This window comes from Podarcis tiliguerta (assembly GCF_965153285.1).
Source record: "Podarcis tiliguerta genome assembly, chromosome: 13".
Lineage (NCBI taxonomy): Eukaryota > Metazoa > Chordata > Lepidosauria > Squamata > Lacertidae > Podarcis > Podarcis tiliguerta.
The window spans coordinates 32,767,055-32,824,600 of NC_139546.1; the positions used below are offsets into that span (position 1 = coordinate 32,767,055).

The 57,546-nt window shown below is 46.3% G+C and overlaps 2 protein-coding genes, 1 long non-coding RNA gene and 1 pseudogene across 4 annotated transcripts; 1 reads left to right on the top strand and 3 right to left on the bottom strand.

The window, feature by feature from the left end:
• Positions 1–4,135: 4,135 nt before the first annotated feature.
• On the bottom strand, positions 4,136–4,627 carry LOC310663636. The gene is made up of 2 exons (XR_014504553.1): positions 4,426–4,627; positions 4,136–4,338 (listed from the first exon to the last, which is right to left on the bottom strand). It is a non-coding gene; the product is annotated as an uncharacterized lncRNA (long non-coding RNA).
• Positions 4,628–7,968: 3,341 nt separating this feature from the next.
• Positions 7,969–17,202, top strand: LOC310662347 (claudin-4-like). Its single transcript, XM_083409144.1, has 2 exons — positions 7,969–8,062; positions 15,854–17,202. The coding sequence occupies exon 2, from the start codon at positions 15,877–15,879 to the stop codon at positions 16,519–16,521; it is 645 nt and encodes a 214-aa protein (XP_083265270.1). The 5' UTR covers positions 7,969–8,062; positions 15,854–15,876; the 3' UTR covers positions 16,522–17,202.
• Positions 17,203–18,116: 914 nt separating this feature from the next.
• LOC310662207 (small nuclear ribonucleoprotein F-like) lies at positions 18,117–19,454 on the bottom strand (annotated as a pseudogene). Its single transcript has 2 exons — positions 19,215–19,454; positions 18,117–18,140 (listed from the first exon to the last, which is right to left on the bottom strand). The product of its transcript is annotated as a small nuclear ribonucleoprotein F-like (transcript).
• A 6,728-nt stretch (positions 19,455–26,182) lies between these two features.
• Positions 26,183–28,896, bottom strand: LOC310663489 (claudin-9-like). Its single transcript, XM_083411375.1, has one exon. It carries the CDS (start codon positions 28,226–28,228, stop codon positions 27,572–27,574), a length of 657 nt encoding a protein of 218 aa, XP_083267501.1. The 5' UTR covers positions 28,229–28,896; the 3' UTR covers positions 26,183–27,571.
• Positions 28,897–57,546: the final 28,650 nt, after the last annotated feature.

Consider the following 57,546-nt stretch of genomic DNA (forward strand, 5'->3'; position numbering starts at 1 on the left):
ATGTTCGCAAACCAGAACACTTACTTCCGGGTTTGCAGTGTTTGGGTTCCAAGTTGTATTTACCAAGGTATTTGAGAACCAAGGTACCACTGTATGTGCAAACCTGGGCTCATGGTTTGTCTCGCTCCAAACAATCCATGAGCTGTAGCTAAGGTTTGTTCTTGCTCGTTCATGCTTGCTCATTTATGTGCAGGCATGGTTTGGCTGAGTGTTATATGCTAATAAGACTACATTCATACATAAGGTAAACTGTAGTCAATGGCTAACTGTGAACACACTCTCCTTTTGAGCTACACATAGCTCAGGCAGGAGCAATCAATCACTGGCTTAGCTTTGTTTCTGAACTGGGGATTGTGAATTCTTTCATTCCAAACAAGCCCCAATGTAGCGTATAGGATTGCTCTTGGCTTATCTATCATGGTTTGTCTGAGCAAAACAAACCACTATTCCCAATTCGGATGTAACTCAAAGCCAGTAATCTTGGATCCTTGTCCTTGCTTGCAGTAGGGAAGGAGCGAACCAGGAGCCACCTTTGTGTTTAGGGTAAACCATTAACTACAGTTTACTGTGGCATGTGAAATGGGCCATTACCATCAAAGGAGGGAGGCCCCTGTGAGACACACTTGAAGTAACTGGAGTAAAACTACACTACTATCTAAAGAGCCTTCACTAAGACCATTAAGTCCACAGTATAAAATTAACTAAGTGTACCTCTCTGAGTAGAAATATCAGGTATTGGAACCTGGGGCTTCCCTATATACAAGGCCCATTTTCCTCCATAGCAAATGGTGCCCCCTTCCTCAATTCAAGGTGTATACTATTAACACCCCAGGCTATGCTATTTTGGCACCTTAGAAAATTCCACAAATACCTCTCCTGGGAAATAAATATACAATAATAATAAATTTAGTGACTGCTCTTTCGTGAACCTCAAAATCAGCTGCCTGAGGCAGCCTCCTGCCTCTGCGTTAATAATAGGCTTGGTATCAGATGGGAGACACACTTTTAAATGCTTCCCACATTTAATAAGAATAATAAAATCCATGCAGGCTTTTTTTAAAAAAAGAGTATATTAGGGACAATTGTTGTAGTGTCCATCCCTTTGCCTGGTGCTGTAGTTTTCTGTTTCCAGTTAATTTTGTAACCCAGGAGTTCATTAACAAATGTGATTCACCACACACACAAACTGTCTGTTTGTCTGTCTCTCTCTCCCCCCCCCCATGTCATTTACAGTACCTCTCAGACACAGTGATGGGAACCTGTTGATGTAAACCATGAGGAATCCTAGAAAGAGGAACTCAGCTCAGAACAGAAACCATATTGAACATCACATGCCAATATTGCATTAATTTCTGCGGACGCCTGAGTTCACCTCATCACACACTTCTTTGTTTATTTACACATCAGCCTGGGCTTTGGAAGTGATGTTTACACAAAAGGATACGAAAACAATAAAATGAGCAATAAAAACCCTCCATAAGACCAGAGGTTATAAAAACATCTTATAGAATTTCCTTGCAAAAAACAACCACCATCAATGAATATATATTTAACCAAGACAAACATAAATGTCCAGAAGGTTTTTGCCTTCACATTAAAACTCAGAATAGTCATTTATGAAACTACCTGGAAATAAGTGCTCCAGGACTTAAAGCCACATTTGTGAGCTGGGGAATCAGGGAGAAAAAAAGCAATGTGGTACTGTCTGAAGTGTTACTGCAATCACACCATGTGTATGTGTGCTAACACACGCTTGTGTGTGTGCTTCTGAAACAAATGCACAAAATATAAGATCAGATATTATTATAATGGGAAGTGCCCAGAATCCCCAGAGAAAGTTGCTGTTATCACCAATCCCTCTAATAGTGAACCCAGATGGTTCAGTGTCTATCCATTTCAAAACAGCCACCCAAATTAGGGTTACCAGTACTTCTACACACCTAGGTGGTCCTGTAAGTGCCTCTGTTATAAGAATTTTAAGGTCTTAGATATGTAATACAGTAAATGTTCATAAATGTACCAAGCAAACATGTACATAAATAGATAAACCACATGTCTGAAACCCCACAGAAAAAAAAGTCCTGAACAAATTGACCTCAAATATTTCTCTGCAAGGTCAAAGTGGGAAACCTCCCCATTGTCTCTTTCCTCACAAATCCTGTCTTAAGGACACATTTAAGATATGAATAGGGTGTGAGCCTGTGACCTGGCTAAGGAACTAAGTTTTTATCATTACAAAAGACTGGCCAGGCTCCTCAGGGTATCCAATCTAGTAAGCATTAATAGGTAACCTGCCAGACAGGAGATAAACAACACACTCAGATTTCTTTTGATTGAGGTATGATGTGTTTGGGAGGTGGTCTTGAGCTACGCCCCTTCTGTGATATATGTATGATGTTTCTGGGGGTGGTCTTGAACTCTAGGGCGGGCAATTAAAAATGTCTATATAAGGGCGGACACACCTGTGTTCTGGGCCCTCAACTTCTCCTGCGTGTGAAGGGGGCACCCTGTTGCAACAGATCAATAAAGATCAGGCTTACTAGCTGCTTTGCTTCTCAATATTCTCTGGTTGCCCTCTGTTAGTTTTCTCTGACTGATGGAGAACTTGCAAAGGACTCTACAAGTGCTCTTGTGTACACCATAAGGGAATAAGGGCAGATTTCCGTTTATTACACCTCCAAGTGTAGAGCTTTGTGAAGAAGAAGAAGAAGAAGAAGAAGAAGAAGAAGAAGAAGAAGAAGAAGCTGCCGCCTGACAAGGAACTGTGAACGTCCAGGTATGAGAGCAAAGCCTCTGTTCCAAACTGACAAGGAATCCTGACCAAGATCAAGTTGCAAGTCCAACTATTCAGAAATTAATAACATGCTGGCTGGGGCTGATAGGAGTGGGAACCCGAAACATCGGTTGCTGAAGGCTGCCTTAAGGTTCAGGGAGAGAGTTCCACAGGGGGCAGCAAAGGAGGATCATGAAAATGTAGCTACAGTAGCCATGAGCAGATTACCTAGGACGGGGAAATCTCTTGATCTCAAACTAGGTGTGCATGCTTCCCTAGGTTCAGTGACCTAACAAGCTGCATGCAAGGCAGAAGATCAACTGGTTGAAAGTTTTCCTCGCACTGCATAGGCAGGGACTGGGGAAAGCTCTACCGGTTGATTTTCTGTCTCGCAGGCAGTTGCTGTTAAAGGCGCAGGAGCTCTTCCCAGTTTAAAAAGTGGTGACTTTCTCTCCCATCCCCCTCCTAACTTTCCCCACCTTGTTCTGCCCTTCCTCCTTGCTCCCCTCCCCCTCCCAAACAACCTCAGGAGATCTGAAAGGGCCGGATCTCTCAGCTTTGTCCATTTCAATGACTCATTGTCATGCCCAGGCAGGTGGATAGTTTGCACTCTCCAGGGGGCTCATACAGCCCCCTCCTTCCTTGTTCTTCAAACAGCCAAATCCCAGCCCACTCCTCCCAGGAAACTGGTAGAATGTTTCTGATCTAATAAACTGCCAAATTTATCTTCCTCCCCCGCAGAGGTGGTGAATAATGTTCTGGTCCCAGAAACCCTTAACCCCTAATCTCATCTCTGATGTTACTCCTGTGGTGGAAGATACTCAGAAGACTCTTCTTATGTTATCTCTGTGTATGTGTGTGTATTTTATACTGTCTTTACCCACATCCCTCCCACTACCCTTTACACTATAAAAAGGTAAAGGGACCCCCGACCATTAGGTCCAGTTGTGACCGACTCTGGGGTTGCAGGGCTCATCTCACTTTATTGGCCGAGGGAGCCGGCGTACAGCTTCCGGGTCATGTGGCCAGCATGACTAAGCCGCGTCTGGCGAACCAGAGCAGTGCACGGAAACGCCGTTTACCTTCCCGCCGGAGCAGTACCTATTTATCTACTTGCACTTTGACATGCTTTCGAACTGCTAGGTTGGCAGGAGCAGGGACCAAGGAATGGGAGCTCACCCCGTTGCGGGGATTTGAACTGCCAACCTTCCAATTGGCAAGTCCTAGGCTCTGTGGTTTAACCCACAGCGCCACCCGTGTCACAGTTCTTTACACTATACATGCATCTTAAATGAAGACTGCGCTTCATGCATCTGATGAAGTGGGCTGTGGTCCAGGAAAGATTCTGCTACAACAAATGTGTTGCTCTTTAAGCACTTTAATGCTTATGCCAAAAAGGTGTCTGGAACAAGGCAACCAATCCTGCCACGAGTTCCCGAGTACCCAGGAAAGCTACTTCCCTCTCCATTTTTCTACACATCTTCCTTGCTACCCTAAATTGAAACTCAAGTCGTGTGTGGAACTTCTGTGGTCTCTGCATAAATCCTTCCTTGACATCTGTACTCCTGCGAGTAGAGAATGTGGGATTTAAGCCTGCAGTTCCTAAAGGCATTTACTAAAAAGCAAGTCTCATTAGACACAGTGGGACTTGCTGCTGAGTATACGTGCTTAGGGTTGCAATCCAATTCACAGAATTTGCTGTCTCAAAATGCGGCTACTGTAATGATCTTCTGTAATGGTTTGAAAGGGGGATTCAATTCAGCAAAGGTACAAGCCATTAGCCACAATAGCTAAACAGAACCTCCAGGCTCAGAGGCAGTCTACCTCTGAATGCCAGTTGCCAAGGGAGGGAGCGACAACGAGGAGAGCTGTTGCCTTCCAGCCTGTTTGTGAGTCTTCTGGAAGCAACTGTTTGGCCACTGTGGGGAATGGAATGGTGGACTAGATGGGACCTTTGTTCTGATTCAAGCAGGGCTCTTCTCAACTTCTTCTACTGCTCTGAGGTTTTATTACAAACAAGTGATAGATAAATAGTGTGAATAAAATAATTAAAATTGTAGAAGTAGATAATCTGCAGCAGGGGGGGTTAAGATCTGCTTTAAGTGCCTGAATGTAATGAAAAAAGTTGTGGCTGCATCTGAGCATGTGAAGAGGGCAAGGGCCACTAAGAGCTGCTCAGCTTTGGACCCAATGTTCACAGTCAACTGCAATAACCTTTATATAGTACTTTTCCTTACCAAAGGAGCAGAAAAGACTTTTTTTGTATGGAACAACAGCGTCCCAGATGTTATTAGCCCAGAGCTGGAAAGAAGATAAAAGTCCCTACCAGAGAAGAATGGCAAACCAAGCTGAAGGCCTGTGCTGAGATGGCAAAACTGACTGCAAAACTCAGAAACCAAGAGCGTAAAAACTTTATAAAAGAATGGGGGAAATTCATAAGTTACCTTGGAGTCCACTTGCAGTGTATAAATTACTATGGACAATATGGTTTGGTAAAAAAAATGGAGTATGGATGAATATGCAGTTGTAGAGGTTTAAAATGAGACCCCATGGAGGGGATGGGGAAGTCCCGAGATTCAGATAATCTCTTTACAGATACAAAGATACAAATAAACACTAGTAGTGTTTATTTGTATCTTTGTATCTGTAAAACCAGTAAAAATGATTTCACTTTCACACGCACACACACACGCATATATAAAGTACTTTTCCTAAGTGATGGGATGCAACCTTATCAAATGTTTGCCCCACACAACAGTCCTGTAAGGTAGGCTGGTACTATATTTCAGATTGGTAGAGTTGTAGTTTTTGCCCATTGAGTATTCTTGGTTGAATCAGGGCCTTCCAGGCTCACAGCTCATGTTCTTAACCATCGCCTGATGACACTCTTGTCCAAGGGAGGGGAAGAGCGTCTCTAAAGTCCGCACAGGAAATGTTTACCAGGGCCCAGTTCTCAACCATTTGGTATAAAGGCAAGAATCCTTAGCATACACTCCTTTCTCATTACAGAGCAAGAAGTCCGGGCTTTTGGGAAAGTAGGTGTGGTTAGAAGGAAGACTTTATTTAAACAGCTGTTAAAAAAAACAAACACATGAGACATCCTTAAGAATTGATCTTGGGTAGGGCCACTTTAAAAAAAGAATTATGACAAGCAGCCTTTGGAATGAACTTGTTCCTTCCTCATCGCATTAGCAATCCACTGCATTTGCAAATGGACACGCAAGACAATGACCACATTCCCACCACAGATTCAGAGCACTGTGGTGCTACTTTTAACAGTCATGGCCACCACCACTCCCCTTCTGGGCAGTGTAGTTTGTTAAGAGTGCTCAGACTTGTGAAGAGACTCCTGTTCCCCTCTCAGAGCTACAATTCCCAGAATTCCTTATGAAGAGCGGATGACTGTTCAACCACTCTAGCTCTGGGAGGAGAACAGGGGTCTCCCATCAACTCCTAACACCCTTAAACTACAGACTGAGAGGCTCCAATCCAAAACCACAATCTGCGGCGCTGGTGAAGGGGGAAGAAATTGGATGCAGTAAGGCAGGGTTCAGCAAGCTTTTTCAGCAGGGAGGCCGGTCCACTGTCCCTCAGACCTTGTGGGGGGACGGACTATATATTTGGGGGCGAAATGAATAAATTTCCATGCCCCAGAAATAACCAAGAGATGCATTTTAAATAAAATAGACCCATTCTACTCATGTAAAAACACACTGATTCCTGGACCGTCCACAGCCCGGATTTAGAAGGTGATTGGGCCGGATCCGGTCCCCAGGCCTTAGTTTGCCTACCCATGCAGTAGAGGCCTCAGTCTGCTCAGACCCAAAACAGCCCACACTAGCCTCTTGCCCCGCAAAGTGGTGCCAGCATCACTCCTCGGACGTGGCACTCCCCCTAGAATTGTCATCTAGCCCACCCCCTGCAATGCAGGAAGTGTAGGTGGGCAGAATTACCACCGCCAAGACATCCTTCGGTGGTAGCCCTCAGAAACCCACCTTGGCAAATTCAGCAGTCTATAAAGGAACCAATAATAATAGGGAGGGCTTGAGCCAGCCCCGCTGTTGACCTTTGATGGCATGAGGCCTGGTCGCTACACCTACTCCATTCTGGCGTATCTCTGAGTAGGAGTTCGCCTGCCCCCACAACTGGTAGGAGCAGTAGGGACACATCCTGTGTCTGCCAGGCTGGGGTTGGGGCTGCTTTTTTAAGAGAGTCTACATACAGATGGGAACGCACATATAGGCATCAAACTAATGATCTAAAATTAACAAATGTATTCAGATCAAATCATTAGGGGTAGCTCAGTTAGTGGCTCATGAGGCCGAATCTTAGGGTCGCGGGTTCAAAACCCACCTTGCGGAAGAGATTCCTGCATTGCAGGGGGTTGGACTGGATGACCCTTCCGATTCTGAGGAGAAAATCGTCAAAACACAAATAATCCACAATACTCCTCGAAACTCCCCCCATCCCACCCTTTCCCTGGTTTTGGCTGTGGCAAAGGCAGCAATGATGTCTTGCCTCGCGACACGGTTTTCTATGTACCGGGATTTCCCCTCAAAAGAAACAAAATCCAGGAGGAAGAGAAGGCTAATAGGGAGTGACTGGCCCAAGGTGAACGGGCGAGCTCCGTGGCTGACCCAGGAAACCGAAAAGCCTAAAAATCTAAAGCGCCTAAGGTTAAACTCTATATGGCCCCTTTATTGGCCTCGTGGTTAATCCACGGGGCTGCACTGTATTCGTGCCACCGGGGGGAATTATTTTGCTTCCTCCCAACTTCTTGCAGCCCGATCCGGGTCACGCTTGCTCGCCAGGAAGGCCCCCACCGAGTTCCGCGGATATTACTGGCATAATAATAATAATAATAATAATAATAATAATAATAATGCTGGCCGAAGTATAAGTCCGGCCGGGCTGGGTTAAGGAGCGGTTGGAGGACGAGCACCTGGGAACTTTTCGACCAGATCCTCTTCGCCAGCGCGCCCCTTCCTCCGCCCAGGTGCGCTCGCTCGCTCGCGCCAGTTTCGCCCTGGGTGGGGCAAGCCCGTCTTGGTCACTCTTTCTCCCTGCCCCCCCTTCCTCTTTCGGGGGCTTTTCCTCCCGACGGTTTTCTATCCCAGGCCGCCAGTTTCACCTGCCACTGACGTCATCAGGGATGAGAGGGGTGTGGTCTGGGGGGGAGGGCTGAGGAGGAGGATGAGAGGGGTATATAGCCGGCCCCTCCAGGAAAGTTGCCTCTAACTTGCCTCCTGAGGATTTGAAGCCTTCTCGCTCCTTGGGTCCCGTCAACAGGTAAGCGAAGAGATTTTAGCTGAAGGGGGGGGGGGCTAGTGAGATTGGTGATCTGCTGGGTGGAAATGGGTTAACTAGTTTTACTTTATTTTAAAGGTTTGGTATTGTGTGCGAGGCAAAGTTTTTAAAAATCTGTTGCGTTATGTGGGTCCCGCGGGATGCCTTGAGGAGTGATGCCAGGACGCCTGGGTCCCTTCCCCAAGGATCGATGCTGTGTATTAGACAGTATTAAAGAAGTCCTTTATTTATTAAATTTATTCTATTCCGCGCTCCTTCCCAAAGGACGCTCGATCTCCTGCGGTATTTGGTAAAGATTGGAACAGATTTAGATTTGCTCTCTTTGGATTGGGGGTAAGATTAATGCGGGTGGTGAACCTCGCGCTTGACCGATGAAGACCCGCGGATTCTTAAGCATGTGCGGAAAGCGTCTTCAATAAACGCCCGAGCGCTAATTTAGGGACTTGTCGTGAGATGAGTTCTCTCGCTCCTTTTGGTCTCCGGAGCTATAAGTCTGCCTTCTCTAGAAGCCCTTGGAAGAGTAAAAAAATTGCCCGCTAAATGAAGGGTTAGAGAGGCATTGCGAGCCCAGAGCCCTACGCGAGAGTAGACCCGTTGAAACGTGCTCCCAGGGGAACTTACGGTAGGTGGAGAGCAAACTTGAGCGGCAAACAGAAATGGCTTTCTTAACTTTGCTGGGAACTTCATGGTGGGAAAGGGCTGGAGTTGTGGGTCCGCGCTTCCCCCTCCCCCCTTGCCCATATCAAAGGCATCCTCCCCCCTGGCCTCCATTGTCCCAGCAAGGGAATGGGTGGCGCCCTGATGTTTCGGTGGCGAGCTGGACTCCCACTGAAACCCCCTTGAGAAGAAAGAGGAGGGGGGACAGTTTCGGTTGAAGGGCATGGACAAAGCGAGGAGGACGGCCCCGCCTTCTCCCCCCCCCCCCACGCTCACGCCCCGGCCCCGCCCGAGGCATACGTGTGGCGGAGGTGGGGAACCTTTGTTCCCTGGAGCGCAGGCACCCAGTGACCTCGTGTCTCTTTGTCCCAGAGGCTGGAAAACCTTCCATAAGGGCTGACGATTCTCCCGCCATACCTGCGCCCGTATACCCCACCCACCTAGCAGGCGTAACAGGTCGATTTCTACAGCTCCGAAGACTTGCCTTCTCCTCTCGAGAGTTTTGGGGCTGCAGAAGAAGTAGGGCTAGAGTTGGAGCTTTGCCTTGTCTTCTGGAAATGAGGGGTGGGGCAAGGACCCTGTAATCATGGGGTGGTGTTTAGAAAGGAGCCTTGCGACAGGTGGATTTCACACGTCTGTAACATACTGGTTTTTCAAAGTTCTTGTTAGTGTATTGGTTGATTCCCTAGGGGGAGGGCAGAATCCAAAGGTAATACATTTTTTGGTTGATTCTAATAAATGCATTGCCCAACAACTCACAAAACGTGGCATGCTTTTGAGTTCTCCATAACTCTTCATCAAGCACCCCACCCTCTTGCCTAAATAACTCAAAAGCTTGCCACATTTTTGTGACATTTGGCTGGTCCTAATACAGGTATTCCCAAACACTGGGATAATGAGAACTAGACACTACTTAAGGCCTGTGTCTAAAGTGTTTAATTCTAAATCAGACTAGACTTGTGTTACTTAGTTTTGGGAGTAGAAAATGAGATGTAGGGTTGATTTTAGAGCCACCTGAAAAGCAAGATGGCATTGTGTTTTGGTTGCGTTTATTACACCTGTGAAGGAAGGTAAAGTTGGTCCTTTAAACTAGCTGAAAACTATATCGTAAAACATGGTTGGAATTGGCCCTGGAATTGACCCATGGTTTAAAAGGGTGTGATCTTCATGTGATGTAAACCTCCCCTGAGGCTTTAAATAGAAACACACATTGACTGAGACAGTGGGTGGTTGAAAAAAAACTTGTTACTCATTTTATTTGTTTAAAAAGTGGTCTTTACAAGGACTTAATTACAAAATCAGGGCCTAGAGCCTATTGCACAGGTAGTATTCTGCCTTTTCTCATATCAGAAGGCTTAATGTTTCAGATCAGGCTTTTTCAACCTCAGCCCTCCTGATTTTTTTGACCTACAACTCCCATGATCCCTAGCTAGCAGGACCAGTGGTCAGGGATGATGGGAATTGTAGTCTCCAAACATCTGGAGGGCTGAGGTTGAGGAAGCTGTTAGACACTATTTACAACAAAAGATCCATTTAGAACTCCTTCCTGTATGTTTCTTTCCTTGTCTCTTTGTCTTCTCTTCCTCTTTGAGAAAGAAAATGGCGGTGCTGGTGTGATCAGTTTAGCTCAGGACACAACTCTGTGTAGGTTCTTCCTAAATCCTTCCTTGGACTAGCCTTCCCCCAACCTGGATGCCCTTCAATGGTTTTGGGCTCCAGGCCAATCAGCCTCAGACAGCATGGTTGGTGGACGTAGAAAACCAGGCTTGGACTTGGGAGGAGAGACTTGTTGCTACTTGCCTATGTTTCTCTATCATTAACCTGACACATCCAGCATCTCCTTTGCTGTAATCAGCATCAAGGGCTTTTGGGGGCCAAGTACGCAGCTTCCAGGTGAAATCTGTTCTGTGCTTTACTTAGTCTCATAACCCCAGCCCCATTTTTATTTATGCTGGCTAAAAAAATACTGGGCTCCATGGTAATAAGCTAACAGTCAATTGCTGTATGCAGCTGAAATGGAACATAGTGCAAACCTAGGGTTGTTGTTTTTTTAAGTTTAACATCCCAGTGTTTAAAGATTCTTTGCACGCTTGCCTAGGCTTAGCAGATCAAAAGTGTACACCTCAAAAGGCAGGCTATAAGCCATGCAGGAATTCTGTGATCAGATTGCCTGTTTTGTTAATGGAGCAGTTGCAGTTGGCGGGAGGTCTTTCTTTAACCTTTTCTCATGCACAATTTTGCCAGCCTAAAATCCCATTCTGCATTTCTTCCACTGCCCCCCTTGAGCTGCTATTAATCTTGTTGCCTTGCGAGATACACAAGCTGCCATTACACTTGCCTTAGCGCTGAGCATTCCCCTGGATCATCTACCAAGTTTGCAACATCAAGTTTTTTCCTGAGCATGGCTCCCCAACTGAAGCTCCAAATTGACCTGTTCAGTCACTTAGCTCTGCCTTTTAAGTAATAGTGATACTGAGCACCTGCTAGAGTGCCTTGGACTTGCTGAGAAAAGGTAATTCGTAAATAGTTTTAAAGATTCACTTCTGTACAGAGTAAACCTACTCCAACCAAGACTGTGTAGGGCTTAACTTTTACTGCTGTTACTGAATTTGGAGCCTCCCCTTTGACATGCCAATATAAAGCAAAATGTTGGGTGAGTTCTGATAATGGACCCCTTGTGTAATGTATAGTTTGTGTCCAGGCATGTGCCGGTTGTTTTATTGGGGGTGGGAAGGAGGTGATGTCCCATCCAAACCACTGTTTCCTCCCAGAGAGAGCCTGGTGGATGTCTGTAGTGCTTTCTTGCTGTACATGTCCTTGTCGCCTGACTTGCCTGGAGCCTTGGGGCAGAGGTGGGCTGAAACCTAAATACCCAGCTTTGACTAAAACAATGAGGACATTCCTCCTCCCCCGCCCCATACAGACACTGCAAACAAGTGAGCCACAGCGCTGAGGAGAATGGCATGCATCTGTTGCCTAATAGTTGTGAAATAGGTCGCCAAATTATACTGTTCTTTCCCTTCAGTTAATGTTGCGGAGTGCCAGTGGCAACAAACTACCTTGTTGAGTCCTGAGGGCAGAAGATGATGCAATTCTTGAGGTTGCTCCTAGGGCAGGTGTCCCTCTCTACCTGCTCAAAGCGGATCTTGAGAGAACAACCAGTTGTGCAACCGCTGCTATTCTAGGTGCCTGATGAGTTGGAGGGAGGGAGTGTTGTTTTTCTTCTGCCCTGCTCAGTATGAGGAGGAGAAAAAGGGAACTATCTATATCATCTGGGTTTGTTTAGAGTCTGAAGGCTAATCCTGAATGGTTTTGCCTGACCAGATGAATCAGGAGCTAGGCCTTGTTTCTGAGTCAAATAGGAGTATCACCTACCTAGGCTATCTCCGGCCTCTATGAGTCAGGTGGGAGCATTGCTTAAAACACAGGCGTTCTCTTCTGAGAAGACAGGATCCTGAGGTCAGCTGCCACACCTCTACCACAGCATAAGCCACCTGATGAACCCCTCCCTGCCAACTCCTTTAGCAGGTTGCCCTGATTTTCAAAGTCGTGAATTGTGGGAACTTCAGCTGCTACAATCAGAGGCAGATTTAGGGGAGCATGACCTGGGTGGAATATACGCACATATAAAAACTATTTTGAAAATGCTTTTTTAAAAATACTGAATTTTCCATCGCCGTCTAGTGTCACATTGTATATTGTACTTAAAACATACTTAAAATTGTTTTATTTGCAGCTGTATAGCTGAGTCCCAGTTCACCTATGCTGGGCGCCACAGGGGGTGCTGTGACAAAGGTGGAAGACAGGGCACACCAAATTTTGGCATCGCACAGGGCACCCCTGAAAATTTGTACACCCAAAGTCCCCCTACAACTACCTACAATCCCACTACTTTGGGGAAAAGGGGCAAAGTGCATCTGTAGAATTTTAAGTGGGGTTTATGAACAGCCAACAGTTCTTGCTTGCAAAAATTTAGGTCAGCTAATATTGCTAATAAAGCAGAGGAAATACAGTGGTACCTCTGGTTACAGACGCTTCAGGTTACAGACTCTGCTAACCCAGAACTAGTACCTCAGGTTAAGAACTTTGCTTCGGGATGAGAACTGAAATCGTGCTCTGACGGCGTGGCAGCAGCAGGAGGCCCCATTAGCTAAAGTGGTGCTTCAGGTTAAGAACAGTTTCAGGTTAAGAACGGACCTCCGGAACAAATTACTTAACCCGAGGTACCACTGTATCTGTAGACGTTACTTGTATATATCCTCCTTTTCCAAGAATATCACAGTGACTTACATGCCTCCCCCCCCCTCCTTTTTTATCTTAACTATAACCCTGTGAGGTAGGTTAGGCAGAGAGACAGTGATTGACCCAGCGACCTCAGTGGCAAGGTTGGGATTTGAACTTGGGCCTATCCTGGGGCCCAACCTGACCATTATGCAGTGCCAGCTTGGTTAATTTCTGTTTTTTAGGCGGGGTGTGGCTTGAAAACTGCAGGATTGCAGCTCTATGTTCTTATGGGGATGGTGGGGGCTGGCTGGCTATTTTTACAAATACAGCAATGGAATCGAAGAACTCTGTATGGCACACATGAGTCACTCCACTTGCATCTTCGCAAGAGTCTTGGGGAGATAAGCAAGTCACTCAAACACACACACACTCAGCTTAACCAAACAGTGTTCAATGAGCTTCGTGTCTGGACAGATTTGAGTTCAGAGCTGCTTCCCTTCTCACCCACCCCACCAAAGTCCACATTCTGTTGGGCGTTTCATGTTGCTGCCAGAGGCACCCACTGTTGAAGCCAATCCTGGGTGGTGCCAGAGGTAAAAGTGTTCTGGATTAATCTGAAATAAAAACATCAGCTTATTTTTCAGTAAACAAAATGTTGCCCTTTCCAGTCATTCTGAAACTACATAGAAAATGGAGAGAGAGAGAGAGAGCTGTTCTAGAATCCAGGAAAAATAAAGCAACAGGAAAGGGCACTTATCTTCTTTAGTGCAAGATGTATTAGTTGTCAGCTAACTTCTGAACTGGCCAGCTCTGGTTTAGTCTGGATCTGTAAGCCAGGACTGCAAACCAACTTTAAATTTTGGCTTTCAGTCCTGGCTGAGAGGAAGCACAAACCAGCATCTGCCAGTTCAGGTGCAGTTGCAAACTACGGGCCTTGTGTTTCGTTTCGTTTTTAAAAAGAAGAGGCAATCCTCTGAACTGGAGCACATGGCTTGCTTATTTTAAATGCCAAACCATGGTTTTTCATGGTATGTGAATTGACCTCAAATGCTGTCGAAGCCCAGTATTGTCCACTCCTGGCTGCCGTTAGCTTTTGGAATCTTGGGCAGCCCAACCTTTACTCCATGTGAGGCAACTGCCTCAAGTAACAGATGTTTGGGGGTACTGTTCCTCCTAAGGCTGCCTGGCCATTCCCCTCTGCAGGAGGACAGAACATGGGTGTGTCCTTGTCCCCTAAATGACCTTGCTGCCTTCGGTGGAGGACATCCCATCACCAGCCTTTAATTAAGGTTCAACTGCCAGCTCAGTTGGCACCTGTATGGGGATTGGGGGAAAGTGTGTAATCTTCTCTGCCTTAGGCAGTGAAATGCCTTGGACTGGCCCTCTTTAGTAGAGCCTTTCCCATCACCTCCCCTTTTACCTGGAGGTGCCAGGTATTGAACCAGGAATCTTCCACAAGGGCTCAGGCATCAAGCTCTACATGATGTCCGAATGCCAGTTGCTGGCAACTGCAGGGCAGGGGAGAGTTGTCTTGCACTCATGTCCTGCTTTTGGGCTTCTCATGGGCATCTGGTCGGCCATTGTAAGAACAGTATGCTGGACTAGATGGGCCCACTGGCCTGATCCTGCAACAATCTTCTTAGTCTCTCTCCAGAGTGCATATGGTAGGAGTTGGGTTGTCCTGTACCAAGGCTAAAGAATCCTGTAACTTTTTTCAAAGCTGACACAGAAAATGCTACCAGGTGTGTGTGACTTTCTGGTGCTTGGTGAGCTGCTTCTGCCTATGCAAACTAGTGATAACACACTGAGTTTAGAGCGCTTCTGTTGTTTAACCTTCCCCACCATATTGTGGGGGGCAGGGCATGAATTGAAGCTTGGTGAAAGAAACCTCATTCCAACCTATACTTAGCCTGAAGGGATCTCTCCCCCCACTGCTGCCGCTGCAGCCGCCTTAAAATTTAACCCCAATAATGGGCGGGCAACAGAACAAGTAACGACGCCTGGTTTTCTGGAAAAAACAGGTTGTATAACTGCATGCAGCTAATCCATGTTCACCGCCCCTCAGTGACAAGGGAAAACTGGCTTGACAAGGGGAGCCCTTCAACGCTATATGGGCTATTATGCAGCCTGCGAAATGGCCTGCTACAGAGCAATGTTACTTATTCAAGACAAATTTTAACTTTTGTCAAATTGTGTTACAGTTGGGTCTCATTTGAAGGTGGCTCCAGTAGGATATTTCTGCAAGCCTCAGGGTTGTGGGTGTACCACACATGAACTTTGCTGGATCAGAAGGAGGGTTCCTCCAGAACAGCTTTTCTCAACCTTGTGTCCCAAGATGTGGTTGGATTACAGCTCCCACTGCTCCTAGCCAGCAGGGCCAGTGGTCAGGGATGATGGGAACTGTAGTCCAACAACATCCAGAGTGTAGATCCTTGCAGGAAGGCAGCAAGTGAGGCTCAATAAGGCAACAAATATTTCCAGCTTTGTAGCTTTGCTGCCTCTGAACAAAAGGACTTCCATTTAGCCACCAAGAGTTGAATTGGCCTAAACCTGCCTTCCCCGAGCTGGTGCTCTCCAGATGTTGTGGCCTACAACTCCCATCAGCCCCAGCCAGCATGGCCAATGGTCAGAGAGGAATGGCAAAAACACCTGGAGACTTCCAAGTTGGAGATGGGTGACCTAAGACTTATTAAGAATGTAATGTGTACGTATAAAATACCATAAGTTAAACTGGAGAAAGTTGAATTGCACCAATGACCACCTGCAAGAATGACCTCAAATGTAACGTGCGTTAAAACACTAAGGGCGAGGTCTCTTGCCCCAGAACACAAAGGGTAACAATGACTTTCTGGGGATATGCATTAAAAGTGTCCTTGCTTGTATTCTCTACAGGGTTGTCGTCTTCACCTTGAGTCATGGCCTCTGCTGGATTCCAGATCATGGGCATGGCCCTGACAGTGGTGGGCTGGATCGGGACCATCATAACCTGTGCCCTGCCCATGTGGAAAGTCTCCGCTTTCATTGGGAACAACATTGTCGTGGCGCAGATCACTTGGGAAGGGCTGTGGATGAACTGCGTGGTGCAGAGCACCGGGCAGATGCAGTGCAAGGTCTACGACTCCATGCTGGCCCTTTCTCAGGATGTGCAGACAGCCCGTGCCCTGATGGTCATCTCTGTGCTCCTGGCTGCTCTGGCTCTGATGGTTGCCATCGTGGGGGCCAAGTGCACCAACTGCGTGGAAGACGAGGACACCAAGGCCCGCATAATGATTGTCTCTGGCGCAGTCTTCATAGTGGCAGGGATCCTTTGCCTCATCCCTGTGTGCTGGTCAGCCAACACCATCGTCCGCGAGTTCTACAACCCGATGGTGATTGATGCCCAGAAGAGGGAGCTGGGAGCTGCCCTTTACATCGGCTGGGCATCTTCTGCCTTGTTGATCCTCGGAGGAGCTCTGCTCTGCTGCAATTGCCCCAAGAAGGAGAGCAACAACTACAGCGCCCGGTACACAGCTGCTGCCTCTCAGCCCCACAGTGATTACCCCAGCAAGAACTACGTCTAGGAAGCCCACCTCAGGAAAACAAAGCTGTCATCATTGCTGACCTGAAGCTCACTACTGCTTGGGTCCCCTTTGGAGGAGCAGAGATGCATCCCTACTGGGGCTCTGCACAGAAAATATCCATCCATCCAAAGAACAGAACATCTGATAGTCCCATGACTTTCCAATGTGCTTGTCCCATCAGTATTTTCCCCCACCTGCAAATGTTACCACTACGTTATTGTACAGACTTGCCCTACAGAAGTCAGAGCTCTGCTTCTAGAGAACATTTTCTATTCTTAACTGGTTCTCCTCAATGTATGTAGAAGAGATGCTGGACCTTGGGGGAAAAAAGAAAAGTCATTTCCAAGTAGTTCTTAATGATCAATGTGGGTTTTGTTCTTAGGTTTCCTGGATGCTCATCAGGGGACTAAAACTACTAATATTGTCCTGGAGGTCACCGTTCAACATGGTCTCCATTTGGGGGCAGAAGTGGGTGGTGGAAACGGGTACTCCAGAAATGAGTTTATAAAGCTGTGATGCGTTGTACAATGTTGTTTGTAAACAAAAGTGATGTGGTCTCTTTTTTTTTTCCTTTTTGCTAACTCACTGCGATTCACCATGCATGCATTTCATATTGAATGCCATTTTATTTCTGTTTTTTATTAGTATGACCTGAATAAAAATACAGGCTTTTATATATAACAGTTGTTATTGGTTATTACTGGTGTGTGAGAGAGAGGGAAAGTGAGTTCCAGGTCATTAAATACAAGTTCTTGGAGCCAGGTGTGCCTTATCTAATGAAACTTCCTCCAAGAGTTAGCAGTACATATTCTGACTTGTGGAACAATCTAACTAAGAGGTGGGGTAGGGAGAGAAGGAAGATAAGTGACCTTCGCATTGCCCCCAAGGAAGGGTGAACATACTTGGTCTCTAGATACCAGAGTATGCATCAAAGCCATAGGAATCCATAGCCAAGGGGCAAGACTCCCCCCTTGGAAGAATTCAGCCTCTGCACCAACATATCCCAAAGGTATTCAGACAACTGACCAAGCAAGAGTTCCCAGCACAGAAACAAAACAGAGAGGAAGTGCAAAGAGAGAGAAGGCTGAGGGAGTTATTTTTTTTGCATGAGGTCTTGGAAAGATTGGAAGTTCCTGGTGGGCTTGAAAGTGCTAACTAGAAACTGGGAGCAAATTAAAATGGGGGGGGGGGAGAGTTAGGTGGTTGGGCAGCAAGGGGAGATTTAGCATTGATAGCACAAGTTTGGGAGGTGGCAGGTAAGCTGCTTGTCAAACATAAACGGTGTGTCCAAAAAAGTTTACACATCACTTGGGAAGACAGGTGAACTAATGCCAGTGTACTAGAAGAAGAAAAGATCACCAGTATCAAAGCAATGATTCGTTGGGCTGGTCATGTTGTTCAGATGCCCGATTATCATCTTCCAAAGCAACTACTCTATTCCAAACTTAAAAATGGAAAGTATAATGCTGGTGGTTAACAAAAGAGATTTAAAGACACTCTTAAGGCAAATCTTTAAAAATGTAGTATAAACACCGACAACTAGGAAACACTGGCCTGTGGGTGCTCCAATTAGGGAACAGCCTTTACCAAAGGTGTCAGACTTTGAAGATGCTCAAACTCTACAAAAGAGAAACCTATGTCTCCACTGTGGAAGGCCTAGTGCATCCAGAATTGGCCTCCACACAGTCACTGACAGACTCACTGTTAAGACCATGTTCATGGAAGACAATCTTGCTCTGCTAGGAGTGATCCCCAAAGAAGCAGCATGCCTGAATTCCTTCTAATTCCTGGATCCAACAAGTATCCAATTGCTATAATAGCCAGACAAATTTTCTGGTAATGGCCCTGTAAGTATGGGTCCTTAAGGTAACAAAAGAAGTTGCCCCAGAGGGCAAATGGGGGGGCCTTCCCTCATCTGTCTGTCACTAGAAAAACAAAAGCCAGAGTTGAAGTGTGTGAGAAGTGGGCTGAGCAGCTGAGAGACAGAGCCATTCCTGATTTCTGCTGGGATCCAAGGCTGTGGTTACGGGAGAAGCAATTCCTTATTGGGGTGTTAATGCTGTGAGCCCCTCCATTGCAGTCTCAGGTTGAATATATGTTCCCTCAAACCTCTGGAATCTCTCACTGTTTTTTTTATTTTTTGTCAGAAATAGTTTGTTTATTTTTCTTCCATAGAGGTAACTTTTCTTCAATGACAATGTTTATTTTTTGGCCATAAAAAATGTTACTTGACAAAACCTTTAAAAAGCAAGCAAACAAAACTGGACAACTAAATTTCTTAGCACAGTTAAACAACAACATTCCCCCCCAAAATAGTTATTCTCTCATTTCTCCATCTTCTTCTTCCACACCCCTTATATAATATAAAAGGACATTATTGCACCTTATCAGAACTTCACCATGGTGTCCAGATAGTGCACCATCAATATATTCTTCTGTACAGTGGTACCTCGGGTTAAGTACTTAATTCGTTCCGGAGGTCCGCTCTTAACCTGAAACTGTTCTTAACCTGAAGAACCACTTTAGCTAGTGGGGCCTCCTGCTGCCGCTGCGCCGCCAGAGCACGATTTCTGTTCTCATCCTGAAGCAAAGTTCTTAACCTGAGGTAATATTTCTGGGTTAGTGGAGTGTGTAACCTGAAGCGTATGTAACCTGAAGCGTATGTAACCTGAAGCGTATGTAACCCGAGGTACCACTGTATTTGCAAGCTGCATGTTCATGTAGCCATCGATGGAGACGAGGTAGCCTTTGTATTCCACCCCCCATTTCAGCTTCACCATCACTGGCTTCAGTCAGCTCGTTTAGGAATAACTTTGGATTGAGAGGCAGACTCATAGCAACCAGACCAACCTAAGGGTAGCTGCGGCAACAAAAAAATTACGGGCAGCACATGTGCCCGCCAAATCTCTAAAAAGAAAAAGCACGGAAGTGACGAACATTTCTGCTTCTGCTAGTCTCTTATCTCACACTGCTCAGATTGGGGTGATGTACAACAATTTCTATATATTTGTGTGTGCATGCACACGCGCACGCACGCACGCGCACACACACACAAACCAAACCTGCAAGAAAGTATGCCAGGATGTACTGCTTTTGAAGGTGCCAGCTATGCTCTCTCCCATGATACTCCATTCCATTTCCTTTCCAAAGTATTCTTGTCATCCCGCCTCATAAGAGCCAGTCAGCATTACACACCCTCTGAGTCCTCCGGCCTCATTGGACTATTTGGATGGGTTGTTCCCTTAAGGTTTAATTTCTTAAGGGTTTTGGTTTTGTACTTAATAATAATAATTTATTATTTATACCCCGCCCATCTTGCTGGGTTTCCTCAGCCACTCTGGGCGGCTCCCAACCAAATATTAAAATCATGATACAGCATTAAACATTAACAACTTACCGTACCTAAACTTCCCTATGGCTCCTTAGCTGTCTGGCACTCATCACCTGAGCTTTAAAGAGAGTCATAAAAGTAACCCCAAATTGGCCTTTGAAGATTGCTACACTGCCATTCAGTTCATTCTATTTTTAGTTTTTCCTAACCTATGTTATTCACCCATCAAGTTAGTTGCACTTTTTCAGTCTTTGGGGTGGACACTCCATTGTCTCTGTGGGTGATGTGCCAATTACTAAGATAAATGTTTTGTGGGTGGAGGGTGCTTATTGTTCTCTTCGGTGCTGCTGGAGTACATGGTGCACACGGGGTTAACACAGGCAAGTAAGAATCCCTGAGGAGGAGAATCTAAAATGGGGAATTGAGGAAAACAGTGGAGTAGGAGGTAAGGAACTTCAGGCCTGAATGTCAAATGCAGGGCTCCAGCCTCCAGGCTGTACCCCTTACCCCTTCAAGTGCTTTTGCATGGCTGGAATGTGCTCTTGAACTGTGGTCATGCCTCTCACACGCCTGACTGGAAGATGGGGAGCTAGAAGGTAGATGTACAAACACTGCATTTTTTGGCATTGAGCCTCCTGTACAGGAGGTACGCTTGCTTCTGGTTCCTCCAACTACTGGCATGGATCACTGTGGAGCTGAAATGAGGTTGCCCACCTCTGAGGTAGGAGGAGGAAGGAAAGAGGCAGTGGGTCTGGCTGTGGGTGTTGCATGTCTTTTGAAGCTTAGTTACATTTGGGAATAAGCCTATTAAGGGGATAAGCCAGAGGCAAAATGGAGGTGGGGGGTTTGAAGGGAAGAGGAGACAGAACCGAAGAGCTGTGATTGAGAGGGCATTCTACACACAAGGCAGACCCGATTGAGGTATTTTAGGAGTGAAGGAGACCTACATAAATTGGATAAGAGGAGCTGAAGTGTTACATTTGGGCAATAACGGTGAATTCTGGACTTCAGGATTGGGAACAGAGGAAGACAGGGCCGGCTCTGTCATTAGGCAGTGAAGCACCAGCCTCATACACCAACGCTGTAGATTTGAAGCACTCTTATACCACCTTGACAATCATGATGGCTTCCCTCAAACCATCCTGGGAACTGTAGCTTAAGGGTGTTGGGGATGGTAGCTCTGTGACGGGTCTCCTAACAACTCGCAGCACCGTTAACAAACTACAGTTCCTGGGGTTTGTTGGTGGAAGCCCTGGTTGCTAAAGTGGCATAAGAGTGCTGTCAATGTGTGGTGTGAATGTAACAGATTCAGAGGAGGCTGAGGGAGCAATGGTGGTGAGGTATTAAGATGACAGAGAGTGTGATCTACATGGCCTGTCCTGGGCTACAAAACTGGCCTCCTGTCCTGCCCACTGTTATATTCAACTCACAGCCTAGTTGCCTTCTGTACATCAATGGAATGAGGTGGGGATCATTAACCTTTATCCCAGGCAGCAAAACACCACAGGAAAGAAACTGAAGGGGGGAAAATAATCCATATTCATCACATTTTTTCACCCACGCTTCCTCGAAAGCTCAGGTTCCCTCCCATTTTATCCTCAGAGCAAACCTGTGAGGTAAGTTAGGCTGAGAGATAAGAGATTGGCTCAAAGCCATTTAAGGATGCATTCAGACTTCTGGAATATTGTGTTACTTTTCCCAATTATAATGCTAGCGGTTCTAACCTGTTTTCTAAATGTTCCTTTCACACTGCAGTCCCTGTTGTTATGGAACTCTGGCTCCTTGACCGATATACCAGCATGTCACACTAAATTTCATTCACACCAGAGGGCGCAGAGCAAGACAATGACCGTCACTGGACAAAAATACTTCTCTCGTCTCTTTCCGCACCTGCATGCTTACTTTTTCTGTTCCCTCATGATTCCCCCATGGAAAAGGCAGAAAAGAACTGCATGCCCCCAAATTCATGGCTTTAGCCCCACAATTTTCTGAGTTAAGGGGGTTGCAGATTCCCTCTTTTTCTGGGATCAAATAACATGGAAATGAGTGCTAAACACATGCTGTAGTTTTTGTTTTCTAGACGTGGCTTTTACGTCACATGAAAGCTCAAATATAATGCGGAAATTAACAGGGAATCATTGGGAAAACAAGATTTTTTAAAGCCTGCGTGAATACAGTCGCAGTGAACTTCGTGGCCAGGTGAGGAGACAAATTTGGGACTCCCCAACTCCATGATGACCACTACACTGTGCTGGCTTTCAGGGGGTAGGATGAAAGGAACTGATGCTTCTCCCTGGATTTCACAAAGTGGGTGCTATGTGCAAACTCTGGAGTGTAGAGTTGGGATTTTGCATCTTGTGTGTGGTTGCATTAGGCAGCAAATGTTCTGGGGACTATAGCAAAACAGACTGCAGTCAACATATATTGGGGGTGAGAAAGCAAGCCGGCATGAGGTTAGGGGGTTGTGGCACAGCCTCCTGTCCCCTCCCCAGTCTCTTTCTTCCCAGAGTTCCCCTTGCAGCGGCTTGTCCGCCATTGCCCTCTGTTCCAGACCCCCACTCTGTACGTCCCACTTCATGCCAGTTTTGACGGGAGGAGACTCGCATCTCATGCCAGGGAGATCGGCTTCCTTGTCCCTACGTGTCTGGCTGTGGAAGGCTCGGCCTGGCACTGGAATGTACTGGTACCCCTCCAAGAAGTCAGGCAGGGATCTCGCCTTACAGGGGTCGACTACTGGGCCCACATCCAAGAAAATGGGAGGTGGGTGGTGGTGTGGGGTAGGGGGAGGGTGGATGGCCTGCACTTCTGCTTGTTTGCTGAAAGCCAGCCAGCCTGCCAGGTTGCTCTCACTGCCTGGATAGCTAGCACCTGAGCTCATTCAAAGTGGCGTGTGAGACAGACAGACAGACTCGCTCATAGGGAATTTCAAACTGAAATGGGGGATTTCCAAAAGATGTTGGTGGGGCAGAACTGATTCTTTCATGCCTGTCTCTCAAGTTCCCCAGATCTTTCACAAAAATGTTGCTCCCCCACCTTCACAATTGCAATTGGAATGGGGAAGTGAAGTTCTTCATTTTTCCCCCTCACGCAACTTATTTTTTTCTTAGAACAGTCACCTTATGTTTGGCTCAAATTAATGTACCTGTCCCCCCCCCCCAATTAGGAAGGAAGGGTGTCTGTAGGTCTTGCACTCCCCCTTCCACAACCTCTCCCTGTGGAATTTGTTCTCCCCTCTACCCACCCCCATCTTGCCACTGGCAATAGGCCTCAATTTGTTCTAGGTTTCACCCCAGGTACAGTTGCCATACGTCCGGATTTTTGTGGAAATCGCACAGCATTTTGGTGTCCGTGGGATTTTTGCAAAATCAGGGGAAATGTCCAGGAAAACCCAGATGTATAGCAAGAGGGGTAAAGTAAAAAAAGAAAAATCCAGAAAAGCACCAAAACTTGGGGGGGGGGGATGTTCCCCAAAAAAGCTCAACTTTGTCCAGATTTTCAGTTTGGGGAATATGGTAACCCTAAACCCAGGCAACTCTTTTGAAGGAAGGTTTCAGCCCAAACTGGGAAGCAATGAGAGTTCCTGAACATGTGCAAATCCCCCCACATACGTATATCTGGGGTTGGGGAAAGATTTTCAGTTTAGCGGTTTTGTTATTCAAGAGGATATGATCTTTTAAACCTCTCCTTAAGAAATTAAGCACCGCTTGTCTACTCAGAGCAAACACCATATGCTGCTCCATGGGCTTCGGGTACGTACTGGATTTAACCCCCTCTCCTCAGGCGATCTGTGGGTTTCACCTGGACCGGGGAGGGCTGTTGTGTGGCGTGAGGTGACTCACATCCTCTTTCTCCCTTTCTCTTCATTTCAAGGAAATGCTCGCCATTCCCTATGGGCTAAATTCAAAGAACAAGTGTCATTGATCGCCATGCCACGAAACTCATTAGGTTTCTAGCCTCTTTTAGACAGGCAGGTGACAGAAACCCTGCCTGTTTCATGCTGGGGTGGGGCTGAGCGGGAGAGATGGCATCAGCACATAATGTATGGATAGAATAACATTTATTTGCTGTTTTTAATTATATTTATGCATTAAATTAATTATTTATTATTACATTTACTTTGCTCACAAGCTCAAGGTGGCATGTGTGCTTCTCCCTCCCTCCGTTTCATCCCACAACAACCCTGTGAGGTAGGTTAGCCTGAGAGTTAAGCAGCTCAAGGTCACCCAGTGGCTGAGTGGGAATTTGAGTCCTGGTCTCCCAGAGTACCAGCCCATTATAACAGTTTACACAGCCCTTCTGGATCAAGCCAGTGACCCCCTCTAGTCCAGCATCTTGTTCTCACAGATGCCTGTGGGAAGCCCAAATTGTGTCCTAACTGCTGTGCAAAGGATATTAGTTTCCTGTAGAGCTATATCCAGGTTTAACAAGGCACCAATCAAAATATCCTTGGATAGGCCCTGACAGTGTGGTGTGGTGGTTAAGAGCGGTGGACTCGTAATCTGGTGAACCGGGTTCGCGTCTCTGCTCCTCCACATGCAGCTGCTGGGTGACCTTGGGCTAGTCACACTTCTCTGAAGTCTCTCAGCCCCACTCACCTCACAGAGTGTTTGTTGTGGGGGAGGAAGGGAAAGGAGAATGTTAGCCGCTTTGAGACTCCTTAGGGTAGTGATAAAGCGGGATATCAAATCCAAACTCCTACTCCTCCTCCTAATGTGGCATCTGTGACAGGCAGCAGCAGTGCTCTGAGCTATGCCATGTGTCGGGGGGGGGGGCTGCCATTTTGATTTCCCACAGTGTCCCAGACTGTGGCACTACAGTGCAGGGAGTTGTTTTGGGAAATAAAAATGGCAGTTAGACCCACATGCCAGGGGAAAGCTGAGGGAAAAGAGAGCCCTGGCAGCTGCCCAAAGCCCAGCTGGAAAAGTCACACACTTTGCATTGTAGATCGGTGTGTGCATCTGTATTTTGCATCCAGAACACAAGTGTTCATCTGAGCTGAGGATCAGCCTAGAAAATGTGGTGTGCGATCTCTCTCTCTCTCTCTCTCTCTCTCTCTCTCTCTCTCTCACACACACACACACACACACACACCATCCATTCTTCAATGTCAGGCAACATGTAAAGCAGTAATAAGAACCGGAGTGCCTCTGAGCATAGGCAAAATGAATTTCTCTCAGAAGTTCCCTTGTATCTGGGAGTAAAGGGGACTGGTTTCAGCTCAGAGGCAGAGCGCATACCTTACATCCAGAAGGTTCCAGCATCTTCTGGTAAATGCGAGTAAGAGCCCCCACTGAAACCCTGACGAGCAGCTGCCAGTCATTGTCAGTACTGAGCTCTTTCTCTGGATTGATGGTCTGACTCGGAATAAACCAGCTTCCTCTGTCCTTTCCCCCCACATATAAACACACCTTGTCAGCCCTTTGGCCTTCCCGTTCATTTACACTCACGTTCTCTTTAATAAAGAAGCCAATCTCTGTCCTGACACACTTTTCTACTCCAGGACAGCTTCTGCTCTTTGGCCTGTGCTCCTTGGGATACTTAATTTGAGTTTTGTCCCAGAACCATTTTTTTAAAAACCAAAACCCTCAAATCTCCCTCATCAGGCATTATCTGGGAGGGTTTGTTCCCCCCCCTTTCCTTTTTTACTTTCAAGCGGGCTGAAAAGGTACCCCTGATGCGAAAATATTTGAAATGCCTTTCACTCACCGCCTGCCAACTCTAACAGATTCGAGAGTAGGAGTGGGGCTTCAGAGTCCAAAGGGGCACAGCTATCAGGCAAGTGTGAGCCCCAGGACCTGCTCGGTTGACCAATGATGCTGTCTAACACTTTAGTCTTCAACTGGTGGGTTGGGACCCACTAATGTGTCGCTTCCTGGTGTCAGATAGGTTATTAATAGTATCACCACTATAAAATATAGAATTGGAAATATATGTCAGAGTTCCTGTGCCTCCATTTCATAAGAGCCTGAGAAGGCTGGGGGTTTTGCTAAGGAACCACTCTTGAATGGCAGGGCATGAGTAAATGAAGCGGTGAAGAAGAGTCCTCCTGAGCTTATACAGAGTGCCTTTCCTCAGAAATAGTCCCCAAACAGGGAAACCTAGAGCTTCTATGTCAGACTGAGTGATGTGTTATATGCACAAACTCCTGACACACTCCACCTATTACAAATGAAGACCTTTTCAATATATTTTCAATATATTCACTATTATCCTCCCCAATTTTTTTCTGTGTCCCCCTCCCCTCCCTTTGTAATTAAGCTTTGCTCTCACTTTCCAAAAGGTCTGCAGTCCCCTTTCCTCACCCCAAAAATAAGACCAGAGACAGTTAGGTTACAAACATTTATCTTCTTTATCTGAATAATACAGTTTTCAGTAACACCACACAGACCTCTGGGAGGGAGTGATCACAAAAGGGAGTCCCATTTGACCCCTTCTTGCTCAAGGGAAAAGAGTTACCTCAGGAAGTCTCCCCCCCCCCCTTTCCTTAGGAAACTTCTGAAGGGAAAAAAAGGGGGGGCAGGGCTGAGAATCCTGTTTCCCACCCCCATTCCAATAACAGAGGGGGGTGGAAGCCAGAACACCTGGGTTCTCTTCCCAACTCTTTGAGCGGAGGGGAGCCTAATGCATTTGGGTGTGTGAGAGAGACATAGATTTCCTCCTTGCACTGTCTGAGGCAGGCTGTGGTAGGGAGCAACAGGGGCAAAATATCCTCATCTGTTTGTCCAGGCCCCTAGGAGTAGCCAAAGCCTTGACAAATTATTAACCAGCAAGCAAATAGCGCCAGTCCAAGGCCAAAGAGGGTCAGGGTCTCCTGCCACATCCTGCCTAGCCCCCCTGCACTCACCAAACCAAGGCTCTTGTCCGTCGCTTCCCATTTTATTCTGCCATTCTCACACAAGCCTTGTGAGGAAGTCGTGCCTTGCCTCCATTCAGCACATCCCTTGTGGTCTCTTTGTTCTTGATATGCCAGGTTTGGGTAGGCTCACTTTCCCTGCCCATTTCTCCTTTGATTAGTTTCATTTCCACCCTCAAACCTCACCCCGTTAATTCCCTCTTTTGTTTCAGCCATGTCAGCATCCATTCGCCATTTCCAATATTAAAAACCACTTGTCCTCTCACTCTCCGTTTCCCCCTCACTATTTGTTCTTGACGAAACTTTTTCGCATGAGCTGATTCTTGCAGCAGAGCTGCTTTATAACAAGACAGTCCTCCTCAGTGTTTCCTCTTTCTCTCATATTTAATTTCCCTGGCTCTTCTCATGTTTCTGCCTGCGTTTTGTTTGTTCACAAGTGCCTCTCCGTTCTTATCTGCCCCTATGCCTCCGTTCCCAAACAATCATTTGCTGGCTTAGCCATTAACTTGGCCCGTATTATCCTTGTCCCATCTCCCTGCTCTCATTTGCTCAGCCTCCTCAGGTACAGTTTCTGCATTCCAGTTGTGTTTGCTGCCCCACTCATCTCTTTCCTAATTGTTTGTTCATTCTCTCACATATCCGTTTATTTGTTCATGTTTCCCCTAATCTCCTACCCGCTCATGGTCTCACACATACACCTGTGTGCATGTGCATGCAACTCAGAATTGCCAGATATCACGGCTCAACCCATACCGATTGGCTTTGTCCCATTTTCCCCGCTGAAAAAGTCCTTGGGCCAGTAACTCCTGTCAGGGTTTGGGCCTAGCAACATCTGGCAAGTCTACCCTCCCCCCAACCACAGCTCTTCAAACATAGTCCCTCTTGTCGATCCCACTGCCTGGAGGCGCAGTGGATCTGGCTGGGACGGAGTAGCCAATGCGGGCTGGGTAGCGGTCTTCCCGCGGCGGGCACGAGCAACATAGAAGAGACCCTCCAAGCAGCAGCAGTGCGGAAGCTGCCCAGCCAACATAGAGGGCGGCCCCCAGCTCCCTTTTCAAGGCCTCAACCACCATTGGGTTGTAGAAGTCGCGGATTATAGAGTTGGCCGACCAGCACACCGGGATGAGGGTCAGGAGACCCGAGATGATGAAGAGCGCCCCCGAGGTGATGACGATGCGTGCCTTGGCCCCCTCGTCCTCCACGCAGTTGGTGCACTTGGCTCCCACGATGCCCACCAGCAGTGCCAGGATGGCCAGCAGCACAGAGACGACCATGAGGGCCCGGGCGGCTTGGACGTCCTGCGAGAGGGCCAGCATGGAGTCGTAGATCTTGCACTGCATCTGCCCGGTGCTCTGCACGATGCAGTTCATCCACAGCCCCTCCCAGATGATCTGCGCCACGACAATGTTGTTCCCGATAAACGCGGTGACCCTCCACATGGGCAGGGCGCAAGCGATGATGGCCCCTACCCAACCAACAATGCACAGGCCCAAGGCCAAGATCTCCAGCCCTGCGGAGGACATTGTGAGCAGAGACTCGCTTTCTTAGCCTGCTGCAAGACACGTACTCCTTCTTCCGCCACCCTCTGGGAGGGTCAGGGAACACACGTTTTACCGGGCAGCAGTGTCCGAAGGTAGGCTGTCTTTTACAGGGATCAATGCGGGTGAGAATTCAAAGACACACAATCTTCAGAGTAAAGGATGCTGCAATGGGAGATAACGTATTTCCCCAAAGAGAAGCTTTGGACAGTAAGTCCTGGAAGGATATTCCACCAACTTGTGAGCCCAGGAAGAGGATTTCCGATGGGGCTCCTCTGCAAAACCGAGTCTCTTTATCGGACCGGTTGACGACACGGCTACAAAAGAGGCCTTCTTGTGTTACCTGCGACTGGGGATGCCAGCCTGGAAGATGGCAGTCAGCAGCATCCAAGAGATGGTCTCTGATGTGGAGTCGTCCAGGGATACCTGTCCTTTTATGAGCTTGGCCGGACCAAAGGCAGACAGGTGCGGTGGAACCAGCAACGGAAAGAGGCCCAGGAAGAAGCTGCTAGCGATGGTGGGAGCTGGACAGATCCTCCGTTTTCTCTTCCCCTCCCTGGTTTCGGCAGGCTGCTTGTTATTGAATTTGCTCTCCTTCACAGGTACCTGCTGTTGTCTAGAAGGATCCCGTGGGAGCCCGTGCTTAGGGACAGGGAGGGGCGGGGCGGGTTATATGAACCCCCAACAGGTGGGTGGGAGGAGCAGGCAGCCCAAGCCGAGAAGGGCATTGGGGGTTCCATGGTAACGACAGAATGGGTGGTGGTGTCGAGGAGAGAGTTTGAATATTTCTTTATTTTCTGTTGGCGAGTTGGGAAGCTGCCCGTTCTAGAGGGGAAAGGGTGGGAGGGGAGGAGAAGGCTGAGAAAAACAAGCAGAGATGGAGAGAAGGAGGGAGGTGGGGGGAAAGAGAAAGAGCGAGCGATCAAGCGAGAAAGGGAGTTTCTGTGGTTGAATTCAAGAGGCACAGAGAAGTGGAACCTATCAGATATTCCCTGTGCCAGCCAACTTCACTCTGCAGCATAATGAAAGAAATGATGAACATGCAATATATGTAATAATGATGATGATGATGATGGTGATGGAAAGGGTGCCTAGTTAGAGGCACCCACACATCCCATATTATACCCATTGCACAAATGCAGCTCCCTCCAGGGTGATGGGGGTCAGTGGTGGGGAAAACTTGTGGCCCACCAAATGTTTTTGGATTCCAGGTCCCCAGGCAGAACAGCCAATCTTCAAGGGAAATGGTTATTATAACCTGGGGAGCCAAAGGTTTCCCATCTGAGAACCTGAGAACTGAGACCCTGTACACTTGCGTGGGCAGAGCCAAGTTCAAATCCCCAAGCAAGTAATAATAATAATAACAATAACAACAACAATAATAAAAATAAAAATAAAATTATTATTTCTACCCCGCCCATCTGGCTGGGTTTCCCCAGCCATTCTGGGCGGCTTTCAACATAACATTAAAAACAGAATAAAACTTCAAACATTAAATACTTCCCTAAACAGGGCTCAAGGTGCGATGCTCAACGGACGAAACAGGGCAAGTCGCTCAGTATCAGCCTAACTTCATGTGAAAATGGGGAGCACAGCCACGTAGGCCTCTCTAAGCTCTCTGGAGGGAGGGTGGGACACAGATGCCAGAAATAATCAGCATTTGTGTGTAGCCTCCTTTCACTTGTTGCCATAACAAAGCTGTTTCAAACCCAATCCTAAGCAAGTTTGCTCCAGTAAAACTCACGGAGTGGGACTCAGGCTGGGTTCACTTCCCTGTTTACTCCGCATCCAGCGTGCTCCCACCACTGTTTTGGAAAGCGGTGTGCAGTACACACGATGATAACCATAATCCACACCCCTCCCTTCATTTTGTATGATGCACTGCTTTGATCTGAATTAATAAAAAGAACGACCTAGGACTCAGCTATACAGCTGCAAATAAAATGTTTTTAAATGTGTTGTAAAGAGAAATGTACAAATGTGACACTAGATGGTGACAGTGAGCTATGCCGAATTCAGTGTATTTTTCAAAACTTTTTTTTAAAAAAAGCATTTTCACAGCGTTTTTAATGCTTGTGTAGATTCCACCTTAGTTGTGCTTTAAGCTGGTAATGTATACGGGGCCTTACACAGCTAAGTGGCTACAACATTTATTGCATGGAAAGGTAGCCCAACAATAATGCAAAACGCAACAATGCATGTTAACTCTAGAAAATAACAGCAACCCAGTTAGCAGTCCACAACACGGGCATCAAAATAATTTTGGTGGCCTTTTGAAGCTATGATAGGAAAACAGTTTTATGCCTGGTTTTTATTTCTGATTAGACCAATGAGATCTCCTTAAAATAATCCTGAGAGGTAAATAGCAGTGAGACAAATATAGTAAGTAATACATAACACTTCAAAGCATTCATATTCAGGCAGGAGAGGAAGTATCCACATGTCTACTAAAATCCCTACAAAAACTTATTTGTTTTCGTTTTCATTTCAATTAAAAACATTGAAGAAAGGAAGTCATATGCAGTAAAACAAGCAAAAATACCATTTGTATCTAAACAAAAGTGAAAGCAAAATAAACAGATGTGTTGTTGTTTTTTTTAAAAAAACATTTTAAAATTAAAAGTCAATAGCACTCCAAGGTCCAAAAACAATGGAAAACTAGGGTGGCTGGAGTAACCCATTCAGATGGGTGGCATATAAATAATAAATTATCTTTAGTAGACTACTAATGATACTAATACATAGTATCAACTACTAATAGCAGTAAACATCCACAGCATGCTTGGTTCAAGGCAAGAAACTAACAGGATTAGGCTAAAGGGGTTCTTTTGTCTCCAGGTCAAAAACAAGTCATGTTATCAAAGCCTGATAAAGAGCAGCTTAAGCACACATAACTCTGAAGGAGGTTGATAGTGTGGCAACCGCAGTTGATAAGAAGGAATTTTTTTAAAACAGTAACCATGGACAATTTATTTTGCCCAGTGCATTTTCAAACAGTTTGTAACCTTAGCATAGTGGTTTCCCGCCAAACAAGAGATTACTCTTTTCTGCAACAAGCAAAGGGATCTGTGGCTTCCACATGCAGCTGGTTTACAACCCCTATGATCCCTGACCATCATCGATGCTGGCTGGGAACACCCGAAAGATCGTATCCTCTCTTAACTACTGAATCACTGTGCTCTGCAGGTGCCATCTTATCAGGAGGACATTTCTACACAATATAGGAATTGGGCCTTTAGTGTGGTGGCATCTGCCCTTTGGAATTCCCTCCCCTTGAATATTAAGGCAGGTATTGTCTCTGTTGTCTTTTTTGTGCCTACTGAAGACCATCTTCCAACAAGGCTTGGCATTATTTTCTTGAGATTTTTTTATTATTATTATTTTATTTTTTTAATGCTTTATCTCTTGCCGTTTGCTGCCCTGGGCTCCTTTGGGAGGAATGGCGGGATATGAATTTAATATGTAAGTAAGTTGAACAATGGGCTGTGGTCTAAACCACAGAGCCTAGGGCTTGCTGATCAGAAGGTCAGCAGTTCGAATCCCCGTGATGGGGTGAGCTCCCATTGCTCTGTCCCAGCTCCTGCCAACCTAGCATTTCGAAAGCACATCAAAGTGCAAGTAGATAAATAGGTACCGCTCTGGCGGGAAGGTAAATAGTGATTCTGTGCGGCTTAGTCATGCTGGCCACATGACCCGGAAAAACTGTCTGCGGACAAACGCCGGCTCCCTCGGCCAGTAAAGCGAGATGACCGCCGCAATCCCAGAGTCGTCCATGACTGGGCTTAACGGTCAGGGGTCCCTTTACCTTTAAGTTGAACAATAAACTGACACCTGGAGGGCCACACAACTTCTCCACCACAGATCTGGAACAACATAGCGGAAACCCCTGGAGCTCCCTGCTTCCAACCTATAGCAGGTGCTAGAGCAGGCTCAAACTGACAGGCCATCACAGAATTCAGGCTACTCTGAGAATCTCCTCAAAGGAAAAGGAAAAGATAAACATGCCCACATTTTACAGATAAAAAGTGGGACAGATGGTTGGTAGATTGTCTGCTCTGAATGGGGTTACACTCCCTCTGAAGGAGCGGGTACATAGCTTGGGGGTACACCTGAATCCTTTGCTGTAGTTTGAGGCTCAGGTGGTCTCAGTGGCCTGGAGTGCCTTCCATCACCTTTGGCTGGTGGCCCAGGTTACACCCCTATCTGGACAGGAAAGGCAGGGAGGGTAAATGACTTTGCATGAAGCAAAAATAAAAATACAGATAATCAGGACTTCCGGAGGCGGCGCGAAACCGTGATGGCGGACCTCTTCGAGCTCTGAAGAGGGGCACCGCAGAAAAGGGTTGTTTCGCTACGGCGCAGCGGCAACCCATTAAGAAAAACCACGGACAGAGAGAGTCCGTGGCCGTGGGACTCGGCGGGCACCTGGAGCGACCCCAAATTCGCGGAAGGGACCCCGTAAGGGGCTCCGGAGTGAAGGAGGGGGAGCGGTGCTGTGAGTTCATCGCTCTTTCTGCGGAGGCGAAGCCGCGCGGCTGTCACGGATGAGCGCTGACCTTTCTTCCAAAAAATACTACTCTGAAACAGCAAACCCGTGAGTAAGGACTTAAGATTTGTTACAATAACTTGAAGAAATTTGGCTGAAACCGGGAGACGAGAAAGAGGAAGTCCGTCTTCCGGCACTGCTTATAAGATCAAAGCAGACTGTTTAAAGAGCGGAAAGCGCTGTGAACAGGGAAGCTTTAAGGCTTTAAAGTGGGACTTTCGTGCACACTTGAAATTCTATTCTTAAAGGAAGAAAAAATACAGTTTAAATTGGACTTGGAGCGGTCCCCCATGGGGCGAGGGAAGACTCTAACCCCAAATCTTCGGGTGGCCGGGTGAAGTTGCTTGACTGCGGAACTGTTACAAACTTCCAGATACTTTTGTAACTGAAGTGCAACTTTTGGGCTTACTTAGTTTGAGTGGATACAATTGCAGGCACCTTGTTGGAACATTGTTAAACGTTTTAAAGTGCTCTGCAGGACTTTTTTCTTAGTGTTTTGGAACTAACTTGCTTTTAAAATTGTTTTTGAAAACGGAAACTTTAATGGCGGAAAAGTTACCTTCTTCTTACTAACTTTTGGTGGCACTCCCCCTAGAGGACATTGGATAACAAAGGCCTGGGAAAAGTTTTTTTGCTTACTTTCTTTCTCCAGACTGTTTATAAATTTGGACTTGTCTTTCCCATGGGATTACAACATCTGACCTTGAACATTGACTGATGAGTGGTACAGGAAAGACAAGAGCAGCCAAAGCTAAGGAAGCTAAGGAAAAAGAAAAAGCAAAAAAGCAGGCACAGCTTTTGCAAACAACTTTAACTCAGGGACGTAGACTATCAGTGCCTGCTGTGCTTGCAACACAAAAAGTAGAAAGTGAAAAGCCTGAAAAATCTGAAGAGGAAGATATGGCATCAGGAGGAGCAGAGGCAGTACTGAAACAAGTTTTGGAACAATTGTCAACATTAAATCAAAAAATTGATAACCAATCAACAAAAATTGACCAAGCTACATCCTCGATCCAGAAATTGACAGATCAGGTTTCCCAACACACCCAAGCAATTGAAAAATTGCAAGGAGCAACGGAAGAGAACCGTAAATTGGCAGGGGAAGCCGTTGAAATTGCAACATCAGCTAAAAAAGAGGTTGAGGAAGTTAAAGCAGAAGTCAAGCCTCTGCATAAACAGATAGGGGACCAACAAACCTATCTCTCTTTGGTGGAACTGAAAAACCGGGAGACTAATCTTAGGCTTAGGGCGGTCCCAGAAATCGAACAAGAAGATTTGATTGGATTTTTGACAACAGAATTTTCAAAGTTCTGGGGCTTAAAAGAAGAAAGTGATTTTAAAATAGTATCGGCTTTTCGACTGGGAAGATTGGTAAGAAAAGATAGATCTAGAGACTGTCTAATAGCTTTGAGATCAAGAGAGGAGAGAGACAAAATATTAGGCCTACACTTCAAAAACTCAATTGAGATACAAGAGAAAAGGGTGGAAATCTACCGAGATATTCCTAAACAGCTATTGGATCTGAGAGCCACCTATTCAGAATTGGCTAAGTTGTTGAGACTTAACTCAATCCCTTATAGGTGGGAGTTCCCACAAGGACTATCATTTACTTACAAACAGAAGAAGGTTAAAATAAGATCACCAGAGGATCTACAAAAGTTCCAGCACGACCACGGAGAAGATCTCCAAAAAGAAGCAGCAGCCCTTTGGCCTATACTTAAACCAGGACCCACTCTGCCAGCAGGCGGAGGGACGCCTAAATCCTCGGAATTAGAGGAAAAAGAAGATACACCGCTCTAGGTGTAACAGAATAGTTCAGGATGTCTCTGCAGCTACTCAGTTGGAATATAAATGGCGGAAATTCCCCGGAGAAAAGAAGGAAACTGTTTCATATATTGAAGAAAGAACAATTGGATATTATTTGTTTACAAGAAACCCATGTGACCAGGCTCCACAGGAAAGTTTTGGTCAACAAAAGACTAGGCCAAGAGTTTATTTCCTCAGACAAGGTAAAGAAAAGAGGAGTGGTGATTTATGCTAAGGAGAGCCTGATACCTAAATTTTTATTCAAAGATGAATATGGAAGAATTCTGGCAATTGAAATCCAGACCCAAGGAGAAAAAATATTGATACTAGGAATTTATGCTCCAAACGACGGGAAATCAGAATTTTTCAAGAAGCTGCATGAGACGCTGCTGGACTATCTGGACTATGCTAACATCATAATGATGGGAGACATGAATGGAGTGGTGTCTACACATATGGATAAGTCTTATAACCAAAATCTAACATCAGACGGCAGACTGCCTAAAACTTTTTTTGAAATGACTGACAATCTGGATTTGATTGATATATGGAGGACAAAGAACCCCCTAGGTAAAGAAGGAACTTTCTTCTCTGAGGCCCACCTGTCCTGGTCAAGGATCGACCAAATCTGGACCTCCAGGGGGCTGGCACCCAAGACTAAAAAGGTGGAAATCTGCCCAAAAACATGCTCCGACCACAACGCTCTGAAATTAGATCTCAGACTTACTCAAACCGGTTCCTTCAGATGGAGAATGAATGACACTCTTTTAAGAGATCAAGAGATTGTGAAAAAGGCCCAAAAAACATTAAAGGACTATTTTGAGATAAATTTGAATACTACAGTAGAAAAAAGAACCATCTGGGACGCAAGCAAAGCTGTCATGAGGGGGTTTCTGATACAACAGAATACAATTAAGAAGAAGCTCTGGAATGGAAAGAAAGATAAAATACTGGAGAAAATACATCAAGGAGAGAAAAAATTGAGAACTAAACCAAAGTCAAAGGATCTGTTGAGAGAAATTAAATTCCATCAAGCAGAATATTCAAAATTGATTAATCAGGAGATTGAATGGAAAATAAAACAGATGAAGCAAAGATCCTTTGAATCAGCAAATAAATGTGGAAAGCTGCTAGCTTGGCAGCTGAAAAAAAGACAAAAGTTGAACACAGTTACAAACCTAGAGATTGAAGGAAGAACGGTGCAGAAACCAGAGGAAATTAGGAAGTGCTTCCACAGATATTTTAAAGAACTTTATGTACAGGGGCCTCAGAAAGAATCAGAGATAGATCATTTTTTAAAGACAAATGGACTATCAAAAATAACTCAAGATAAAAGATCAATCTTGAACTCTACAATAACCACCCAGGAAATTGAAAGTGCCATTCAGAATATGCAACTAGGCAAATCTCCAGGCCCGGATGGGCTTACCTCCAAATACTACAAGACTTTGAAAGACTATTTAACACAACCCTTGTTGGAGGTATGCAACCAGATCATGGATGGGAAGAGGGCACCAGAAACGTGGAAAGAAGCGTTCATCACATTGATACCTAAGATAGAATCTGAAAAGACTCAACTCAAGAACTACCGCCCCATCTCACTCCTGAATGTGGATTACAAAATATTTGCAGACATTTTGGCAAGTAGACTTAAAAAAGTTTTAATTGAAGTAATTCACAAAGACCAAGCAGGCTTTCTCCCTGGTAGACATTTATATGAGAATACCAGAAACATCATCGATATTTTGGAACTTTTACAAACTGACAGGAACACAAGGGCGGTGTTAATTTTTGTTGATGCGGAGAAAGCATTTGACAATATATCTTGGATGTTCATGAAGAAAAACTTGGAAGGGATGGGAGTGGGGCGGGGGTTTGAAAATGGGTTACGAGCAATTTATTCAGAGCAAAAGGCCAAATTAATAGTGAACAATGTGGTGACGGAGGAGTTCAAAATTGAAAAAGGGACACGACAAGGGTGCCCTCTATCCCCTCTTTTATTCATTTCAGTCCTGGAGGTGCTATTGAACATGATAAGGGAGGACCGGCTGGTACAAGGGATAGAGGTCGGAGTGAAACAATATAAACTTAAAGCTTTTGCAGATGACCTAGTTTTGACATTGCAGGAGCCAGAATCCAGTACAAAAAGAGTTCTTGAACTTATATCTGAGTTTGGTCAGGTGGCGGGGTTTAAGTTGAACAAACAAAAAACCAAGGTTTTGACCAAGAATTTGACACTTACAGAAACAGAGGGGTTTCAGAGAGAAACAGAATTAAATGTGGTAAAGAAAGTGAAATACCTAGGGATCTATTTGTCTTCCAAAAATTTGAATTTATTTAAGGACAATTATGAAAAATGTTGGTTGGAAGTAAAGAAGGATTTAGAAATTTGGTCAAGATTGAAACTTTCCTTGTTGGGAAGGATTGCAGCAATTAAAATGAATGTATTGCCGAAAATGTTATTCTTGTTTCAAACCCTACAGATCGTGGACAGAGAGGAATGTTTTGGAAAATGGCAGAAGGATATATCTAAGTTTGTCTGGCAGGGCAAAAAGCCCCGAATAAAGTATAAAATATTAACTGATTCAAAAGAAAGAGGGGGGTTTGCCCTGCCGGATTTGAGGTTGTACTATGAAGCTGCAGCCTTCTGCTGGCTGAAAGATTGGTTTTTGCTAGAAAACACCGACGTCCTAGATCTGGAAGGTTTTGATAATGCATTTGGTTGGCATGCATATCTATGGTATGACAAGGTTAAAGTTCACAAATTGTTTAAAAGCCATATTGTCAGAAAAGCGATTTTTGCAGTCTGGATGAAATATAAAGACTTATTAGAGAGTAAAACACCGAGGTGGCTATCACCGGTGGAGGCCAAAGCTCGAAAAAGACCCAATATGGAGGCCTATTGGCCGAAATATTGGGAATTAATTGAAAAAATTGGAGACGGTTGGAAGTTGCAGAGCCAGGACAAATTAAAAAACAAGGTGCGAGATTGGTTACATTATGCTCAAATTCAAGAGGTTTTTAAAATGGATAAAAAGGTTGGTTTCCAGGAGGGGAAATCGAAACTAGAGACAGAATTGTTAGAACCAAAGACCAAGAATTTATCTAGAATGTATAACTTGCTGCTTATGTGGAACACACAGGATGAGACAGTTAAATCTGCTATGATAAAATGGGCACAGGATGTTGGACATAATATTATGTTTGAAGACTGGGAAAGGTTATGGAACACCGGAATGAAATTCACGGCATCTAGTGCCTTGAAGGAAAACATTATGAAAATGATATACCGGTGGTACATGACCCCAGTCAGGTTAGCCAAGATGCATCACCTGTCTGACAACAAATGTTGGAAGTGTAAGGAAGCAGAGGGGACTTTCTTCCATCTCTGGTGGACCTGCCCAAAAGTGAAGGCCTTCTGGGAAATGATTTATAATGAATTGAAAAAGGTATTTAGGTATACCTTTCCTAAGAAACCAGAGGCCTTCCTGTTGGGCATGGTGGACCAGAAAATGTCAAAGAAAGATAGAACTTTGTTTATGTACGCTAGCACAGCAGCAAGAATACTCATTGCAAAGAGTTGGAAGACACAAGATTTGCCCACGCTGGAGGACTGGCAGACGCAGTTGATGGACTACATGGAGATAGCTGAACTGACCGGCAGAATCCGAGATTTGGATAAAGAAACAATTGAGGAGGACTGGGGAAAATTTAAAGATTATCTGAAAAAATATTATAAGCTGTATGAATCCTAAGAAAGTGCATGATTAGGAAACGATAAGCTTCTGCGAATATGATTAAGTAAATGGTAAAATTAGTGACAAAAGAGAAAAGGAGACAATTTAAATTGAATATGTTATGTTTATTTTAAAGGTATTGAAATTGAGATATAATATATTGTATTTGGATACATAACATTCGAAAGTTACAACAAGGTATGAAATAAGGTAACAAAATGCTGACATTGTTAATGCAAAGAACGCAGAATCGGAAGGGGTGGGGAAGTCCAAGTTTTATTTTGTTTTTGTTGTTAAAAAAGAGAAAATTTGTTTCTTGTAACTACTTTATTTGTTTATAAACCTATAAAATTATGGAAAGAAACGCAATAAAAAAATTTATAAAAAAAAAAAAATACAGATAATCAATATTCCAACTGGATAATAAAAAATAATAATTAAATAGCTGCAAAGGCCTGTCAGCATAAAAAAATATTCAGGAAGCAATGACGTAGCCAAGGGGGGGGGCGTGAGGGGCAGCTGCCCCCCCATCAATAAAAATACAGTACATAGCTAACTGAGATTCTGCCCCTCCTCAACAAAAGTCCTGCCCCTCCCCCCCAACAAAAATCCTGGCAACACCCATGTCAGGAGACACCTGAAAGTCAAAAGTGAGGATGCCTCCCAAATCTCTGCTAAAAGAAATTCCCCAGCATGGGAGTAGCAGTGCTAAATGTCCTGTGTTTTTATTACACTGTGTGTGTTCGTTAATTGCGTTACCAATGCCAGAACGTCTGTGTTATCAACAACAATTGATTTACTTTTCTTTTTTGAATGGTCCCTGCTAATAACATAATTACCACTGTCTGTACTTTCTGCACTTCATTTCCTTCTGATCTCACTGTTTGCAACTCAGGATAACACTTCGAGCATCTGATAAAGTGGGCTGTAGTCCACAAAACCGTAACACACACACAAAAGTAATCTAAAGGTGCCACAAGACTCTTGCGTGGTTTCTGCTGCAACTTGACTACACACTCTGACAAACCAGGGTGAATGCTTACCTCCCAGGTCTGAGCACAGGCTTCGAAAACATGCAGAAAACCCTTGCCTCACACTCCGCGTAGTAGATACACCCTCTGACCTGGAAGACAATAGAACTGCAGAGTTGGAAGGGACCCTAAGGATCATCGAATCCAACCTCCAGCAACGCATGAATCCTGCACACAGCCATCCCTGGGTGGGCTCAAACCACCAACCGTCTGGTTAACAGCCAGATGCACTGACCTATTGTGCCACAATGTGTGATATATATGGCAGCAGGAAATACCTACTCAGTAACAAAAGGAACTCTGTATATGTGCTGAGATACTCTCTCCTGTATTCCTAGTCTACATGTCCAGAGCTGAATGTGTTGGGTTTTTTGTAATTGAAATAGTTACAGCCTTTTCCTTAGGTAAAAAAGAAGTCGTCCAATTAGTATTGATAATAAAAATGTATGGATGCATGTAATTTATTTATTTAATGCAGTGGGTTAAGGCAGAGTTTTTCAACTGTTTCGAGTCTACGGCTCCCTTGACCAACTACATTCTTTCTGTGGCACCCCTGTGGGGCTCAGGAGCCCAGTTATGTCACCCCTTGCCTGCAGAGCTGTCAGCCTCTCACCCTTTTTCGAACACCCTCCCTTGTGGAGGGTTCCCTCAGCCTCCCCTCCTCTCCCGTCTCCCTGGGAGTCCTCCGGGCAGCCGCTGCCACAGCCCCTGGTCTCTGAGCTGCCCCTCCCCTGCCCCAAAGAGAGGTGCCTCCTCACACTGCCCCACAGGGGTCTGGGACTTGTCTGTCCATTCCCAACAGCAAGGGGTTGGCGGACTGGCTGGCTGGGCTTCCTCACCCACTTGCTTGCTTATTCCGAGGCCACCTCAGCTTTTGGCAACCAGCACCCCCTGGCCAACCCCAGAGGCAGCATTTGCCTGGGGAGCTGGTCAACAGGGCTACTGCAACAAACAGCTGCATAAGCCTTTGGGAGGCAGAGATGCAAGAGGGCATCAGAGGAGAGAGAGGGAAGGAAAGAGGGACAGAGGCCAGTGTTGCCCGCGGCACCCCTGACCATCATTCAAGTGACCCCAGGGTGCCACGGCACACTGCTTGAAAACCCCTGGGTTAAGGAACCCCTGGACCTTTAGATATTGTTAGGCTCGTGTCTTCTACTAGTCCCACCCAGCATGCTCAATAGTCAGGGATGATAGGAGATATATTTCAGGAAAGTAGGCAGGAGGTGATGGTTTCACCACTCCTGATTTAACGTATTTGTTTATAATCCGGCCTTTCCTCCATGGAGCTCAGGCCAGTATTCATTGCTTCTGCCCATCCCCTCATTTTTTCCCTCCTCACAACAACCCTGTGAAGTAGGATTAGACCAAGAGAGGCTAGCTGGCCCAAAGACTCCCAGTGGGGGCTTCACAGCTGAAGGGCGATTTGAAGCCAGGTCTCCTCAGCCCTCAACAGCCTAACCCCAAGTTCTTCCGAAAGGCTGCCCCTCTGTGAAATGTCTCCCAGTGGTTCTGCTGGGCCTCGCCAGGCTTGACATGCTGGTGAGGACAGCTGGCGCAATACAGGTGAGTTCTCGGAGGAGGGTTACTTGAAACCATCGCCCGCTGCTGGAACAGGCCAGAGGGGAGGGGGGAGCGAGAAGAGAACACCGCCAGGAGCTCGCTTAGTAGGTCATTGCTGCGTGCAACCGGTGCCCATGTTCCAGTTTCGCAGGCAGATAGGATCGCGTTGTCAAGGGAGATGGACTGGGCCCGAGAACAAAGGAAGGCAGTGAAGGAAAACAAGGAGGCCTGGAGCTGCCTCACCTGGGACAGATCAAGTGTCCTGCCACCTTGCCCTCCCCCCCCCACTCCATCCCCATCAACAACCAGCTCTACAGGAATGCTCCACCTGGTGTCCTTGTCGTGGGGCTGCACAGCATCTGAATAGCATCGCCAGCTTTTGTTTTCAAGAAATTCTATTATGCTGCCTCTGAGTAGGTGTAAGTGTGCCTTTCCCCCGACTGGAACAAATTAGCAGTTGCGTGCGTGTTGTTGGGTTTTTTTTAAGGCCCCAAGGAGAAAGGTCTTCTGAGCATCTGAAGAGTGCTTTTCCTCTTTGATAAAAGCAGCTTAAGAAAAATATCACCGTAAAGTCTATAGTCAAGCATCACCAAGAAGGCAGGAACATGCCAAGTTTGCACGTTCCCCCCTCCTGCCCCCTCCTTCTTCCCTTCACGCATTTCAGCAATTGGCAACTTCAAATCCTTGTCCAAACAGGCAAACAATGGTTTGTGCTCACTCCCAAGCCAGGACTGGAAGACACATTGACCCACCGACATTTGACAGGCGGGATGAAAGCAGGGGCATGACTGCAACATTGGGCGCATGAACAGGGTCTGAGCTCTCGCCTGCCCACCTCCGTCCGTGGTTTCACATTACAGTGGTACCTCGGGTTAAGTACTTAATTTGTTCTGGAGGTCTGTTCTTAACCTGAAACTGTTCTTAACCTGAAGCACCACTTTAGCTAATGGGGCCTCCTGCTTCAGCTGTGCCGCCGCTGCATGATTTCTGTTCTCATCCTGAAGCAAAGTTCTTAACCTGAGGTAATATTTCTGGGTTAGCGGAGTCTGTAACCTGAAGCATATGTAACCCGAGGTACCACTGTACTGAAAGTTCTTTTTCTATATTTGCTGCAGTTCCCTATTCTTCGATTGCCTGCCCTCCGCTAAGTTGCAAGTCAAAAAGTGGGTTTTTTTCTTTGGGCTAAGGAGAAAAACATGATCAACCTGCAACAATAATAGCAGCACAAAATATTCCTCAGGAGCTACTGGGTCTGATGTGGGAGGTTGTGCAGCGCATTGCACCTCCAGCATTTAATTTTACATGGAGCTCTGGTCTTAACCCATTGCCGAACTACAAATCTGAGCACCCTTAAGAAACTACAGTTCCCAGGGTTCTTTGGGTTAAATCAAGTGCTTTGAATGTGCTTTAAAAGTATGGTGTGTATATGCAGCCAGAGACAAAACACATCCACTCCTTACTTGGAAATGTAACTTCCAGAGACCCTGGGAAGGAAGGTGATGCCTGAAGAATGAGAACCATGGCAATTCACAGGAACAAGACTTTTAACAAAGCTGCCCCCAAGGCAAAAATAGGGGCAATGATTTACCAGGGACAGGCATCAAAGGAAAAAAAGAAAAGGTCTGTCCCTGGTAAACAAGGAGGGTTGGCAGTGCATATGCAACCAGGGAGGAGAGAAGGCAGGAGACCAGAGCTCATAGTCAGCAGTGATGTCTTTGTGATTAAAAAGTAAGAGACACCTAGGCAGAAGCCATAACATCAAAATGCCTCTACTGTTTGCATTCAAGTTGGTCTTTATCAGAATCTGTAACTTTAAGAACTGGTGACAGAGCTTGCTTTCCCCCTCCTCCCTCCCCATCCCTTTTTCCTTGGGTATCATGTCTTTTAGACTGCAAGCCTGAGGGGTAGCGACTTTTTTACTACTGATCTTTGTAAGCCACTTTGGGTGTCTTTTTTTCAGCTAAAGTGCAGGTTTTTTAAAACAACAACAATGCTTTGAATAAATATTAAAGGTAAAGGTACCCCTGCCCGTACGGGCCAGTCGTGTCCGACCATAGGGTTGTGCGCCCATCTCACTCAAGAGGCCGGGGGCCCGTGCTGTCCGGAGACACTTCCAGGTCACGTGGCCAGCGTGACATCGCTGCTCTGGCAAGCCAGAGCCACACACGGAACGCCGTTTACCTTCCCGCTAGTAAGCGGTCCCTATTTATCTACTTGCACTTTGACATGCTTTCGAACTGCTAGGTTGGCAGGCGCTGGGACCGAACAACGGGAGCGCACCCCGCCGCAGGGATTTGAACTGCCGACCTTTCGATCGGCAAGCCCTAGGCGCTGAGGCTTTTACCCACAGCGCCACCTACCAGTAATTGTCTTCAGACAGAAGTAAAAAAAAAGCAGTGGCCCTAACTATGTTCTTAGGAATCAGGAAAGGGGTGTGTGGAAAAGACCTGCTTCTTTTCTGAACGCTGCCCATCCCTGCTGCACCCTCTGATATCTCATGTGTGGCTTGCTTGTTTTTTAAGCATCTTGTAGAACAGAGGAAAACAGGTGTGGTTGTTTTTGGTTTGACACAGAGACGTCTTTCTCCAGCTTTATGCCCTCCTTGTTCTGACAACTGGCTGGAAGAAGGATAGGGCAATGGGATTCTGTTCAGTCGTTCACATCTCTGCAGAAGCAAGACGGGAAGCCCACCTGAATGAGCATCTCAGGCCTAGTGACAAATCATCAAATCAAGGAAGGGAGGAAGGTTAAGCAACTGACCAACTTCAGCAACAGAATGACAAATTCAGAGCTGATGAAATACAGTGGAACCTTGTATCTCAAATGGTTTAGTTGATGAACAAATCGGCTCCCAAACACCAAAAAATTGGAAGTAAGTGTTCTGGTTTTTGAACATTTTTCGGAAGCCGAACGTCCAGCGCAGCTTCCGCTTGACTGCAGGAAGCTCCTGCAACCAGTCGGAAGCCATGCCTTCGTTTTCTAATGTTTTCGGAAGTCGAACAGACTTCTGGAATGGATTATGTTTGAGAACCAACGTACCACTGTATGGTATTAATACCATTTGTCTTGTATTCTCTATGTATCTGGTCAGTTTTTGTTTTAATGTCTAGTTCACTGTGAAGTTTTTTGAGAATGTACTTTATTTTATAAGGTAATGACTGTGAACCTTTTGTTTTGTTTTGTACCTTCCCCCCCCCTTTTTTTTCTCCTTTTATTTCTTTTATTTCATATTCCTTACTGGATTGCTATTTTAAGTTCATGTAAAGATAAAAGTAAAAATCCAGAGCAGACTACCTAACAAATCCCAAGAAAACTGGGAAAACAAGCTCCTGAGAAAACTGAAAAGTGATTTACTGCTGAACATATGCTATTCCCAAAATCCCTATCTTGAAAGGAAGAGTGAAATCAATGAGTCACCCAAAGAAAGAAGTGCTGTAGCAATGGGGAAGTGGGGGGTGACTCCCACAGCTATGTGAAAGGAGGCAAACCCTCAAGGCATGCGCTGACTGGGCTAGGGCATGACCTGGGCTGAGGGCCAGGAGGGCGGAAGGGCTGATGGGGAGGCCGAGGCAGATTTTGCAAGTCAGGCTTGAGAGGCACCAGCAGGACTTGGAAGTCTGAGCCAGGCTAAACAGAGAGAGCGATGCCAACATCCACTGACAATCCTTTTTTGTTCCAAGAAATGTGGGTTATTTCCATTATTAGCTCTTTCTCTCCTAAATGGACATAATTTGTTCATGTTGCTTTTTACAGCGAATCCATAATGATGTACAGAACCACTGGCAAAGCCATTTACACCTCCAATGTCTGTTTTCCTCTCTCCAACCTAACCTTCCTTCCTTCCTTCCATTATCCCTTATTCTTTCTTCCCCTCTTTATTTCTTTGCTTCATTTGCTGCCTTTCCAAATACTCAAGGCTACTTTAAAAACTTCCTTTAAAAGTTACACTAAATAATTAAAAACAGAATACCCGAATTTGTGGAAGGGAAGGCTGTCAGTGTCTCTTAACCATAGTGTGCCTTTCAGTACCAACTGCTGGGATGAGGAACAGGATCACACCACCGCTTTGGGGCTTCCTATAGGCACCCCATTTGCCCACTCTGAGAGGAGAAATCTGGATTAGATAGGGGCTTTGGTCTGCTCCAAGAGGGCTCTTCATAAGAATGTAAATTCAAAGGCACAAAATTAAAAACATTGACAATGGAAGTCAATTGTATAACTGAAAACCTCCACCCAAACCCAATGCCTTTAAAATCCAAAAGGGCTTTCATTAGCCTCTGAAAAGCTAAATGTTTATGCACTTGTTTTAGGGAGGCATTCCAATTGCCTTGGGGCAACTGCTGACAAGGCCCTGTTTTGCATTTCCTTTGTGCAAGGTGATGGGGGCGGGAAGTGACTCAGTAAGGCCTGGTGAGCAGCATTAACACACTGGATTTTCACAGGAGGGGGGTTCTGGCAGGGAGCAGCAGCCTTTGCAAGCCCAGGCGCTGGAGGGCTTGAGAGTTCAAAGTCTGCAGCTTGAACTTGGGCCTGCTCGGAGGTGGGCAGAGGCATCTCTTCCCCTTCACTAGCAGGGATGGATGTAGCCAGACAGACAAATAATATTTAGTTTGGGACCCATCTGCCCCAAGCCTTCCTTGCATGCCCCCCATATGCTTTGGCAGAAGCCCATGGATTTGGGGAGAGGGAAGAATGGAAATGTAAGCCAAATGCAAAGAGGGCAGGGGAGCGGTCAGGGAAGGAGAGTTTGGGATGGGGTAGGGCGGACAGCCTGGGCAGCCAATCAGCAACCTGACCACAGTTTAAGGGAACATGGAATTAGTTCAGTTCTGTGGAGTTTTGCCAAGATGAGCTCATTCCCCAGACTCTGCCCTCTACTCTGACCACAGAGTGTAGTCTAGTGGGCAGGTTTCCACACCTTCCAAAATTTCAAAGATGAAAATGAGGGCATGCTTTTAACTCTCATACTGGGTGTTACTGCCCCCTCCACTCATTGGCCATTTATTCAAGTAATTTATATCCTGCCTTGACTCTGCTAAAAATATAATGCTGGGGGTGGTGGCTGAAGGCTCTTGGTCTTTCTTTTCTGAATGTTGTATTCATTCACTCTGCAAATGCCCACATTGGACTGTTTTGGAAGCCAAGGAAGTGCTTGTTTTTTTTTGTTAAAAAACAAACTAGAAAAATATAATTGCCCTAGAATAATAGATGATCAAAAGTTCAAATGCAGATATACATATCCACGCACCACACACTTCATCCAGTGACGTGAGGCAGAAAATCTTCCAGTGTTTTATTTTTCGGTGGGAAATATTTTTGCTTCATGAGTTCATTAGTAGGGCAGGTGCCAAGTACAAGTACAGTATATCCGGCAAGCTTGGAAGTTTTCAACATTTTTAGCTTGTTTACACGTTTAATTACTGAGCTAATTAGATCACTCTCTAGGGCCTGGAGTTTAGGGTATCGTTTTGCACTGGAAAAAATTCTATCTCACTATTATTATTTGTAATGTATACTCTTGGAACACTTTCCAGAAAATTTTCCCATTTGAACATTTCTGGAAAACCCGTATCATTGACTTCATCTCACCAGCTTCTTAAGTTTTTCAAAGATAGGGCAGGCCTGGTAGCCACAGGTGATCATGACTTCCTTGCAGGAGTGGCGAGTAAGGATGGATATCCCCTTTTCTCCCGTCCTCAGTCCATTTTGGTTTCCATGCTGGCTGTGGAGGAAGAGAAGGCCCTTCCAAAGCTGTGCCCCTCTTCTATCAGCCTGCTTTAGAGAAAGGCTCTTCCTCTGTAGCCAGGAAGAAGAGATGGGCTATTAGCCCCTTAGCAGGCTAGATAGAAACATGTGTAGGCTAATAACTTATTTGGGCTTGTTTATAAGACTGAGATTGGGATGCGGGTGGCGCTGTGGGTAAAAGCCTCAGCGCCTAGGGCTTGCGATCGAAAGGTTGGCGGTTCGAATCCCCGTGGCGGGGTGCGCTCCCGCTGTTCGGTCCCAGCGCCTGCCAACCTAGCAGTTCGAAAGCACTCCTGGGTGCAAGTAGATAAATAGGGACCGCTTACTAGCGGGAAGGTAAACGGCGTTTCCGTGTGCGGCTCTGGCTTGCCAGAGCAGCGATGTCACGCTGGCCACGTGACCCGGAAGTGTCTCTGGACAGCGCTGGCCCCCGGCCTCTTGAGTGAGATGGGCGCACAACCCTAGAGTCTGTCAAGACTGGCCCGTACGGGCAGGGGTACCTTTACCTTTACCTATAAGACTGAGATTACAGGTAATGTTAAAAAATAAAGTGTAACTTGGGCTGCAATGTTTACCTGATTTATTGGTAAGAATTTTAATCAGCTAAGGTTGTGCTCCTTGCACAACATGAATTTTCCAGTACTGTATGCAATTGGATCCCACCAGAAAACAAGGGTGGTCTGGAAGCGCCCCCACCTGCCTAATTTATCCCTAAACAAATCAGACTTCAATGAATGGGTCATCTGGAAGCGACCTGCCAAGGAAACCAACTGGAAAGTGTGTGCTTAAGGTGAGATCATATAAACTGCCCACAAGAAAATCCTAATCAATGCTCAGTAAATGCAAACGTTGTGCAAACAAATCGGGAGGATGCTGAATAAATGGGTCGCCTGGGATGGGGTGGGGGGAGCGACCTTAAACTTTGAAGATGCAATAACGCCAAGGTGTGGGATCGCTCAGTTTCTTTCAAATTAAAAACGCCTTTTCATTTTCCTCATTAGTAGAAGCACGGGAAAACTTTCTGCCAGACCTTGATTCAAATCTGGCATGGTCTCCTGCCGCGGGCCGGACAAGATTTCTTGCGGAGGCCGGATCCAGCCCAGCCAGCGTGCGCAAGGCCACTTGAAACACGCAAGGACGGATACCATATGGGAGCGAGGAGGAATGAATCTGGTGGCCAGAGGACTCCTCCAGAATATGCACAGCGGCAGTCCCAGCTCCAACACCGCTGAAAAGGCAACTTATTTCCCCCTCCCCTGAGCAAAATGAAGAAATTCATAGCGGACTTGATGCGCCGGACGCAACAGCAAGTGTCCGACTGCTCTCTAGTGGTGAAACCTATTTATTGCACTCTCTAAGACCGGTGCAATTTAGTCAGATGCCCCACGACGTGACGCAGAAGACCCGTAAGCAAATTCTTAGCCTGACGTCATTTTTCTTGCTCTGAGAGCAGCCGTAGGGTGCGCTGGTTTGGATCGTGGCTGCAGCATTCGGAGAGGTTTCCTCAATATTCCCCTCCCGTGCTGTTTCCAGGACTTAAAATCTCTCCCCTTCGCTCCTCAAAGATACTACATTAGCCATGAAGGTGAAAACATATATAGGCGCAATAAAGGAATCTCCTCGCAATCGCAGCTGCAGTTGGGGGAAAAGGTGGCGGGGATGCGTCTTGCAGGACAAGGTCGACAGCAACACATGGGCATCATCTACGACATGTGATTTGTGATATGATATGACTGCTGAACTAGGACCGGGGAGACCAGGGTTCAAAACCCCATTCAGCCATGAAGTTCACAGGGTGACCCTGGCCCAGTGGCGTAGCGTGGGGGGGCAGGGGGGGCAGCCGCACCGGGTGCAACACCTGGGGGTTAGGGTTAGGGGGCGCAAATTACTTGCCTTGCCCCAGGTGATGACAACCCACGCTACGCCACTGCCCTGGCCCAGTCACTGTCTCTGAGACAAACCTACCTCACAGAGTTGTTGTGAGGATAAAATGGGGAGTGGGACAAGTATGTACGTCACGTTGAGAAGCTTGGAGCAAAGGTGAGATATAAATGTAAGGAAAAACACATAACTGAGGAGAGGGGAGAGAGAATCTGTGGCCGCTGTCAGGGAATGTTTGGTTTCACCTGTGTCGCTCCAGCTCTAGGAACCAATAAGGAAAGCAACAGCAAAATGCCTGAGAAAGTGTGGGATAGCACTTACTTTGATGCAAAATCAGGATGGATGTACAATTAAACAAGTTGCCTGGAGACACCCCGTGTTTTTTTAAAATAAGAATTAAAACTTTCTTTTTTTAAAAAAATTAAAAACCTCAGAAGTGTCCAGAATTCTTCCAAACCCCACAACAAAACAAAGCTGTACAGAGAGTGGATTAAGAATGTTTAAAAAAATCAAATCTTTCTCACTCTCACATAACACACAGTTTACAATGAAAATTTTGATGCGTTATCAGCAGTCTTGTCTGCTTTCATTTTGGAAAGTTGTCTGTTTATGTCTTGCAATGTTTTTTTTACAGAGGGTTCCCCCTCCCTCTTTCTTTGTTTCTTTTCTTTTCACATACAGTTCTCTTTTGACTTGCTTGTCCAAGAATGAAAACAAAAGATCAAGGCGAGAGATCAAAGAGGAAGTGGGGGGGAACGACATATATTTTCACACCCTTTCATGTCTCACCAAACCTTCCCTCCCTCCCGCACAACAACACACACACACACAGGCACACACACACACACTTTTCTCTCCAGTGTGCTAGACTGCAACCCAAGTGAAAACATCTGTGGGGGGGAGGCAAGCAGCAGGCAGCCCCTTGTGCAAAGGGAATGTGCACTTCTAGGAGGTTGTGCAGGCCGGCAATAAAACTGACCACTCCCAGGTTCGCAGAATCAGACGTTACCCAACCTAAATATTAACACAGAGCTGCCACATGGCGCTCCGGAGTTTAGCCTGGATAGAAGCCAAGGTCTACAGGTTTCTGTGGCCAAAATGTAAGATGTGGGGCCTGTGGTGTGGCTCTTGGCGGGGGGGGGATATTGGCCGAGGCGGGAGCTGCACTTCCACAACAATCAAAAGCTTTTTCTGGCCTGTGTTAATTTTCACCAAATACATCCACTCCAGCTAACTCCGCTTACAAAATGGAGGAAGATTAGGACATTATCCTTCAAAGGAACATTTCTTCCAATTATCAACAGCTATTAGCTGTGATGGATACGTTCTGTCTGCACCAGGGGTCAGCAACCTTTATCAGCCATAGGCCGGTTCATCGTCCCTCAGAGCATGTGGTGGGTCGGACTGTATTTTGGAAAAAAATACGAACGAATTCCTATGCCCCACAAATAACCCAGAGATGCATTTTAAATAAAAGGACACATTCTACTCATATAAAAACACGCTGATTCCTGGATCATCCGAGGGCTGGATTGAGAAGGCGAATGGGTTGCATCCGGCCCCTGGGCCTTAGGTTGCCATCAGAGGCAGTGTATTTCTGAACACAGTCTGTAATATGTGAAGAAGAAGACGAAGAAGAGGAGGAGGAGGAGGAGGAGGAGTTTGGATTTGATATCCTGCTTTATCACTACTGGCGGTTCAAATCCCCGCGACAGGGTGCGCTCCATTGCTCGGTCCCTGCTCCTGCCAACCTAGCAGTTCAAAAGCACATAGTGCAAGTAGATAAATAGGTACCGCTCCGGCGAGAAGGTAAATGGTGTTTCCGTGCGCTGCTCTGGCTTCTCCAGAAGCGGCTTAGTCATGCTGGCCACATGACCCGGAATAACTGTCTGCGGAAGTGGACAAACGCCTGCTCCCTCGGCCTGTAAAGTAAGATGACTGCCTCAACACCAGAGTCTTTCATGCCTGGACTTAAATGTCAGGGGTCCCTTTACCTTTTAAGTTTAAGTTGAAGTGGATTTCTTATGGACAGTGCCAGTCCTGAATGTATTGGATTTGTGACCATTATACTCATTTGCCTTCAGTAGCAGTAAAGCTCTGCTGGATGAAATATTAACTGCCTCTATTTTGGGGGAATCCTGCAATGTGTTTAAGTTTTTACTCTGCTAACTATACATTGGAGTTCTGCTTTGGCTCAATATTTCATGGCAGTGACTTCCCCGGATTACAAGCCTTTGCAGTGTGGCTGGAGGTCCTGGGCTGCCCGGATGACAAGACCCCCCTCTCGACCTCACTGTGGTGGCCCAAAGGAAAGCAGAACAATACGTTTGGCACCAGCTTGGTTGCAGGAGTTGCTGGAAGGAGATATACAAGGTGCCATCCAACTGTCTTAAGTACAGCACTCTGGATTTGTGTAGGGATTACTCTTTAGCCTTTTCTTCTCTTGAAAATATCCTGCAAAGCAGTATAGGTTTAGGATCAGAGTGTTCCTTCTCCTAGATGGGCTACCTTCCCAGGCTGATGAGCTCTCGCTTCCCTTCTACAGGACATGCAGAAACTGCCTTCTTGACCATTGGACCCACAATTGGTCTCGGCTGCTCAGTTCCACTGGAATCTGTCTTCATATGTAGCAGAAGTGTCATTATTTTTGCCCCTCAGACTCTGCAGCCGCTGCCCACATGTGCAGCAATTCTTGCACAGTGACCCAATCATGAGGAAATGCGCACATGTACACAAGTTAACATCTGCAAATGAGCAAAATGGATTTATTCCTCCAGAATTAGCTAGTTACTACAGGTCCTTGTATTTAGTGGGTTGAATAAGGTTTCAGACACGAGTGGTGCTGTGGGTTAAACCACAGAGCCTAGGACTTGCCAATCAGAAGGTTGGCACTTCGAATCCCTGTGACCGGGTGAGCTCCCTTTGCTCGGTCCCAGCTCCTGCCAACCTAGCAGTTCGAAAGCACATCAATGTGCAAGTAGATAAATAGGTACTGCTCCAGCGGGAAGGTAAACTGTGTTTCCGTGTGCTGCTCTGGTTCGTCAGAAGCAGCTTAGTCATGCTGGCCACATGACCCAGAAGTTGTAGACCGGCTCCCTCAGCCAATAAAGTGAGATGAGCGCTGCAACCCCGGAGTCGGTCACGACTGGACCTAATGGTCAGGGGTCCCTTTACCTTTACCACGGGGAGACAGGTCCTTGTATTTAGTGAGTTGAATAATCCCACAGACTCCTTGCCACAAGCCTTCCTCCTAGGGGTGTCGTGTGTTGGGGAACTCAGTGGGAAAATGCATCCCCCATAAGGATACAGCCTGATAATAATTGCCTTTATCGAATGGTGCGGGGGGGGGGGTGTCTCTTGGGGTGAGGTGTTTAGGCAGCAGAGGCAGTGATCAGGAAGGGCCTCTGAGGGGGAGCGTGAAGAGACCATTCAGGGTGTGCATCTTGGCAGGGGAAGAAAGAGACTGTGGAGGGACGTTGGGAAGAAAACTTCCACCCAGGCTTTTCCTGCCAAAGGGTTGTAACTTTTTCCATTTTTGTTTTCCTTTCCCTTTTCAAAGCGGACTCCCCTCCAACATTCCTAAAAGCCACAAGTTAGATCAGAATCCTGGAAAGCAACAACTGAGACCCGTGGGACCGCGGGTCAAGCGAGACATTACAGCATTCATTCAATTAGCCATTGTGTCAAGAGCAGGTGGGGAGGGGAGCCCAGTCTGGTCAGGCGGATAGAGGGATGTCGAACCTTTGGGGGGGGGGGAGAACCCACTGCAGCCTGATTCAGATGAGGCCCTCCTTCCCAGAAGCGCTCACTGATGGCACCATTGGCAGGAAGGGTGAGAGACCAATCAGTCAAATAAATAATGAATCTGGAGAGTGCCACTTTGGCTGCCCCTGGCTTCAAGCTCTTCACTTAATCGGGGAAGGTTGCAAAATTCCACACATGAAACAAGCAGGCTAATTCCCTCCAGACCAGAGCCATTAGATCTCAGAGCCGCTTCCACCTCTTGTTTGGATTCAGTTTTAATCTGCAAAACAGGTTGAAGATTCTTGGCTCTCTGCATTCTGACATGACAAGCAGGGCCTGCAACGAAAGGCCCAAGCATGGAATGCTCCCATTCAGGTTTTCAGCCACTCCATTCCACTCCCACCTGCAAACATTCGGTCAGCATTCTGTGCCCACTGAGCACGCTCAGACCTGTTGGGGCTGATTAGAAAGGGTTTTGAAAACCCTTAGGATTCTCTAAGCCTACTGATACAGTACCTCTTTCCTGGGCATGAACAATGCTGTTTTTGGCTACAGAAGGCCCAGCTGCACTCGTAGGACCAAAAGTGCTGTCAGTCTTTCATTGCAGCCTGTTGCTTTCCCTTCTCAGCAACCCCAGGCTGACACTGAGGCTGCAATTGCAGGCAAATAGGAAAGTACATAAAGGGGGTGTGTGGGTGTAATTGATTGTGTTCATTAGGAAGGGGGAGCGGCAACTGCGCATGCCTTTGCCACACAGGATGGAAAATTAGGATTCATTTAGCAACACAAACACAAGCGTGTTTATTTGGACAATGGGCCTGGATTATTCCGCTGACCTAACATCACCTGTGCAGCCTCTCCTCCTCCTCCTCCATCCTTAAATATCTCAAAGGCTCTTTGGTGTTGGACAAGGACCCAGGGAGATGCTGGTTAACACATTGGATAGCTCAGCTGGTTAGACCATGGTGCTGATAATGCCAAGGTTGCAGTTTCAGTCTCCATATGGGTCAGCTGCATATTCCTGCATTGTACAGGCTGGGACCAGATGATCCTCAAGGTCCCTTCCAACTCTGCAATTCTATGATTCTGATCAAGTTCATTGGGTGAACTTTCACCCCTTACAATCTTGCAGCACAGTCTGCCTCGCAGGCTTTAAACATCCGCTAAAACCAGGGCAAAATTTCCAAAGGAGCATGTTGTGACCCACTAGCAAAATTCAGAGCTTTTTTGGTTTTTTTTTATGTTGTGCGTAGAATTATTTGGGCCTGAGTTCATTTCTATGGGTGATGTTGTTGTTATTCTACATGCTGCCTTTTGTTTCAAGAAAAAAATACTAAGGCAGTTCTGAAACAGCAAAACAGTTTCATCAAAACATGAAAGCATCCTTGATTAAAATGTATAAGAAACAAGCCCATGGAAACAAAATAACAGTTACCTTGTGTTCTGTTCAAATGGATATGTTGTTCGCTTTGTGCTACTGTTGCTACTCATAGGACCCCTTCCCCGCCTCTTGCAAGTCCCCTGATGCTTTCCTGCACAACAGACAAGCCACATTCTTTCCTTCTGCCACTTCTCGTGTGCATGTCTGACCACCCCATCTTGTCCTGGCCTGCTCTTCCTCCCCACCCCCCCACTCCAGGCCCCAAACATTGCACCCACCTGCTAGATTCCTCCCCAGGAATGTACCTGCTGTTTGACTTTCCCACTGGGAGATGCCTGGTATCTGATGGAGCTTAGAAGAAGATGCTCATCCTTTATGGGGTGAACTGGGGGGGGGGACCTCTCCCCACTGCCCCGCTATATCATTCATAGACTTTCTTGGCTTTCTCTGCACAGAACATCAGATTGCACAAAAGGAAAGTTTCAGGCACTGAAGTGTGAGTTTATGAGCCAGTTTATCTCTCTCTCTTTTATTCCAGAAAGAATTAATGCACAAAGTTTCGTTGCGCAGTCCAGCAGCTGAGGCAAAAACTTGGGAGTCAGCATCACTGAGCTGAGGGGATTTCCTTCACGCCATTGGCACCATACATTTGAATGGCTAGGATACCATTTTAAACACTCAAGACTTCCTCCAAAGAATCCTGGGAACTTTAGTTTCTGAAGGGTGCTGGGAACTGTAACTCTGTGAGGTGTGAACTACCGTATTTTTCGCTCTATAAGACGCACCAGACCACAAGACGCACCTAGTTTTTGGAGGAGTAAAACAAGAAAAAAAATATTCTGAATCTCAGAAGCTAGAACAGCAAGAGGGATCGCTGTGCAGCGAAAGCAGCAATCCCTCTTGCTGTTCTGGCTTCTGGGATAGCTGTGCAGCCTGCATTCACTCCATAAGACGCACACACATTTCCCCTTACTTTTTAGGAGGGAAAAAGTGAGTCTTATAGAGCAAAAAATACGGTACGTTTCTCAGGCTGTGTGCTTTCAGTGTATGGTTTTTCCTCCTTTTTGCTTGGAGTTCTAACCTACACCCCACCCCCTAGTTGCCCACCCATTCAAGGGGGTGAAAAGCCCCTTCTGTTATTCTCCTCCAGGTCACCTTCTGGTCATATGCCAGCCTTGCTGTATCTTTCCATTCTGTTCTTTCTCAGGTTAACCTGCTGAACTATAAATGAGGTTTATTGGCGGTTCCTGGCACCTCGAGAACATGGAAAGTTTCCTTCCAGAATGATCTGCCTTTCAAACGTGTCCTGGAGGCACCCCAGGTTTGAGTCAGGGAGCAGAGGTATTTTAAGCAGGATAAATTCCCATTAGCGGCAACGAAAACAGGGACAAGAGAACCACTGGGAGGAATAAAGCAGAAAGGACCAACAGGCTGGATTTTGGTCACTTGAGCAGATGGCTGCCCTGTAGTGAAATGTGCAAAATCAGAACTGGATCTCACCAGGGAATACAAGCAAGCGAACAAATGAGAGGTAGGAAATGGAGTAAAATAACATTGCAGAGGACATTTGGACTTTTTGCGCATGCTTCGCTTTCGAGCTTTTGGAATGCGTTTAGAGCACATTATTTTCCCCAAGCAATCCTGGAAAACGTCGTTTCCCTTGAGATTCTCAGCACCCTTCACAAACTATAGTTCCTGGATTTATTTGAGGGAATCCCGCAAGATGCGTTGAATGTACTTTCAGTGTGTAGTGTGGCCTTCAGGGCTCTGCCTATAAGGTTGTCATGTCTTTCACGTCATATCTGTGATTTAGCCACACAAATTGTCCTCTGGCTTTGAATTCGGTAACCCTTACAAATCGTGGTCACCAAGAAGGATTCCACAACCTAGATGCTGCATTGCCGTGAAACCTTAACAAACTACCCACCTGATTTGCCCAAATGGCCCATCCTTGATGATGATGATGATGATGATGATACTGATTTGCCTTTTCCCACAACAGCACAGCCTTGCTGAATATAGGAGCAGAGTGGGTAGAATTTCCTCTGTCTTTCTCCCTGTCTGCCCTACTTCTTCTCTTCCACCTCCACATCTCTGTCTACTGAGCATTCCCAGACAGTGACCTCTGGCACTTAAACATTGCAGAGCATTTTTTTTGCAGGCGGGTGGGGGAGACAAGAGAGGTTGTGTTTATACACCCAGCCAACCTGCCCTCCATCCCCACCTTGCCATCTGTGTTTACTGTACAGCACCCCACTCTAATGGCAATTCCCCTTCCCAACACACTTGCAATGCACCAAGAGCCTTTGGAGCAAGTCCCTGCGAGGCTGCCCCGACGTTCCAGTAATTCACGGACCAAGAACGCCGGTGCCTTTCTCAAAAGCTGCGAAAGCAGGAAAAGGCTCTCAGTGTCTCTGTGTGTATGTATGTGTGCGTTGGCCCCAAAATCAATAGGGAGGTCATGCTTATTTGGGGGGGGGGTTACAAACTGTGCCAGGGTGCTTTGACGGGTCACAGCCCGAGTTCAGCAAATACTGAAAAGTCCCAAAAGGAGGAGAAACAAAAACCAAGCAAGAGGCCTGGCCTCTTAACATAAAGAAGCACTTCTGCAGCTTATTTCAAGTCATTCTAGAGTTGTTGACATACGCTGTCTCAAGAATCCACATAACAGCCATGTAGGACAGGCCAAGATTATTATCCCCATGCCACAGGTGGAGGCTCAAGGCTTGTCTAAGGCTGTCACATCCACAGTGCACGTTTAAAGTACAGTGGTACCTCAGGTTACATACGCTTCAGGTTACAGACTCCGCTAATCCAGAAATAGTGCTTCAGGTTAAGAACTTTGCTTCAGGATGAGAACAGAAATCGTGCTCTGGTGGTGCGGCGGCAGCAGGAGGCCCCATTAGCTAAAATGGTGCTTCAGGTTAAGAACAGTTTCAGGTTAAGAACGGACCTCTGGAAAGAATTAAGTACTTAACCCGAGGTACCACTATATATGACTTCCCCCAAAGGATTCTGGGAACTGTAGCTAACCCCAGTGCTATTTTTCTAGAAAAAGAGGTGCCGAAACTCATCATGCATGCCTCCTTTGTTCTCTTATAATGGCAATGGTGCCCACATGAGAGGTGCCAGATCTCAGTTCCAGCTGGAAAAAAAGGCCCTGTCCCAGAGCTACAATTCCCAGAACCCTTAATAAATGACAGTTCCCAGAATTCTTTGGGGGGAAGCCATGTGCTCTAAACATATGTTGTGGATGTGGCACTAGAGAGTTAACGGCGGCCCAACAGCAGAAGCGGCGCTGAGGACTGGCCACTTAAAAACCAGGAAGCCACTAAGTGCTTTGAGCCATGCAAAGGAGCCCTCCGAGGCTGATTTCCTTGCTCATTCAGCACATGAGTTTGAGGCACCTTCGCGAACAAGTGCTGGCAAGAAGCCCCGTGATTAACAGCCATTGCAGCGTCCAGACAGTTTAAATAGAGAGGAGGGAGGAAGAGAGCGAGAGCTGGGGGGGGGAGGACGTTACACAGCTGGCTGGATGCAGAAGTTTATCAAACATCCAGGCGGGTTTGTTACAAGCGCAGGGATGGAAGCCAACCCAGTGTTTATCTTGGAGAAGGAGAGCGGATTTTGCAAGTGACTCGACAGAGCAGCTTTGAAGTAGAAAGAGCAGGTAGGGTTCTCTCTCCTGCCCCCTGCCCATTTATTATTATTATTATTATTATCATTAAATGAGCAGCCTTTAAGAACCTGGACATTCAACAGGTGCAGCTTCTCTCAGCAGGGAGGTCCACTGGGGCAAGGGGAATTGAATCTTCACAAAGAGGTGGCAGCTTTAAGGGAGGATCCTGGTGAGGCCAACCCAACCATTAGGT

Excerpts from the sequence above, each read along its gene's own strand:
- LOC310663489 (XM_083411375.1), bottom strand. The coding sequence starts at position 28,228 with ATGTCCTCCGCAGGGCTGGAGATCTTGGCCTTGGGCCTGTGCATTGTT.
- LOC310662347 (XM_083409144.1), top strand. The coding sequence starts at position 15,877 with ATGGCCTCTGCTGGATTCCAGATCATGGGCATGGCCCTGACAGTGGTG.